We start from the raw sequence: 72089 nt of genomic DNA, 5'->3' as shown, positions 1-72089 counted from the left end.
TCCCATGCTAACACAGGTGTGGCGATGCCTGCTTGGGGCAGGTGGCTGATGTCACATGAAATCAGCGGCCGCCCCAAATTCAGAAGACAGCAGTTATCTGAAAAGTAAGTAGTGACTTTTCTGTGACCGTAAAAGATTTCTCCTCCATTTGGCTGCATGCGAGGGGATATGCTCATGTGCACATCCCCTTGTATGACAGGATATGGGCAGGGGCTGGCTGGCAACTTTTAGCCTGGGGGGCAAGTCAAGAGCACTGGCCCATAAGTAGCGCATAAGTGGCCCATAAGTAGCGCATTGTTAAATGCAGGTTTTTAATTAAATAAATAAATAAATAAAGAACAAGACACCACAGGCTGCACCCCTGCGTAAAAGACAGGACACCACAGGCTGCTCTCCTGCATAAATAAAGAACAGGACACCACAGGCTGCTCTCCTGCATAAATAAAGAACAAGACACCACAGGCTGCAACCCTGCATAAAAGACAGGACACCACAGGCTGCACCCCTGCGTAAAAGACAGGACACCACAGGCTGCTCCCTCTGTATAATAATAATGCCATGATGCCACAGGCTGCTCCCCCTGTATAATAATTTGTGTCATGGCATTACTATTATTATATTATACAGAGGGAGCAGCCTGTGGTGTCATGGCATTATTATTATACAGAGGGAGCAGCCTGTGGTGTCATGGCATTACTTTTATATTATACAGGGGGAGCAGCCTGTGGTGTCATGGCATTATTATTATGCAGAGGGAGCAGCCTGTGGTGTCATGGCATAATGCCATGACACCACAGGCTGCTCCCCCTGTACAATAATAATTATGACACCACAGGTTGCTCCCCCTGTATAATATAAAAGTAATGCTATGACACCACTGGCTGCTCCCTCTGTATAATAATAATGCCATGACACCACAGGCTGCTCCCACTGTATAATAATAATGCAATGACACCACAGGCTGCTCCCGCTGTACAATAATAATGCAAAGACACCACAGGCTGCTCCCGCTGTATAATATAACAATTGTAATGCCATGACACAAATTATTATACAGGGGGAGCAGCCTGTGGCGTCATTGCATTATTATTATTATACAGAGGGAGCAGCCTGTGGTGTCATGGCATTACTTTTATATTATACAGGGGGAGCAGCCTGTGGTGTCATGGCATTATTATTATGCAGAGGGAGCAGCCTGTGGTGTCATGGCATAATGCCATGACACCACAGGCTGATCCCCCTGTACAATAATAATTATGACACCACAGGTTGCTCCCCCTGTATAATATAAAAGTAATGCTATGACACCACTGGCTGCTCCCTCTGTATAATAATAATGCAATGACACCACATGCTGCTCCCGCTGTATAATAATAATGCAATGACACCACAGGCTGCTCCCGCTGTATAATAATAATGCAATGACACCACAGGCTGCTCCCGCTGTATAATATAATAATAGTAATGCCATGACACAAATTATTATACAGGGGGAGCAGCCTGTGGTGTCATTGCATTATTATTATACAGAGGGAGCAGCCTGTGGTGTCATGGCATTACTTTTATATTATACAGGGGGAGCAGCCTGTGGTGTCATGGCGTTATTATTATACAGAGGGAGCAGCCTGTGGTGTCATGGCATAATGCAATGACACCACAGGCTGCTCCCGCTGTATAATAATAATGCAATGACACCACAGGCTGCTCCAGCTGTATAATAATAATGCAATGACACCACAGGCTGCTCCCGCTGTATAATATAATAATAGTAATGCCATGACACAAATTATTATACGGGGGAGCAGCCTGTGGCGTCATTGCATTATTATTATACAGAGGGAGCAGCCTGTGGTGTCATGGCATTACTTTAATATTATACAGGGGGAGCAGCCTGTGGTGTCATGGTATTATTATTATGCAGAGGGAGCAGCCTGTGGTGTCATGGCATAATGCCATGACACCACAGGCTGCTCCCCCTGTACAATAATAATGACACCACAGGCTGCTCCCCCAGTATAATATAAAAGTAATGCCATGACACCACAGGCTGCTCCCCCTGTATAATAATTTGTGTCATGGCATTACTATTATTAATAGTAATGCCATGACACAAATTATTATACAGGTGGAGCAGCCTGTGGTGTCATGGCATTATTATTAATATACATGAAACTGAACAGCACAGCAGATATGTAGTTTTTTATGTTAACTTACTACTGTGTCTGTCACTGTCAAATTTCAGTTCCCCTCTCTCTGCGTCTCTGCGGCGGCGGCGGCCTCCTGAAGTGTCCCCCACGCCACGAGTAGTTTAACGGGCGCCCCCCCAGCTTTCCTCCAGTCCAGTGCAGACGCGTGGGTGGGAGGCGTCAACGTCATGACGTCCCCACCGCACCCAGCGTCTGCCGACTGACTGCCACTGCCGCCCGCCGGGGACAAGAGGGAACAGGCTGCCGGCCGGAGCCCTCCTCCACGTAGCCGTGGAGGCCGGCGGCCATGTTCCTGTGGCCGCAGCCCGCAGATATCATATAAAAAACCCACAGGAACATGGCCGCCGGCAGGAAAAAAAAAAAAAAAAAGCAAAGCGGCCGCGAACACGGCCGCGGCGGCGCGGCCCGCAGCACAGCAGCCAGAGCGGCCTGGGGGGCAGATGGCACCCTGCCCCCCGGCCCAGCCCGCCCCTGGATATGGGCGCTGGGGGGGTGGAGTTCCTGGAGGCGTTGACCTGTTTGCTAGGCTGTGAACATATGCAGCCTAGTGAACAGATCTGAATCAGGCCCATAATGTATCTTTCAGGTCCCATGACTAAGGAAACACTGTACTGTACAAAATTGGTCTCTCTGAGGAAGCCGCTGAGGAACAGTTTGGCACCCTCCCCCCCCCCCCCCGGGAAATTTCGGACCCCCCCCCCCTCCCAGTAAAGACCACCCCCCCCGTCCTATCCGCGATGGTCTGCCGCCGCATCTGGCAGGGAGTCAGGATCGGCAGATTTCTAGCCTGGTCCAGGTGAAAATGTCCCTCATAAAATGGCCGCCCCCTAACAGCAGACCGTTTAGTATCCTCTAGCATCCTCAAAAACTGTCTTCTTTGAGGGGGCAGCCATTTTGTAGGGGATATTTTTCATAAATTGCCAGCTGTGTGTCCACTCCCGGCGCAGCAGATGCGACAGCAGGCGGCAGCATAGCAATAGCTCCCGCAGACCCCCCAGTGCCAGGCGCCTACACCTGGCCATTGTATTGTTTCGCCAGAGATTTCAGGATCCTATTCTGTACCCTGCAGAAATTCAATTTTATTGGTGTTTCACTCTGGATAAAGTTGCCCTAATGACATGAAGGGTGACATTCTATGCTATGCGCTTTTCGTTTTTTGGCGTTATTTAGACCACAAAATGGCGATATCGCATTTTTCAGTGAAATCGCCAATTTAACGTGATGCGTTAAGGGACAGAAATCGCATATTTTGTGCGTAAAGGTATGCGGAACAAAAGTGCGAGATTAATTCGCACTTTTATCGCATCCAGATGTTTTCCAATGCAAAACTATACAAACCGCTTATTTAATGCTATGCGCATTTGCAAATCGCACTTTTGCGGTGTCTATTTATCGCACTTTTTTCAGACCTGGTTCTGTTTGGCGCATTTGCACAGACCTCATTTTGGTCAAGTGCACACATGGTTAATTTCAACACAGGTGCCTTCATTATCACTCCCAAACCCCCCTACATTAACCACAACATTAGTAAGGACACCTGTGAGGGTTTAAATCATGTAGATTTGTATGACTATTTTAAACTTGCTTATCTGTGATGTGTCCCAATTGGAGGACCAACGCAGGAGGGAGGAAGGTGGGCAAAAGATGCTGGTAGCCCCCCCACTACTGAGTACCCCACGTATGTATGGTGCTCACCTGTACCTGGACTACCTGTCGGACCAACAGGTTGTGGGGATGGTTACGCTGAACCCCATTACCCTGTCGGAGTTATATGAGCAGGTGAGAGATGCTTGGGACCATTTTGTGGGTGCCAACTATGTAGTGTCTGGCCAGCACTAATTAATGTGTGCCCTCTACTATTTGTCCACAGCCTCCACTCAGTCTGTGACCTCCTGGGCCTTGGTGGTATCACAGGCCACTTTGTCTAAGCATTTTACTCTACTGTTACTTGCTATAAATAAGTTGTTGCAGACATACATCAGCAGGCGTAACTTTTCTGGTAAGCACATGTGGCCTGTACTCCAAAATGTACCAGTGTTGGAAGTGTACTCCTTAACAAATTATTGACCAATACCATCTGTTTCCACCCATATTTAACCTAACACCAGTCCACAACAGATGCACATGGTGGTGCTGACCTATCCCTTGCTGATATCTACCTTCTAAGTACTCTTGGTACATGTAAGAATGAAGTTTGCAGTGAAACATGGCTCACTGGTGTTGTGGAACTACATGTGCCAGCATGCCCAGACACACTACAACCATTACAGTCCAAACCATGAGTGTCAGAGCCTGCTGGAAAATGTACATCCACAACCTTTGCCAGGCAAGGAGTTATACCACACTACTTTACTGCAATCCCATAGTCATATACCATTCCAATATGTTATAATTCACACATTAATTTATATTGAGAAAAAGACACAAACACAATGTTATGCGGTTAGCAAATTTTACTTTTTTAGCTGTAAACCGTTCTGCATTTTTACATGTGCAAAATACAAACTGTGGGGCCATGTACAAAGATATTTGGCTTTTTTTTATGTAGAAACACTGATGTAGCAGCTACCTTCGGCCAGCATCAGGCAGCCCTACACCACTTTTAGAGCCGGAACTAAGCCCACCACGGGTCCTTACACTACGACGGGGTGGGGAAGTGGGGGAGACACTTATTGGGGTGCTGGAGACACTGCTGAGGGTTGAGGTAGTGCCACCTCCCACATTGCCTTCCTGTTGCTGCTGTATTTGTGCCTGCATAGCTAGGAGGGCATTGGTCTGCGCTGTGCATGTTTGGGTTAGGGCTGTAAGAGTTTGGGCCAGGCTCCCAATATGGCTATGCTGCTCCCGTATTGCAGCATTTAGTTCTGCAAAACGGGTGTCAATACTGTTGGCAATGCGCACTTGAGTGCCTACACCTACCCGTACACTACGTGCAATTTTGCGCAACTGCAGGAAGGTGTCACGCATGTACCCCTGTATATTGCCAATTTGGAGGCTTTGGGAGGCCATGAATTCAAGCTGCTTGTCCTTGAAATTCACCAAGGAGTTAGCTACTTGGGAAGCAGTAGCTGCTGTATGGGGTTGCTGGGTGGTTGGGGGTGGGTTGGGAGACACCCCACTTGGGGGAAGATCACTCTGGGACGAGGTCTGCATTTCTTCCTCTGCCGCAAAGGTGTCGACCGGATCAAGAATGATGTCCATTTCGTCTAGCACCAGTATTGAAGAATCTGTTTGGTTTGACCCTAGTTGTATAGCACCTGTGGATACAGATGAAGAGGTAAGTATTGATGCATATATTTATTTATTATTTATTTACAGTTTCTTATATAGCGCAGAAGATTCCGTTGCGCTTTACTGTCACTGTCCTCTATACTGTTTTACATAGGCCTATACATGGCTGACGTGTTGATGTGACATGGGTGTGTGTACTGTATGTGTAATGGGGTGTTGTTTAGTCATTTACCTGCTTCCGCAGATTCTGCAGCAACGGGCCTTCTTCTCTTGGATGCTGCAGCACTTCGGGACGGACAATCTGTGCAAGGAAAGATGGCCAGCCATTATGGACCTTGCAATGGATACGCATTTTCAGAAAACATGCAGTGAATTCACAATAATGGACAATACCCAATAGAAAAGGACAGCATTATATCTGGACCACCCTTTTTTTGGTTTTCAGTCAAATCTTTAATTTCAAACTTAGTAGTAAACTAGTGTACACATGACAACTATGGGATAATCGGTGGTATGTTGGCATGGCAGGTAAACCACCAGTACACCACAGGGTTTTTGTACACATACATGTTAGTCTGCTGCAAAGAATGGTACACTGTTAATCAATCAGATTAGTTGTGGAACTACAAGGCCCAGCATTATCAGCAATTTCAAAGCAGGAGCAGCCATTTTCTTGTGCATGACCTTGCTGGGCTATGTAGTTCCACAGCAGCACTTTACAAAGCATTACAATACAAGTGCACATTACAGATATAATACATTGGCATGTATGTTACAGTTTGCATGGGGTCACACTTACCAGCTCTCGTGGCGTTTGTGGCCTATCGGAATCCGCCACATGCAGGCCAGGCAGGACCTCAGGGGGGATGATGTGTGGCAATCCACTCTGAGTGCCCCTGTGCCCTCAAAAAGGCTTAATGGCAGCCAATGCTGCTATTAGGAAAGACTGCAGCTTCATAGACACTGCAGGGATGTGAGGGGTTAACAGACCCAGCTCACATCCACGTGCAGAGAACCTGACATTCCCCTGATTGGCTGCCCTGGAGTGTGTGAAGACAGGAAGCTGAGAGGTCAGGGGTCAGCCAGCAGAACGGGACAGAGAAAACTTGCTGCAGTGGAGAGAAGGCAGAGATTGTGCACAGAGAGAGTGAGAAGACATGCTTGGAGCAGGGAGAGGCTCAGGCAGAGAGAGGAGAAAGCCCAGCAGCGTGTGTGCAGTGAATGGAGAAGCTGTTCCCCTGTCCTGCACTGAAGAGGAGATCAGGTGCTGCTGATAGGTGCAAGGCAGAGTGAGAGACCCAGAGAGGAGTGAGAGACCCAGAGAGGAGTGAGAGACCCAGAGAGGAGTGAGAGACCCTGAAGAGTCATGACCAGCAGGAGCTGGCATCTGCAGCTGAGAGTTAAGGTACAGGAGCTCCCCTACCCCCAGGCTGGCCTGCACCCCACATTGGCCCACTTTACCCAGGTATTGAAGTGGCTCTCCACTGCATAGGGGACAACTGTTATTGGGGTGCTGATCACCCTGCGACATTAGCAGCCCAGAGACACCTGCAACACCCCTCTGGCTGCATGCCAGATTTGCCACCACTGCCAAGCCTATATCCACAGCCTTCGTTGTATGTCTAGCAGGGGGTTGCCCTAGGTAACGGGAACCCGCCTGTACCCTATTGAAGGGATTGTTAATTTGCTCTGCCATGCTCGTAGTCAGTGTGCACACTAAGTTAGGTCCTAATTCAAAGTGAGGATATATGTCGACGTGGGACCATTATGTTGACACGTGACTGTGTATGTTGATTCATTTGCCAATAGATTATATTGAGGTTTCTGAGCCATTTAAATTGATTGCTAGATAGAATGATTATTGTTTGATTGTATGCTTTACTGTAGATATTTGTTCATTGAGTATTTCTTCTTGTCATTTGTCATTGAGATATTGCAGCGGTCAATCCGTGTGTTAGTAAATAAATTATTGTCGCTGCTAATCGTGGTAGAGTTGTCTTCTGTGGGTCCCTTGGGTTGTGCCGTTCCCTGCCACAGGTTCCCCAGCAGAAGCCGCGAAGAATCCAGAAGCCGCCGCCGTCACCAGCTCCAGATTAAGGTACGCCATCTTGCACCACACCGTACAGGGGCACTGTCACACTTGGCGTCTACGAACAGGATTGCACAAGACCCCTGTGAACGGCAAGATGTGGCGATCGCAGTACATAGAACCGCTGGAGATGCGAAGAACCGCCACTCCACCAGCCCAAGCCAATCAGAACTCGATTGGGGCCATCATCGAAGCGATGACCGAAATGACCAGGATGATCCGTGAGATGCGTCAGGAATGGGCGGAGGATGAAAAGGAAAGACAGCAACGTGAAGGTGGCAGAAGGCATAGATGGCAACAGAATCGCCAATGGAGGTCGGAACGACTACACCGTGACCGAGCCGATGTATGCCCACAGACTGTGAGATGGCACGGGAGAAGAGGTCCACCGGCAGTGTTCCAGAACACGTCAAGAGCATCCGGTGTAACGCAGATGACTGATAGGCCGCGAACCGGCTCAAGAAGGATCACAGGTCGTGTCCTGTGGTTTGATGTGCCACGCGGATATGGATACATTAGACGTGCGGATACTGGGCGGAGCGTCTATGTCCATTACACCGCAATACAGAATGAAGACCCCCAGAATTGCTTTCGGAGCCTGAGCGATGGTGAAGCCGTCGAATTCGAATTAACAAGCGGAAAGAAAGGCACCAAGGCCGCAAAAGTGACGGGGCCGAATGGAACGCCGGTGCTACGCAACAGACACGCCCCAGAACAGCATTGGCACTACCCACACCGTAAAGAGCCTCCACCTTACCACCAATACAGCGGAAGTAGAGTTGAACCTAGAGAGGTCAAGCAGGAGAACGAAAGGGTCAACACCAACCCTCCTCGACCAGGACAGATGCCCCGCCCACCAGAACCTGAGACCACAAGTGCAAGCGAGAAACCGGTCATGTGGAGTGAGGCAGTTCACCAGAGGCAGCAAGCAGCGACTAGGCCTCAACTTGCAGAGCCAACAAGAGAGTACGTCCCTAGAATGGATGATGCCGGTTACCGAGCGGCGAACCTAGGGCCAAGAAATGTCAGACTGGCTGAACCGGAGAGAAACTCCAAAATTGTGGTCCATATGGCCGTGACAGAGACCGTGGAGCCATCAGAAGTGGAATCAGCTATACCGTTGCCTGAACCCAAGGCCAAGATAGAACCAGCAGAGAGAGAAGAGAAGGCCGAGACCTTTTTCATCAAAGGGAAGCCTGTAACGGATGGAGAGTACACGACCATCTCCGGGGAAGAATTTGCCTTCCAGATACAGCAGGCGATTCTGCGATCCAAGAGGCAAGATCGAGAGTCGAGACGTGCTTAAGTGCCGGTCGTATGCCGTGAGAGTGGGCGCCATCCATTGACAGCCTTGGAGAAGCTGGACCGCAGAGGGATGGAGTCCTGTGGCGGAGGGATGGTTGACTCAGGGAGCCCACATTGGATATCAGGTGATAGGGAGGCAGTAATTTGTATTTGTGGTGAATGTATGTGTACTCACCTGTTTTCTTTCTCACCGTTAAATGTCTTGTCATGGACATTGAGAGGTTTTTGGCAGGAACCTACTGACCCAGGTTAAGTTGCCTGCGGACAGGCAAATTTCCAGCAGGGAGGTATGTGGCAATCCACTCTGAGTGCCCCTGTGCCCTCAAAAAGGCTTAATGGCAGCCAATGCTGCTATTAGGAAAGACTGCAGCTTCATAGACACTGCAGGGATGTGAGGGGTTAACAGACCCAGCTCACATCCACGTGCAGAGAACCTGACATTCCCCTGATTGGCTGCCCTGGAGTGTGTGAAGACAGGAAGCTGAGAGGTCAGGGGTCAGCCAGCAGAACGGGACAGAGAAAACTTGCTGCAGTGGAGAGAAGGCAGAGATTGTGCACAGAGAGAGTGAGAAGACATGCTTGGAGCAGGGAGAGGCTCAGGCAGAGAGAGGAGAAAGCCCAGCAGCGTGTGTGCAGTGAATGGAGAAGCTGTTCCCCTGTCCTGCACTGAAGAGGAGATCAGGTGCTGCTGATAGGTGCAAGGCAGAGTGAGAGACCCAGAGAGGAGTGAGAGACCCAGAGAGGAGTGAGAGACCCAGAGAGGAGTGAGAGACCCTGAAGAGTCATGACCAGCAGGAGCTGGCATCTGCAGCTGAGAGTTAAGGTACAGGAGCTCCCCTACCCCCAGGCTGGCCTGCACCCCACATTGGCCCACTTTACCCAGGTATTGAAGTGGCTCTCCACTGCATAGGGGACAACTGTTATTGGGGTGCTGATCACCCTGCGACATTAGCAGCCCAGAGACACCTGCAACACCCCTCTGGCTGCATGCCAGATTTGCCACCACTGCCAAGCCTATATCCACAGCCTTCGTTGTATGTCTAGCAGGGGGTTGCCCTAGGTAACGGGAACCCGCCTGTACCCTATTGAAGGGATTGTTAATTTGCTCTGCCATGCTCGTAGTCAGTGTGCACACTAAGTTAGGTCCTAATTCAAAGTGAGGATATATGTCGACGTGGGACCATTATGTTGACACGTGACTGTGTATGTTGATTCATTTGCCAATAGATTATATTGAGGTTTCTGAGCCATTTAAATTGATTGCTAGATAGAATGATTATTGTTTGATTGTATGCTTTACTGTAGATATTTGTTCATTGAGTATTTCTTCTTGTCATTTGTCATTGAGATATTGCAGCGGTCAATCCGTGTGTTAGTAAATAAATTATTGTCGCTGCTAATCGTGGTAGAGTTGTCTTCTGTGGGTCCCTTGGGTTGTGCCGTTCCCTGCCACAGGTTCCCCAGCAGAAGCCGCGAAGAATCCAGAAGCCGCCGCCGTCACCAGCTCCAGATTAAGGTACGCCATCTTGCACCACACCGTACAGGGGCACTGTCACAGATGCGCTTCAGCTTCACCTCATACGCATTGTAGCTGACAGTGGTGGGGCTTCCTCCTCCAGTCCTGGTCGCCTCCTCCATCTCCAGGGCCATTTTATGCTTCAACTGGCGTTTTATGTCGTTAAAGCGCTTCTTCACATTGCGCACCAGGCGCTTGTGATTACTCACAGCGTTCACCGCCTGGGTGATGTCCTTCCATATAGCGCGCTTGCGCTGTGCAGTGGTCTTGTAGTTGGTTTTGCCAAGCAGCCTCTCGAACACTGGCATGATAGCCCTCACAAGTGCCACATTTTCCTCATAGGAAAACCTGACCATGCGGCCACTTTTGGTGCGACCAGCTACCACCTCCTCCTCCTCCTCCTCATTTTCAGCACCAGCCATGTCTCCCTCCTCCTCCTCCATGCCAGTGTCTTCCTCCTCCTCACCAGCATCTTCCTCCACCTCTGACATGTGGCCCTCCTGCAGCTGGTGTGGGGTATGGTCTAGGGCTTGGCTGTAGGATGGGGATGCCAGCGGATCCTCCACCTCCTCCTGCTGGGGCTGGACGGCCAGGGTCTGGGCTGAGGCTGGCCTTGCTGTGGCCATGCTGCCTGCCACACTGCTGCCTCTCCCACTTGACTGGCTGCTGCCACTGCTCCCTCTGCCACTGCTCCCTCTGCCACTGCTTCCTCTGCCACTCCTCACTCTGCCACTGCTCCCTCTGCCACTCCTCACTCTGCCACCAACACCTCTTCCTGAACTCACGCTTCCACTGCTCCTCTCCATGCTCCTTACTTCCTATCAAAGAGTGAAATGGCGCCAATGGCCCTTTATATAGGGGGTGTGATGCATAATGGAGGGGACATAGGTGGGCCAATAGGTTTGGGGGTTCTTAGTCATGCGGAGACAGGTTTGAAAATCGCACTCCGGTTGGTCCAAAACTCGCACATGACCAGCGGAACAAATGGCGCGTTTTTGTTACTAAAAATCGCACTTTTTTGTGACTAAAAATCGCACCACTTCGCCGCAAATCGCAACTATTCGCACTTTTCAGCCTCAAATGCGCATCACATTAAATAATCGAATTTTGACTGAAAAGTGCGAGTTCTAAAAATGCGATTTGCGGCGATGTGGTGCGCGAATAAAACATGCGCATTTAGCGCATAGCATAGAATGTCACCCTCAGCGTCAGCAACTGGGAGTCACAAGAGAACATCTTTATCTTCTAAGGGTGTAAGGTACCTTTTATTCTCTGTCTGGCCAGACATTAATTTTAAAATTAACTTACAGCAAGGTAACCATAAGGTTTATTATTAACATCTACCTGCCATAACCTCCTAATCCTTATCAAGCTTTTTAAAGGATAAAGTTGATATCCCTATGCTTCCACATAACTGCCTAGAACTCTTTCTGGTAATTAAAAGCAACTAACCATAAGTTAGTAAACTACAGGTTATTCCATCAGCACCAATTGCCACATAGAGACACTACTAATTATCTGCTTGAAGGGCTCTTTAACCAACCATATATGCTATATATGTTTCAATTGTTGTTTTAATACCTGTATTTTATTGTTATTGCTTTATGATTTTATAATAGAGTGGCCACCTATTAGCGGTATAGCTCATTATATTATTGTTATATTTATATTTTTGGTAATAAATCCATGTTATTTTAATTAGTGCACAGTTTTGTCTTTTTCCAGGTCCCATGACTACCTATAGGGACATCTCTTGCTCTGCTATAGATCCTGTCTGCTGGATCCTGGTACACTCATTTATCCTCTGTCCGCTGGCCTGCTACTGCGGTCCCCTATTCAATTTCGATTCCTGCTGCCTGCAACTCTTCAGTTGCTGCTTGTGGTCTCCTGGATCTGCTGGTTGTCTGGTTTTTTTTAAGGTGCACTCTTTGCATGTTGGTGCACCACCACTCTTCTTAGTTCGCAAAATGAGCTGCCCGGGCCCTTCCATCGATCTCAGAGAGGCTGGGCCCGGGACAGCTGTACCCGGGCCACAGCACCCTCCTAATGGTGGCCCTGGTTTCACTCTCCACAATCTGCAGTGTCTCATGGAATGTACAGGGCTTAAACCATCTTTCCTTCAGATGAGGGCTGTTCTGACTAGTCCCCCACTCTGCAAGTGGCTTGGGTGGGTGCAGGGCCGACGCTTCCATTAAGCAGCTTTAGGCAGCTGCCTACGGGCGCCAGGACCTGAGGGGTGGAGCAGGAGTCCAGCAGTAGCAGGCAGGGACATGGGGTCAGAGGTGTTGTGCGCCGTGCCTCCTAAATCAATAGATGAGGCGGGGGCAGCGCTAGTAGTGATCAACTACTCCCGCCCCCATCACCTTCCCTCAACTCCTCCCTTCCAGAACCAAAAGGGAAGAGGAGAGGAGGGGCTGCCGCTGCCAGGAAAAAGAACCAAGACCCAGTGTCCCAGAGAGAGGTACGAAAGAGAGAGGTTATGCTGAGGGAAGATATGCACCCTCCCCCCCCCCCCATGGCCCCATCCCTGTGTTGCTCCTCTCCCCCTCCTCATGTCCGCATTCCTGTGTCCCTCCTCTCGCCGCTCCTCATGTCCCCATTCCTGTGTCACTCCTCTCCCTCTCCCCCTCCTCATGTGCCCATTCCTGTGTCCCTCCTCTCCCTCCCTCCTCCTCATGTCCCCATTTCTGTGTCCCTCCACTCCCACTCCCCCTCCTATGGTCCCCAGGTGCTGTGTCCCTCCCCTCCCTCTCCCCCATCCTGATGTCTCCATTCCTGTGTCCCTTTATCTCTTCATGTTCCCAGGTGCTGTGTCCCTCCCCCCCTCCTGATGTCCCCATTGCTGTGTCCCTCCTCTTGCTCTCCCCTCTCCTTATGTCCCCATTACTGTTTTCCTCCTCTCCCCTCACTTCATGTCCCCAGGTGCTTTCCCTCCTCTCCCTGTGCCCCCTCCTCATGTTCCCAGGTATTGTGTTCCTCCTCCCCATCTCTATCCCCCTTGTGTGCAAAGGTCCAATGTCGCTCCCCATGTCCTTTGTCACACTCCATGTTTTGTGTCACCCCCATGTCCTCAGGTCCTGTGTCGCTCTCCTAACTCTCTTCCTCTTCACGTCCCCAGGTGTGTCCCTACTTCCCCTCCCGTCCCCATGTTGTCCATTCCCCACATGTGCCTAGGTCTTGTGTAATTGGGCTTCTCCATCCCCACAGGGGGGGGCAGTAAACTGACATTTTGCCTATGGTGCTGGGCCCTGGGTGAGTGTGTAATTTCCCCTTACACTAAGAACACTAGAGGGATAATGGTGTTCTTTAACAAAAATTTGAATTATATAATTGCCAATTCAGTAATCCAAGTGGCCTTTTGCTGCTTAAACAGCAACTGAGCATGGAGAAATATGTTATTAAATGTTTATGCTCCAAAAGATCCCAACCATGACTTTTTCTCTGCCCTTTTCCACTTGGGAAGTCCACTCCCTCAGACGCCCTCTTAATGGTCTAATATTTTGTTGCTCAAAACATTGCACCCCTTACTGGACCTGTTGCACCTCCACGTTCTGATCATCTTTTTTCTGTAATTTCTGCCTATCTGCATATTAAACTTTCTGACCCCTGTGTTTTTTGATCTTGCATTTTGTGCCCTAACTTTACTGGCTGCAGTTTTCCACCATAAACCAGCCATACATCTACAGATTTATTGTCTGATCTGCCTGACTGTCATTCAGATATTACCATGTTTTCTTCCATCCAGCCAGATCTGACAATAAATCTGTAGATGTATGGCCAGATTTTTTTTTTTACTCAGAAGTGGTAGTATCTGGATGATAACCTTGAGCATTGGAATGATTAGGTTTTGTTCTGGGAGACTGCTCAAGCTGTCCTTCATGTACATATCATCTCATATATGGTCCAACAAAATAGAAATATTTCGTTCAACATGATGAATTACAAAGAGCATCCAATCAAGCTCTTCAAAACTATGTGGCTGCACCAATAGAAAGTCATCTAGAATTGTACACTGCATACTGACAGTTTATGGAAAACGTCCTCCGAGTCCTCATTAATGCCCAACTCCAATGGATTATACAAAAAACATTTACCAAGAAGCACCGTCCATTTGTATCACTGCACTGCATTATCTTAAACTGTAATATAAGACGTAATATAAAAAAACATATACATTGGTCCCCCCTTCAAAAAAAAAAAAAAACCCAGTCCTAGACCTCTTAGCCTGGGCTGATACAGCAAACATGCATGGGGGGTGGAAGAGAAAAGGGTTCCCCCTATTTTTCTATAACCAACTTGGCACCAGATGGACTAGTTATCTGGGCCCATTGGGAGCCTCAGCCCAGGAGGGGCATTGGCCCGCTGCTGAGGGGGACATTATTTTCTCTTTATGATAGGGTGTGGCCATGTCTCCCTGCATTTGGCGTTGCCGTCCATTACCATGGCCTATGGTCGCTCTCTCGGGAGTCCAGGCTGTTGATCAAGGAGTAATCAAGATGATAGCTACACACACAGTGCTGGATGATGCCTCTAGCTGTGTGTGTGTGTGTGTGTGGTCTGCGTAGGGAATCATTGTGCACACACTGTTTAATAGCATCCATAAGTGTAGATGTTGATGGGAGTAGTGTAGGAATTAGCTGCATGACAGCAGCAATGGATGATGCCTCTTGCAGCTGTGTGTGGTTTCAGTAGGGAATCCATGGCCGCATACTGTGTAACAAACCCCACAGTGTAATTGTTTATAAGAGTAGCGGACCGGTGTTCCATGATATAGCTAGTAGTGTAAATGGGTAACCCAGGTCGAGCGACCTGAATGCTGTTCACACCAAAGGAAGGAAGGAGCGTCAGATCTAAGCGCTGCCTCCTAGCCTGCCCCTTTCGATGACGTGCTGCCTCTCCACCCCATCCCTGATGATGTCAGCAACCCAGTATATTGGCCAGTCACTGCAGGGAGCTTCACCTCACAAATGCCAGGTAACTCCCGGGACAGACCCATTTCCAAATACCTGGTGTGACCCGTCATTTGCGATGTGAAAGGGGACAAAATTGAGGAGCCCATCACCAACAACCATGTTTTTATGTTACTGTACTGCTATTTTATTTCTTTTGTATTAAGGTCAAGAATGTTTATAAATAAGATTTATCTTCCATTGTGTCAACTTAAAGTTGACCTCCTTAATACTATAAAAAGGAGTGCATTTCCTTCCTGAGAAACACACGCATTTCACAATGAGGCTAAGCCCCCAAATCAGTTGAATCTGGCAGCGGCACTGATTGCTGCAAAAAAAGGGATTATGTAAGAGTTCTACACATGCATGCTCCCAAAAGCCATCTTTTGGGATCCCAGGATACAGATATACTGCTCTCTATGAAGCCCTGTACACACACATCCATTTGCTTTTGATTTGATGTTAGATTCGATTTTCTATTAGATCTTTTCATTAGATCTTTTCATTTGATTTGGCATTAGTTCTGTAATTTTGCATTAGATATCGAATTCGATATACATTCATGGTACATTGTACCCATTCGATTTACTAGATCGAATTCGATATTTCCTTGGCTGCACAGTCGATTTTTCTATTCGATTTTGTGAAAATGGAAGCGCGCATCAAATCGAATGATGATCGAAAGTGACACAAAAACCATTTGATTTCGTTTTGGATTCGATTCGATTTTGCTTCTATAAGCAAAATCGAAAATCAGGAAAAATCGATGCATGTGTACAGGGCTTAACAGTGCTGTAGATCATCTATTGAGTTAGCTGCAGTATACCATAATCTCAGGTACATTTTTAAATAAACTCTGTACTGTACATGCGTAGATTAGAGTGAAGTGAACACAGTAGAACAAAGTTTAAAATATATATATATATATATATATATATATGGCACAATGTTTTGCGGCACTCATCAACGTGACAACTAGACAACGCAAATAAATCAGCCAACAGGCAATGCAGTAAGTCGATGTTTCGGGTACTGAAACCCTTGATCAAGACATGCATGATACAATGAGGTACTTACTTTTATGCAGAAAATCAAGTGCACAACACCCAGTGAAAATCATGACTCCCTGTAAGTGCGCCAACCCTGGCCCTGTGACGTCATCCGGGCGCCGATGGGGTGTCGGTGTCAGTCAGGGCGGGGGGCGTGTCAGTGGGAGAGTGACGGGAACCCCGTAACCTAGTGATGAAACAATAGATTGTAAATTAAAATCAAAGAACATATCAGCATCAAAAACTGACAAGCAGAAACATGTTAGCGGCTTAATTGTACATGCGGTACATTACTTATGCAAAATACTGTTGCGTGATGCGCACAATGTTAAATGCAGTTAAACAATCAACATTAAAGAGTCAACATTGGCTACTGGTCGACATCACAGAATGGTGGACATGGAAAATAACAAAGGCAGCAAAAATGTGATTTAAACATCAGACAATCTATCAGACTAACACCATGGTGCTGAAAGCCGTGATTCATAGAAAACACAGTAGCGAGAGGTGCTCATTGAGTCCTAGTGGGTGAACCGTCTGCAGACGATCTATCCACCGGGCTTCAAGTCCCAACAGTAACTTGTCCCGATCGCCCCCCTGATGGATGGGGGAACACTGTCTATCATTTTGTAGCGGACTGAGGGCAACGGGTGTTTAAACTATTTGAAGTGCCTAGTAACAGGTTGCTCAGAACCTTTCCCTTCCAGGGCTGCCCTGATGGCAGACCTGTGGTTGGCGATGCGTTCCTTGAACTGGGTGATGGTTTTGCCTATATATAATAAACCGCAAGGGCATTTTATATAATAGATTACGTGGCAACTGCTGCATGTCAGGGGGAATTTGATGAGGAATTTCTCACCTGTCCTTGGGTGGAAAAAATTATCACCTGTTTCTAAGCTGGAACAGGTCGTGCAACCAATGCACTTGTAGTTTCCGTTTTTGCGGGATAAGAAATGAGACTGTGGTTTAGGGTTATGCTTACCCCTCTTGATGAAGGCGCTGTGAGCGCCGAAACGGCCGTCGAGGAGACGCGTAATGTATTGCTACACTGTATCTGGCTGATGGGTGTCTATGATGATTATTTCGTCTGGAAAACTGAGCCTGGATGTTTCTCAATAAATGAGCATTTAAATCTACATTGGATTTCCCGTGACTGGTGCCGGTTGTTCTGTTTGCTCTTGGGCATTTCCAGCAGGACTATACCTCTATATATATATATATATATATATATATATATATATATATATATATATATATATATATATATATTAATAACAGTAGTGCTTTGGAAAAGTTATGCAGGATGCATGTCTGAAAGACGCAAGTTCTCTGTCTAGATATATACAAATTCTGACTGGAGGAACAGGTTACACCACCTGTTACGCAGAACATGTTGGCCTTGGATCAGCAGAATCAATTACTGTGTAAGAACACGTCTCACTCTCATGGCACTAGAGTGTTGTTTTAGTTCATGTTCTATTAGAAAAATGTCTGTGTGGAATGGATCACAGTGTTTTAACGGGGTTCCCAAAATGTTCTGAAAATAATATTTTTGGGGTATTTGGCATCAATGTAAACAGAAGTTTTCAGTTACATAATAAAATCATCCATATTCCATTGTGCATACATATAAACACAAAAAAATTATACAAAGCCATTTTACTTTGTGGCTTAAGAGTTGCCCCCTCAGCAATTTTACCTCTTTGTAAATATGCAAAAATTCTCTCGTAATTTTTTTCTGAGGAAGGGGGAAGATGGAGGAAAGGTCCATTCAAAACTAAATCCATCTTCTACCCCTACATAGATGCAAAATAACAATATATAGAAAATAAAAAAGTAAAACAGAATTTTAACTACAAGGAGAGACAAGCTTTAAAACTTTAAAAAATAACGACCATAATTAAACCAACTGATAAAGGGGAGCGGGGAAAATCATCATGGAAATGGCTGACTATGAAAAGGAACTATATAGACAACTAGAGCAGTGGTCCACAACAGTGTTTCTCAAGGCATAAAGCAGGCATGTCCAAGCTATGGCCCTACAGCTGTTGTGAAACTACAAGTCCCATCATGCCTTGCAACAGTTTTGCTATTAGGGGATGCTAAAACTATTGCAAGGTATGCTGGGATGTGTAGTTTCACAACAGCTAGAGGGCCACAATTTGGACATGCCTGGCATAAAGTACCAGCAGTCCAGGTTTTATGTGTTTTATGAACCCATGAACATAATTTATAAAGCCCCTGCTATATAGTGTATATAGTCACAACAGTGTTCCTGTTATGAGGGATGAAGCAGTCCCACTTTTCCCAGCCAAGGCACCTCCACAGTGGTAGGAGGAAGAAGCAAGACCAATACAATAATCTGATTGGTTGCAATGGGCATCACCACAACTTTAATTTAAAGAAGCGTTAGGAAATCAGTTTTTAACATTTTTTTAAAAACTCATCTCAGTTGTTCTGTGAGTCAGCATGCCCTGAATGGTTTGACCTCACTTCAGATGTATAATGACAATCTACAACAGTGGATGATGTGTTTCAATGTTTATGATACTCAGTTCACTGACAATGGAAATAAAGTATTTTACAAACTGGTGTCTTGTTACATTATTTACTTTTTTATTTTAAAAGGAAAGTGTCAAACATGACATATGACAGTTTTAAATGATTATATAATTAGAAACATACCAAAATATGCTGCTTAAGTGTATTTCCTTTTGTGTACTCATTATTCATTTTTCCATTACACCCTGACTGGATTAACTCTTCTGTATCTCCATTCCAGTCTGCTGTCATCATTCTCTATCTCTGGACCTTGTGGCGTTTTGGGGATGGTGCCATGGTTAGTGGGAAGAAGGTTGAGAAGAGAGGAGATGGGCGAGTCTTTAGAATAAAATGCAGGTAATTGGTGGCTGTTCTTAGGCGAGGCAAGCCACTGGAGCCTGGCAGGAAAGAGTCCAGGTTTGTCTGACAGGGCAGGCAGCAGTGTTGGGAAGATAGTAGCCACTGCAGATTGCAAATATGGCATCAAAGGGGTGGAGGGTGATTGGCATACACAACACGCTGGGGACCCACATGCCGATTGCCAGAGCACAACCTATAGTGTCTGCCACTAAGTAACAGCCTTCATTGGCCATATTTGGTCCATATGTGAGGTAATATTTTAATGGGATGAGAGAGTGGTTTGAAATCAGAGACTTCCAATCGATTCAGGAAAACAAGATGAAGAGTGTGACCATTGTTATGTGTAACTTGGAATAACTTGCATAGCACCCAGCGCATTAATTGTGAACAGGAAATATTAGCCAAGGTATGAGTGTCTATTATAAACTCATGCATTAAAAATCCTTAGATGAGCCATCTTTGATGCTCCGGGATTTGACAGCAACAATGTCTGCAAATCCCTGTACAAATACATCCCCATCTCCACCCGGGCGGTAAATGGGCAGGACTCTAAATTCTAGAACTTGGGGTCACTAGGCGAGTGGCCGAAACTAGTAATGCACTACATTTATGCTGAATTGACTCTTTATTTTGGAACACATATATATGGGTATGGGTAAAAACCGGACCAGGACAAAACCCCTGGACCGCCGGACCAGACATCAAACTCTGCATTTTGGAGCTTATAGCGTCCAGTCCGGGGGGGGGTGTCCTATCCAGGGGTGTCTTGTCTCAGGGGGGTGGGGGGGGGGCATCCGGTGACACCAGGTAGAGGAGGAGGTGTAGAATTAAGTCTCCCTGTGTGGTCCGGGCATGTAGCGAAAACCGGACGTCCGGTCCACATGGGGAGGCTGTAATCTCCCCTCTCCAATGTCCCTGGTGATAGCCCGCCCCCCCCCCCCCCCCCGGACAACAAAACACCCCCCGAACAGGACACTTCCCGGACCGGACCCTACAAGCTCCGGACTGCAGATTTTGATGTCCTGTCCGGCGGTCCGGAGTCTAGTCCAGGTCCGGTTTTTACATGGCTTGCAGAATGTATACATTGAATAAAAACATCATCAAAGTGATCTGAAGTTTTCTTAAGCCATAATGTGCTTAAAGAAGCATATTCATGCTTGTCATATTAGTTTGGATTAAATTAGAGCTTACATTATGGGAAAACCTATTTTGGGTAGTTCATTTTTAGAATGGAAAAAAAGAGTGCTGTCTTGAGAAAATGGGGTCCCAAGGGAGCGCTAAACTCTCTGCACATTGCAATTCCTTGTTACATGCAATACAATGCCGGACAGCCAGGTTGAAGGGAGAAAAAAGGAAAATAAAGAAGCAGACAGTTTAGAATGTGATTAGTAGAAGTCTGTCTAAGCTGCACAGCTCCAAAACACATTGATATACTGTATCTGTCACACACAATATAAATCAAAGAGTAGCTATATCAGTACAGAATGAATACTTTTGAAAATGTTTGTAACATAATGATTAAAAAAATCTTTACTGTTTAGAAAAGAAGACTGCGTCATACACAGTCATTAAGACAATCCGTAATCTTGTGAACTGCAAAATATTTCCTATTCAGCCAAATTCACGCTCCAGTGCATACTAATGTGAATCAAAAGACAGACTGTACTTTTCCTAAAATTGCCCTCAAAGGAATTCATTAGATTGTACTTAACAGAAACATGAAAGCAGCACACAAAACAAAGGAAACTATTTCTTATTAGTGTATTCTACCCATGACTATACAGTTGTCAAGTGTCACATAGAAAAGTAATAAGGATGGCCTTTTAGCATTATGAGTAATGTCTCATGTTAACACATAATGACATCCAAAATACTTCATATCAGCTTGGGAAACGCAGTAAATAGGTATGTGCTGCAACTGTACATCATTACAGCTTCTCAGAGACTTTCATCTGAGAGAATGGTTTTACTAAAGCCCCATACACACTAAACGAGTCCCGATATTGGCGTCGGCAGGGACCAGGTGGATTGTTGGCATGGGAGGAGGGGGGGGGGGGAGCGACAGCAGGGAGGACTCACCCACCTAAACATGTTCAGATGAGGGAGGGGGTCATTAAGGCGCAGCAGCATGTGATATGGAGTGTACACACTAGCCCTTTCTGAGCAATATTGTGAACTACAGTATATCACATAGTGTGTATGAGGCTTAATATAAATCACCACGTTGGAGGAAATCACACAATACACAAATGATAATAGCACAACATTTCTTGTAATTAATATGGTACATGTAATAAGGAACGGGGGAATAAAGCAGGATTTTTATGGTGTGTGTGTGTGGGGGGTTCCACACACACAGGGTCGCCGAGAGGGGGGGGGGTACTAATTACCCGGGCCCATGCTTGCTGGAGGGGCCTGGCGGGCTAATCTGTGCTGACAACAGGCTCAGCATTAGCGTCTCACTGATGGTGTGAGAGCTCATACTGAGCCTGCTGTCAGCACAGCAGATGCTGTAGGTGTGTGCTGCTGCTGAGGTGGGGGTGGGGGGGGGGGGGGGGTTGGGGGATGACTTTAAAGTGCTTTTTTTTCTTCACCCACCTTAAACATTTTGGGGAGTGTGACCGAATCACGGGAGGGACACGCCTCCCACAATTAGGCCAGGGAGGGGTGCCCTGGTGCTCAACTGCTCCACGGGGGGGGGGGGCGATGTGGCTGCCCGGCCGCCGGGGGTGGTCACACACAGAGTGCACACACACAGACACACTTCTGTACATACACATATAGCATGCATACACACTGAGGACACAAACACACGCAGCATGCATTCACACATGTAGTATACACCCAGAATGAGAATGTACCCACCGACATTATGTACCCATAGCATACATACACTCAAACACACATGGCGTACATATACAAAACAAGTACACAGAGACACACACATACAAATCATACTGTACATACACACAGCATGCACACAGGCACACACAGCATACATACAGACACATCCACAGCAACAGGTTCATTCAGATCCCCCCGTGCATTCGCACGCGCAGACGCATGAGCAGACTCAGGGTGCGTGCGGCCACGGCAAACATGGTGTTCGCCGGGTGCATGCACCCAGGATTATATAACAAATGTTATATAAATATCTCTCACAGATGTTGGCACTCAAAGGGTTAATATCAATTTGATATTGACAGCCACCGGGAGGGAGGGACGGCGGGAGGGTGGGTGGAGCGGGGCCCATGCTGCATAAAGCAGCATGGCCCTCCTTTCGATCGGGCAAAAACAGACTTGCCTGCACAGTCTATTTCTGGTTTCAATCCCGATGCCGTGGGACCACGCACTCATCGGCATCACATGCAGCTGTACATGTGCCATTCAGACTAACTTTCTATTCGATTTGACTATATAGTCCAAATTGAATAGAAGGTAACCCTGAATTGCAGTGGGTGCAGTACTTTAACACCAAAGGTCCATGATATTTAACACAGCATGTTTATCATGCTTAAAATATTGCGGGTTATTCCGTCCTGATCACTGGGTATGGGTCATAGGGTCAACACAGTTTAGGTCGAAAGTCAAAAGGTTGACCACTATTGGTTGACAGACAAAAGGTCGACATATGAAAAAGGTTGAAATGCATTAGGTTGACATGGTAGATAAAATCCGGTGTCTTTTTTTAATCAAACGCCGTTCGCAAGTTGATTGACAGGAAGCTGGTGTTTGGGGGCTATAACCAGCCAAATTCCCAGGAGTGTTATGAAAAACGTAGGCATTCCCAAACGTTTTAAGAGAGGGGTTGTGGCGCCAGCTCTGGCCCCGATCAGCCTGTTTCTATTGCACAGACTGCACACACTGGCAAAACCATTAGATAGTGAGTGAGTTGCAAATGGATTGTAGCTAACCCCTATTACACAACCAATCTTTTTTATTAGCTGCCATGTATTCAATGAACTCATAAAGAAAAGGTACTTCCTCATCTTTGCGGCCACCGATACGCCAGTTACATTAGCCGCTACTTAACCACTACGTAAGGATTTCCGGCGAGGGAACCATTACAAATCTGATAATCTATTACCTTTAGTAAAGTTGTGGGGAGCAAAGCGGAGCTGCTAAGCGATGATGCTTAGCAGCACCACGTAAGTTCCACAGCCTAAGCGGTGGCCACAAACATGAGGAAGTACCAAAAAACATAAGCGCTATATATATATATTATGATAATTTAGTATGTGTTTCTTACAGAATAAAGCTATAATAATTATGGCTAATAGCAGCTTTTTTGCTGTCAATGTTGCTGTTCATGAAGAGGTTGATGACTAAACCTTGCCATAGATAGCAATAGCAGAAACGGTTTTTTTTTGTGTGTAATTTGATAAAATGCTGCAGATCAGTGGCGTAACTATAGAGGGTGCAGGGGATGCAGCTGCTATGGGGCCCGGGGGCTTTGGGGGGCTCGAGTACCAAGCAGGCGATCCCCTGCACCCTTTTACATTTATTTCTTCACATAATAGTACCACTGTGTGCAGGTTCCCTGAGCGGGAGGGAGGCAGGCAGGCGCTGCACACTGCTGCTGCGGCTGCCCCAAAGGTCAACTATAATGAACGCGGAGGGGAGGGAGGAGCTGCCACAGGGAGGAAGAAGGTGCTGCTGTGGGTGGTCGGAGACTCCGGTACCTGCCCCTTAAGACGCTCCATGGAGGGAAGGGTGGAGGTGCCAATGCTGCTGCTGACAGGACCCTGCCCTGGTCGGAGACACTCCGTGGAGTGGAGGGAGGAGGTGCTTCTGCTGGCCGGCAACGGATCCTGACCTGGATCCGCTTTGCCCCATGGAGGGAGGATGCTGCTATGCTACGTGGAGGGGAGGGAGGAGGTGCCGCTGCTGCTGCTGACTGGTCCCTGCCCTGGAGACACTCCGTGGAGGGGAGGGAGGAGGTTCCGCTGTCTAGAGCCTGCCTGCCCCTGAAGACAACAGACCCAGTGATGGTAAGCAAACCCCATCCTACCACTCATCACCACAAACACACAGAGACACACACACACACACTTTAGTCTGTCACACCCCTGCATGCCCATCTGTCTATATTGCTCCCCACCATCCATCTGTACCCCCATTATGGTGCCCTGTCCCCTCTCTATGCCCCCCATCTGTCTGTCAGTCTGTCTTCCCATAAGTTGCTCCATCCGATTATAACCATTGTCCACCTGTCCCCCATACCCATCTTTCAGTCTGTGCCCTCATATGCTGCTCTATCCATCCGCCTATGCCCCACTTTCCACCATCTGTCTGTGCCCCTCCATCCATTTATGCCTGCCCCCCCTATTGGTCTTTCCATCTATGCCCCATTATGGGGGTCATGCCTGTCCGTATGTCTGTCTTTGTCCCACCATATGGTGTTTTGTCTGTCTATCCGTCAGTCACCCCATCTATGCCCCCATATGGCACACTGTCTGCATACTTGACCCCTCATCAGCCAAGCCCTCACCATCCATCATCTGTCTGTCTATGTTCTCACTGACACACTGTCACACCCTGACACACACTCTTTTCTCCATGATGCCCCTGACCACCCCTTTCTCTCTCTTCCTCTTGCTCCTCACTCTGTTTTTATCTGTTTTTCTCCTGACGCCCTCTTTGTCTCTCGCTTCCTTCATCCATAAGGGGCATTGTAGTAAAAGCGTCAGGGGGGCCCTTTCCAAAATTTTGCTATGGGGCCCTTAAACATCTAGTTAGGCCTCTGCTGCAGATATTGGTCAAACACTGGATTAGTTACCTTAAAATAAACAGATGATAAAATTCATAGTATGTAACAGTAGTATATAAATATAAGTATTGTTCCAAGTGACATGAAAAATAAAAACCAGAAATCTGTTTTTCAAAATGAATATGTAGTTCTGATGAATGCATTGGAATTACTGTCTTCTGATTCCCCTTAGTGTGACTTGTTGAAGTGTCACTAACCAGATTTATTAGACTAACAGAGACGGTAATTACGTGGCACAGTCATAGTTGCCTTTTAGGATAGGCCAGAGATGGACAGATACAATGTCACTTTGCAGTTATAAACTATTTATTATTTAACTCTTAAATGCAAATACAACATACAATATTAAAATGTTTTCATTCCGCAGAAGAAGCAAAAAAGGTGACATTTACTTTGTTTACAAATAAAAAAGCTTAATTTTAGAGGGCAAAATAATTATCCTTGTCACTAGACCCTTTGGTGGCAGAAGAGCTTGTAGGTCTATCTGCAAAGGCCACATTACGATAATCGCTTTGTATATAAAATGAGGTGCTAATACACTGATGTATTATTACTATTTTCCAGCGTTATTTATTAGCTGAAATAGGATTGAAGACTTCCACGGCGACGAACGTCACAAGTCCAGCAATGGAATCCTCCTCCTAATGAATTCGCATGGCGAATACTAACTTTAATGGTGGAGATGCCTGTCAATGAAAAGAGTCATTTCTCAGTTATCATTTCTCAGTTGATAAATCAAAGAGCATTTTACAAAAACTGCATATTTATGACATTTAGAATTATGATTTTGTATGCCATTACATTCTAATATGTTGCATAAAACAACCTATGGGGAGATTTATCAAGTCTTCTACAGATGACAAATGGGGTGTTTACTATTACAACCAGTTAGAGTCTAGCCTTCATTTGCCTTGTACCCTCTATAAAATGATAGCTAGAATCTCATTGGTTGCGATGAGATACACCTCCACTTGTCTTCTTTAAAAGGTTTACTAAATCTAGCTGAATCATTTTTTGAAAAATGTACTAGAAAGAATTTGGTTCAAACGTGAAAACAAATAAAATCTCTTCTCAAGGAGAAGCGCAGAAATCTTGGTAATGAGCTTGGAGTACCACATATCGATCGACGTATCTCCAGTGAGGGAACCCAGCAAGCAACAATTGTAAGGGCCGTGCTGGACACCACCTGTCTATATTTTTATATATATATATATATATATATATATATATATATACACAGTATTGGTACCAATGCACTCACGGTTTAAGTATCGTCTTTGCAGTGCTCCCGTCAGGCACATATAAAGATTATATGGTCCAAGTCCATAGAGTTTTAGAACCAGGGCACACACCAGACAGCAGTTTTAGTTATTTATTTCTTCATGTCAAAATCAGACAGTAAGCCGACGTTTCGGACCCAGCATGGTCCTAAATCATGGAGTTTCTGAATCCCATCCCACTGCTGTCTGGTGAGTGCCCTGGTTCCAAAACACACACTCTCTCTCTCTATCTATCTATCTATCTATCTATCTATCTATCTATCTATATATATATATATATATATATATATATATATATATATATATATATTTACACCTATACAATAAGTGCACATTTCAACTAATATAAAGGAAATTATTTGTTGGTAAATTTTATTTCAATAATACCTAAACCTAATACCTACTATCTTTGGGCATGTACTCAATTCTGAACTGTCCCATGAGTTACTATAAGGTTATGGTATAAGGTTATGGTATAGGAGATCGACGGTGTCTGGATCGGCCATGTTATGGTCAACCACGCTTAGTGGAACAAGTCTAGTTAGACGTTTAAAGATAGTCAACAGTTTCTAGATCGACAATAAAAAAAAGTTAGACACAGGGGTCTGGTCGACAGAATCGTGATCAATAGTCACAAGGATGACATGAGTTTTTCATGTTTTTTGGTGGCTATGTCGACATACTGTAGGTGAACATGGACACTAAATAAGCCTTGCTTTGGACATGGTGCCTTGCCACGCTCTGCACGATATAATAAACTAACTCTATGCCCACGTGGATGGTACAGTATGAACCAAGTCAGTCTAAAGCAAAATAACATGAAAAATGCATGTCGACCTTGTTTTTGTCAATCACATACCCATTGACCTTGACTTTTGTCTAACTTTTGTTACTTCAAGCTAGACGCTGTTGACTATCTTTAGTCATCTTATTAGACATGGCTGACGAAGCGTGGTAGGCCATAACATGGTTGATCTAGACCAGTGGTTCTCAAACTCGGTCCTCAGGACCCCACACAGGTCACGATTTCCAGGTCACCCAGCAGCTTCACAGGTGCACTCATTGACATGTTTTAAAAGATCCACAGGTGGCGCTAATTATTTCACTTGTGATTCTGTGAGGAGACCTGCAAAACATGCACTGTTTGGGGCAGATGACCGAGTTTGAGAACCTATGATCTATACATTATCGATCCATCGACCAGATACGTTTCTATATGCACTCACCTAAATTCTCAAACATCTTATGAATTGAAGTTTCGTTGGCATCCACCATTACACGTTTCTCGTCCAACATTAAGACATTCATTGAGAGCCATTTTGAGGACATCCACAGAGGATGATCTGAAACAGAACAAAGCATTGTAAAAGATATGGCTGGGACAGGCATATTTTTCACAGGGATTAAATATAACTTAAATAAAAAAAAAAAAATAGGTAATATATGATTGTTGATCGACAGATGAATTGTTATAAATCTTGCCACTTTATATGCCAGTGATTTATTTATTGCACATATACAGTATGCTTTGTCGGAATTGTTTCTTCATATCGGTTTTATGTATGATGTTATATATCGTGTGAAGTGTGTTATATTTTTTGTTAATTAAAAAAAATGTCAACAAATAAAATAAAATTAGTAATATGGGTTAGATTTGATAAAACAAATAAACATGACTTATTCGTACCATCTGGGATGAGGGGAGTGGGCGGAGTGACCACAGTCCAGCCAGCCTTCTTGAACAGTTCAATCTATTAATAGATATGTATAAAAAATTGTTAGCTACTGTTCTAGGAAAAGCCACTTCCGATCAACATAACTGGGTTGATATAGCTATGTGTTGTTCTTTCACAACAAAACACATATATATTGCTATTCACCTGATGGCAGGGTCGATCTGGGTTAGACAGTACAAGGCCTGGTCCAATAATATTGAAGGTGGCATCAATATGCATAGGATTGGGATCCTTAAATGAGATGACATGCACTTTGTACTCTGGTGCCAGATGTCTGCGCATCCATTCAATTCCGAGGTAGTTTGTCACCTAACACACACACAAGAAATTAAACAACAGCTGTCACAATTATTTCACTGTAAGATTTGTAATGGTAATGAATAATTAGATATTAATATTGTAAGCACTACTGGGGCAGAGACTGGGGTAAGATATTCTCTGTAAAGCGCTGCGGAATATGTGCATGCTATACAAATAACTGGTAGTAATAATAATAATAATATATTAATATCTTTGTTTCCTATTAAAATGGTATGTCACATCACTCTCATAGATGCTTACTATTGAATACAATTTCTATGGATAGTTAGTGATAACATCTGGGTTCCTTAGATTTGATGGCTTTTAGATGAACATAAGACTGCTCAGTACAACATGACATTTAACAATAAAGGCCCTTATTCTGGTTCACTCGAAAAGGGAAATTCCTTCTTAAATGGACAAAACCATATGCACTGCAGGTGGGGCAGATGTAACATGTGCAGAGAGAATTCGATTTGGGTGGGGTTTTACTTCAAAGTGAGATCTATATTGCAGTGTAATAATAAAGCAGTCAGTATTTACCCTTCACAGAAACAAAATAACTCACCCAAATGTAAATCTCTCTGCACAAGTTATATCTGCCCCACCTGCAGTGCACATGGTTTTGGCCATGTGAAAAGGAATATGCCTTTTGCGAGCGAACCACAATAAGGGCCATAATTATAGAAACTTTTTCAGCCCACTCATGAGGGTATTCAGATGGCTGTCGGACAATGTCTAGGTCAACAATCAATAGGTGAAATGTAGGCATTCCCCAGGTCGACATTGACAAAAGGTAGACACACGCAAAATGTCGATAAGGAAAAGGTCAACACATGAAATGGTTTTTCACCATTTTTTTCTGTCATTATTTGGCTTATTCATACTTTACCCTCCACGTGGTCTCCAATCGGGAACGGTAAAGTGTGGCAAGTACAGCAGGAGTGGTGGAAGGCACCTAGCCCAAAGCATAGCAAGCAAAGCCAGCCAAGTGAGGGGACGCGGCCCACTAATTGGGGGTCCTTGTGCTCAGGTGTTAAGTACTACACAGAGAAAAAATTAGAAAAACTCAAGTCCACCTTTTCAGGTGTCAACCTTTCCATGTCGACTTTTTGTCAATGTTGACCTTGTGCATGTGTACCTTTTGCTGTTGACCTAGACATTGTTTATAAGCTGCACCACACCCCTCTTGAGAGCAGATACAAACCGAGCAAAGTTCTATGGTGAATTGGCCAGTATTTAAAAAAAAAAAAACACGTGTCCCAGGTATTTTAAGATACTGGATGAGGAGTCAATGCTTATAAAGCCACAATCCAATGACCATTCTTAATTTCTGAAAAGGCCAAAGCGACATTTATACTGTATGTCACAGGTTCTCAATGTCAGTCCTCAGGACCCCGCACAGTGCATGTTTTGCAGGTCTCCTCACAGAACCGCGAGAAAAATAATTTGCTCCACCTGTGGATCTAAAATGTGTCAATGCGTAAAGAATGCACCTGTGCATCGGTCGGGTGACCTGGAAAACATGAACTGTGTGGACCGAGTTTGAGAACTCCTGCTGTGTGTTATATAAGCCTAGGGATCAATTATTTCTTCACACCAGCACCGGTCTTCCCCAATCTCTATACAGAGACGCTGGCACAGACATGACACATGTCAAACTTAATCCTGTTCTGCAACTGGATTACTCCCATCGGCCAGCATCTAGTACATTTGCATTGCCTTACTTTTATTATTAAAGTTGTCTGTGACTGTGAAAAAAGAAATTCAGACTCTGACAGCTGTACAGAATGCTTTTACCTGGCTTCGCTGTGCAAATATATCCCTCCCAGCTCTCATGAAGTCAGCAGCATCAAAACAGGGCTCAAATTCTGTAGTAACAAATTTCCCCTGAGCAGCAAGCAGGTGCCGGTCTTCTACAGTACGAATAGGGTATTCCTAAAAGAAAAAAACTCAAATAGTAAATATCTGAGCCCTCTACTCAGTTCCCACAATGAGACACTACACTATAAATCATTTCTTCCTGTGTTATCTTGGACAAATTGTGTGTTGATGAATGAGAAACCCCCCAGTTTAGCGGTGTGAATGTGACGGGTACACAGAGTCAGTACACAAGACCACAACTAAGGACCATATTAAAACACCATTCATCAATGTATTTTAGATTTCTCTTAACATAAATAGCAACATTGGAAATTTCACTAAATTAACATGCATTAAAAACAGCATTACATTTTAAGGTTTGCTTTACAGAAACTTCTTATTTACTTTATTGTTAACGCAGTGGTACTATAATCACTGATGTGTGGCTATTAAAGTCATTTAACAATGAGCCCTGAAGAGTAGGGTCCTCGTTCCTTTTGGGTCTCCATGACTTGTAAATAGTTTTATGGGCATGTCTGTGCTAAGTACTACATATTACGCTACAGAGCTGTTAGTGCTTATATAATAATAATAATAATATCATTACTGTTGATCACTTCTCAGCCTTTTGGCGAAGATTAGGGATGGCCATTGTTGCCATCGATGGCAATTCTGAAACTGGCCATTGATAGTGCTAAACTATGCAACTGATGATCATCGATATTTTTACATATTGATGGTCTTCCATTGTGTTTGATTGGCCTGTGGACCAATAAAAAAATGGGGGCAGGGCTTTGCGGTAGGGATGGCCATCATTGCCATTGATGGATGCCATCGATGGCAATTCTGCAACATCGATAGTGCTAAACTATGCAATGGCTGACCACCGATATTTTTACATATCGATGGTCATCAATTGTGTTTGATTGATTGGCCTGTGGGCCAATCAAAACATGGGGGCAAGGCGTTGTGGGTGTCGGTGGGTGGAGCTATTCTCCGTGTCTTGGCAAAAAAAAATGCAAAACATGGTTTTGTTGTTCCATCGATGGAGGGAAACTATCTGGATCTCCCCCATCGATGGCAAAAGTATTGGACATCAACCATGAACATCGATGATTTCGAATCATCGATGGTCAATGGTCATCCCTACTTTGCGGGTGTCGGGCGGAGCTATGGTCCGTGTCCCGGCATTTAAAAAAAAAAAGCATCAACATCGGCCATGAACCATTGATGATTTTGAATCATCGATGGTCATCCCAAGCTAAGATCAAGTGTAGTATCTGTTCTTATCAATGGGTCTGTACCGCCCCCTGGCAGAGAATAGAGAAAGGTTGGACTAAGCATCTTGCTACTGAGCTGGGGAATAGTTAACCTCATGTTCTGGGTGGGTGCAAGGTATGGCTGAGTATCTACACCCTGCCGTGGGGGGAGTCAGACTCTCCCACTGGTAGGGAGAGGAGAAGCATCGGGCTGAGTAGTTGGGGCTCTTGTTCAGGGGTCTATAGCCTCTGAGGGAGAGTCACTTGAAAAACCCGGTCTAGTATCCAATCCCAGGAAGACGGGAAAAGCTGGGACTGAGTAGATTGCTCTCTGGGGGTTGCCAATTGCCCTCAGTCAGAGACACAGCTAAAAGCCCAGCCGAGTACTCAAGCCCTGGGAGAGGGGAAACGTCGGGACTGAATAGGTGTTTACTTCTCCTTCAGTTGGTCTATTCGGCCGCTGCGGGGGAGACTCATCGAAAAGCCCGGTGGAGTATCCATTCCCATGCCAGGGGCCAGAAAAGGCCTGCTGGTGGAGCAGAGAAACTCTTGGTCGGATGCTGACTGGCTGGCTGCCTGGAGTCCGAAGCTGCACTGTGCCCCCGGGGAAACAGTGAAAGAGGGTCCATTCCAATGCACGACCCCTATGCATGATTTAGGCCACTGCACTGGTGGTGGGAGCACACCTCAGGCTCCCTGAGTTTCTTCAAACGCATTACTGTTGATTTACTACTTACAACCAAGGCAGCAATAAAGACGTGATAACAGTGTTATCAGCTAACATTCCTGCTCTTGTGCATAGAGAACTGATTTTGTCAGTGGAATGATTGCACACAGCACTAAATGAATGGGGATTAGAAGAACTAAGTTGAGGTCTTATGATGCACTGTGTTAATTACAGGTTATGGTGGGATAGCTCTGTTGCACTACAGCCCCCTCTTGTGGAAAATAAATGTATGTTTTGTGTTTACAGTTTCTTTTGAACATTTTAAGAAGGGACTATGGGGTAAATTCAGTTAGGGGCAATGTAAAATTGTTCATTCCAGCATGATGTAGGTTAGATGTGCAGTGTATATAAATTCCTTATCTAAGGCATTTTAGAACACAACCCTGAGGAAATGCAACTAAAATGCTGGATGCAGGTGGGAAGTAGGGGATATTTAGGGGTGATGTAGTGTGCCATTGCTAGTGCTTTAATGCTCTCACAATGGCCTGTGCATCACTGCTAATTGAATTGATCCCTATGAAGCAGAATTAACCTAATATATCTTTAACAATGTTGTTTGTTTGCTTGTATAAAGCATATGTCATTTGGCTAGTGTAATCAGGGCAGACAGCATGTTTGTGGTCAGGAAGCACAAGGCTGTGTGCAGCTAAAAAACAATCAAAATTAAAATAATAATAATAATTAAAGCCTATATTAGGGCAGTACGGATGGTGTAATGGTTAGCATTACTGCCTCACAGCGCTGAGGTCATGGGTTTAATATCCACCATGCAACTGTGCAGAGTTTGTATATTCTCCCCGTGCTTGCATGGGTTTACTCCGGGTACTCCAGTTTCCTCCCACAATCCAAAAATATACTGATAGGTTAATTGGCTCCCAAAAAATTAACCCTAGACTGTCTGTGTGTGCATGTACTGTACATGTGGTAGGGAATATAGAGTGTAAGCTCCACTGGTGCAGAGACTGATGTGAATGGTCAAATATTCTCTCTGTAAAGCGCTGCGGAATCTGTGTGCGCTATATATAAGAAACTGCTAATAAATAAATATATTGTCTATTCCCATACTATCCCACAGTAAGCCTGTGCACTGCAGTCCATGTCAGCTTCAAAAAGACTATTAGTCACCTAGGGAATGAGCTATAGAAGCCATAAATGATGTAATCTCCTAGTATTGTTTTCTACTAGACAGTAAACTAATGCTAGGTACACACCAGGACGACTAGGGCCCGATCAGCACAATCTAGATCCAATTCCGATCAATCGGATGTAGATTGTGTGCTGATTGGGCCCTTTTCTGACCTGGTGTGGAGCGATTCCGATCCGATGCGCGGTCCCGCGGGTCGGTCGGTCGTTATTGAGATCCTACCTGCTGCAGGTAGGATCTCAATGACGACCATAGAACCGGGTGCGGGTCGCCATCGGATCGGACCCGCTCACGGTGCACATCGTGAGCGGGTCGTGCCCTCCCGCGTCATCGTGAGCGGGTCGGACGAGACACTGACGACCCGCTCACGATGTGCATCGTGAGCGGGTCGTCCTGGTGTGTACCCCGCATAACACGCCAAACAGATTTATAGGGGATGTCTGGTTAGGTTAAAAATAGAAAGTATACTTACAAAGCTGGGTTTCTATTAAATGATGCACAATTTAAAAACAGAGCTACATGAAAACAATGGACAAAGGGAACTTCAAAATAAAATATGTCTTTGTTTTGGGTAAAAATAATACATTTTCATTATATACTATGTATGGCAGGATATGTGGGGTTTTATATCAAAATACATGTAGTACCAATTTAATTTGTAGAGGGCTATTGTATAGCTCTATGCTTGTAATGTTTGCTGTTTGTGTCATTGTGTATTGGTAACAACCAGAGTCCAAAACAGGTGTTTTATTGTATTATAAAATATTAGTAAAGTTTACTATGTTTTATTAGAAATATTAGTAACGTTTACTATGTTTTATTAGAAATATTAGTAACTATTACTTTGTTTTATTATATATAGAAGTAACTTTTAATGTTTTATTATACATATTAGTAACTTTTACTGTTTTATTATGAATATTAGTAACTTTTACTGTTTTATTATAAATATTAGTAACTTTTACTGGTTTTTTTAGAAATATTAGTCAATGTTACTGTTTTGTTATAAATATTATTAACTTTTATTATTGTTTTATTATAAATCTTAGTAACTTTAAAAAGTTGCTAAAGTGGTTTTATGCAAAAAAAAAAAATGCTGTTAAATTTAATATCATTGTAACTGCCACTTAACATAGTCCTGGTTGGCAACAGCTGAATGAATGCCGTTATTGTAGTATAAACATGGTATAAAATGTCCCTACCCCTGCTACGTACATACTTTATGCATAAACTGGAAATACTCACAACACATACTTACACACTACCCAATATGACTTGCTCATTGGTGCAGTAAAATGGGAGGACCTTCGATGATTCCTAGCAAGTCACTTGGTGCGTCTTGATTAAGGTAAGACCATATTCACATGAAATGATAAAATAACATAGACTACATCTGTACACAGACACAGACATACACTACACATGCTGCACAAACACAGGATACAGTATACCTGCACTCACAAAACACACCTGGCATCATGCTGCAGAGGAGCCAGAGCCTCAGCCTGTGCTCTTCAGCACCCTCTGGTGGTCTGAGACTGCAGAGAGCTGCACACTGCCAGCATCTCCTCTCCTTTAGCCCATTTGGCCACCAACTATACATGAGAGAAAGTACCAATGGGGGAGTAAAAGCTGGAAAAGGCAGCACATTAGCCTTTTTTCTTCAAATCATTGTTTGAGTACATGATATCATTGGAAAAAAACACAACAGTTACCTGGTCGTAGAGGTCATCAGCCATTGTTGGTTTGGGTGCAGTGGTCCACTTTGCCCCACGGCGGAAATAGTCCTTAATGAGAGGACGGTAGGCAGAGTATTCAAAGAAGCGGGATCTCCATGCCATGGGCGCTTCAATAATCTCGTTACCAACAACCAGCAGGATGTCTCTAGGCATAGCAGCATATAAACCTAAAGGCACAAAGCATGAGATTACTATTGATGCTATTTGCAGTGGAGTCATTAACGTGGCTCCATAGCATTAAAGCCATGCTTAAACACTATTTAATAAGAGGGGGGGGGGGGGAGTGGGATTTGGGGGAGTCACACCAACTGCCATTTCAAACTGACTCACTGGCAGTTGGTGTATCTCCCCTATTTTAATTTCAAGCTGTGCTGCAGCTCTCCCTCTGGAGCCGCCCCTGCCTCTGAGGCAACTTCTAAAGATAGTAGTAGACAGATGACTGGCAGTCATCTGGACGTGCTAATTTTTGTTTGTAGCCAACATAACTTTTATTGGTACTTATGTAGTATCTGGGCGTCTGATTTTGTGAATGTATGCCTTACCTTAAGGCATACAATCAGATGCGATGCGATGCGATGCGATTTTGCATAGGATTCAATGTTAAGAAGGTCCTGTTCATTTCCCCACTATCCAAGTGGACATAGAGTTGATTTTAAATAGCGTGGCGAGCGCAGCGAGCCACCGAGCCCGAAGCGTGGCGAGCGAAGCGAGCCCTGCGACGGGACGCATATTTCTTAAAAAGTATTCTGTGTCCCCTCGCGGGGCTCGCTACGCTCGCCACGCTTCGGGCTCGGTGGCTCGCTGCGCTTGCCACAGGTTTATATCCAACTCCATGCCCACTTGGATAGTGGGGAAAGGAAAAGGACCCCTTTTTCCCATTGAATTCTATGTTAAAATGGACTCAGACCATTTTAACATTGAATCCTATGGAAAAATCTTGACCATCGCATCGCATACGATTTGGTCGCATGCGATGCGATGCGATCCAATTTCTAAATCGGACGCCCAGATACTACATAAGTACCCTTTTATTGCATAGTTGTGTTTGAACACATTCTATTGGTTTTAGGTGGTTGGTGGTGCTCCCTGAGTGTGAAAGATAGATCATTTGTGCAAGGAGAAAAGAAGACTCTTTTTGGGGCACTCTTATTTTTTGTTATTTTAGTGTTCTGGGATATTTGGTAACGTCCTCTCAAAAAGAAGAAAGGTAAAATATAGCTTTAAATAATATTCGTTTTAAAGGTCAATATTTATACTGAGCAAAAGATACACACAAACATAGAATAATAGATAATAGTAGACAGATGACAGGCAGCCATCCAGACGTGCGACTGTAAAAAAAACAAATTAAATATACATAGGTTTTCTGAAAGGTATGTTTGAATTATATAGGTTCCCTTATGGCTGAAATTGACTCTGAACCTCAGGTCCGGGCTGAGGGAAAAAAGTTATATATATTCACATACAGAAGTTGTGGGGGCCCCCACAGACACCCCCCAGGGGCGGCTGGTACCTGGGCAGCGCAGGCAGGGGGTATCTGCAGCAGTCTGGGCAGTCAGAGCCGGGGTCCCTGCAGCGTATGAGAAGTCAGCGGTGGGGATCCTGCAGCAGATGGGAACTAGTAGCAGTATTGACTACTAGTTCCCATCCGCCCCAGGAACCCCACTGCTGACTTCCCATCTGCGCTGCGGCAGGGACCCCGGCGCTGACTGCGCAGCCTCCTGCGCTGAGCCACCCGCCTGCACTGCCCGACCCTGCTGCACGAGCACGGCCCAACAGGAGCCTCACACTGGCAGCAGTGCCATTGTGGGGTCCCCTTATGTGTGGGAGCCCCGGGGCGACCACTCCTGTCGCCCCATGCTTAATCCGCCTCTGATTCTAGAGCAGAATATAGGGTACTTGTTTCCTAGCATGGCGCCCACGATTTTCAATCGTATGGCATCTTATGCATTGTATCGCATCACATGCCATATAGCCACATGCGATGCAATGCGATTTTGGCCCCCCTATACAATTTTTAATTGTATAAGCACCCTAATGGGTGCTTACAATGTGAAATGCACCCCCACGCCACCCCCACTATGAATGCCAACCCGAAGCGTGGCGAGCGGCGGCGGTTCGCATCCTTCAACCTTTTCATACCCCCCACTATCCATGTCGCCACACTATCTAAAATCAACTCCACGCGACGTGGATAGTGGGGGTATGAAAAGGTCGGAGGACGCGTACCGCCGCCGCTTGCCACGCTTCGGGTTGGCGTTGATACTGGGGGTGGCATGGGGGTGCTTTTAACATTGTAAGCACCTATTAGGGTGCTTATACAATTTAAAATCGTATACCATTGTATATGGCATACAATGGCATACAATGCGATGGTATATGATTTTAAATTGTATAAAAACGGGTGCCATCACGCAACATCGCATCACATACCATTGTAAGGCATATGGTATACGATGGGCGCCGTGCTAGGAAACAAGTACCGAATATAGAGATCATTATGTCCTTTCTCCATGATGCACACTAATGCGTGTGGCCCACATAGGACAGACCAACCTAGGGATGGAAAAGTATGGGGCTGTGTGAGTGCGGAGGTAAGAAGGGGGGGGGGGGGTAGTACATATATGTTGAGAGTACCTCTTGATATATTTTTTGATAAAGATGAACAGATATAGATAACGTGTCTGTATATATTATGTTTTAGCCTATCAGATAGCAAATACATTACGTGAACTAACTGTATAGTATAACACTAATAGGTAAAATACCATATTTACCGTAGACTAAGGGATGAAAACTTTATGTAACATTTAATTTTTACAATGAATTTAATTTAATGACAGCTGGCAACACTTATTCTTGGCAGAACATCCAGACACTACTTTGAAATTAGGTAGAAGGTAATTGAGTACGTAGAGAGCTTAAAGAACAAACAAAAAAGGCAGCCAGCTCCTTGTCAGGAGAGTCATTGTCAGGGCTGGTGACATAATAACATCACTGATACTCTTGTGTTGGGGCTTATGCTGCCGCCTGGCAGAGGAGCGGTTAATCTGTGAGGCAGAATTACGTCATGAAGCAGAAATTCCCTCAATGGTTAGTGCAAACCCGCACAGACTGTGGAACTGGTGATTATGATTGAAAGCCATTTGCTGCCATGGCAACATACATTGGCACGAGAATCCCAGCAACAAAGCTTCTACTCATGAGCCTTGCTTAATGAATGCCCTTTTCATCTGGCTGCTTATGGAGCGATAAGTGCCCCTCACTGTTTTTGCCACCTCAACAAGATCTGACCAATGTGCCTTTGGGCTTGAATGGACTTATAATAACTGGCAGAATTCAAAACAGTATAATATAGGCCCAACTTTTTTAAACCTGATTTAAAAAAAAAATACTGGTATAGACTTTTTTTTTTTTTTCCTGGAAGTATTACAGCATAAGGGACATTACTGAAAGGTTCTTATCAGACTGCTGTGTTTTTCCCATGCTGAAGTAAATGATAAGTCACGTTATTTTGAACAAAGCTGGCCTCTTCTGTGCTAGAATCATATTACAAAGAACAAAGTCCAAAGCAAGGCTTAAACTGTGGACATTAAGGGGGGAATTTACTAAGATGTGTATTCTACTTCACCTGTGATGTTGCTATGGGCAACCAATCAGATCCTGTCTACTATCTTCTAGAGCAGGGCTGGGCAATTGCGGCCCTCCAGATGTTGATTAACTACACATCCCAGCATGCCTTGCATCAGTTTCAGCATGGCCACATAGCAAAACTAATGCAAAGCATCCTGGGATGTGTAGTTCATCAACATCTGGAGGGCCGCAATTGCCCAGCCCTGTTCTAGAGCAGGGATAGCCAACTCCAGTCCTCGGGAGCTACCAACAGTTAACGTTTCCCAGGTCTCCTCACAGAATCACAAGTGAAGCATTTAGCCCAGGGCTGGGCAATTGCGGCCCTCCAGATGTTGATGAACTACACATCCCAGGATGCTTTGCATTACTTTTGCTATGTGGCCATGCTGAAACTGATGCAAGGCATGCTGGGATGTGTAGTTCATCAACATCTGGAGGGCCGCAATTGCCCAGCCCTGATTTAGCCCCACCTGTGGATCTTTTAAAATGTGTTAGTCGGTAATGAGTGCACCTGTGTACCTGTGAGGTGAGCTGGAAAACGTTAACTGTTGATAGCTCTTGAGGACTGGAGTTGGCTACCCCTGTTCTAGAGGCTGCTAAATAAATAAGTAGCTTCTGATTGGTTGCCCATAGCAACATCACATGTGAAGTAGAATATACATCTTAGTAAATTGCCCCCTAAATGTTCTAAATAGTTTGTCAAATTGTGTAGTAAAAAAAGGTAACTTTTACATCTTAAAGGGAAAAAAATGCATTTCTTCCTGTAAAATGGGTAGTTTATGTTGTAAACACTATTATCACCAGCGCATACAGTAGTTACATTTCCACATGATGAATGCTGCCATGTTAGGAAGCAAAAGCATTTCCATTTATGTTAGTATAACATTTTGCTGCCAGACTGTATCGGCAGCCGAGGGAAACATATATGCGAGCCAAGTCGTGTCCACACCAGCAGCTCCCTGCATTCACTAACTGACTTCTGATAACTTGGTCAGATGCACCAAGATTCAAAAAGTGATAACTCATGGTTGCCTACCTGACCCTCTCCTTCAGGGAGAAAATGCTCTGTTCCTGGACTTCCCTGGTAATGTATGATTGCCATCACCTGTGGTGAAACACCTTTCTTATCAATGACCTAGCTCACCACAGGTGCTGGCAATCATACATTAAAGGGAAAACCTGGAACAGAGCATTTTCTCCCTGAAGGAGAGGGTCAGTTAGGCAACCCTGTGATAAAGTGGAGAGTGATATACCATACCTCCCAACATGATCTATGCCAGGAGGGACACAATGCTCTGTTCCTGGACTTCCCTCTTAATTTATGATTGCCATCACCTGTTTTAAACAGAAAGGTGATAAACCCAGGGCCGGTGCAAGGGTTCTTGGCACCCTAGGCAAAACCTCTGCCAACTCCCCCCCCCCCCCCCCCCCCCCAATTAACCCTTAGGAAAGAGGCATTATTTATTTATTTACAGCTTCTCATCAACCATTATAGGTAAAGAAACAATAAGGGAGCATTCCATATGTCTTATGTGTGTGTGTATGTATTGGATATATTGGATGCCAATGACAGTGCTGGCCTCCCGGATGTCTCCACTCCGAGTCCTGCATACTGGATACTGCTGACAGTGTGACAGAGGAGCACAGCACAGAAAGAGGCAAGAGCTTCATACTTTAGCTGTAGCTGCAATACTAGCTTGCATCAAAGACAGCGTGACCGGGTGATGCGCAACGGGGCGGGGATGCCCCGCACTCCAATTAGCGCTACGGTAGCGCCGCTACCTCCCGCCGATGACATTGATCCGCTCCAGGGGGCAGGGGGGTGCGGGCACTACCTCCGCCGATTACTGTTAACAGCTTCAGGAGGCAGGAGGTGTGGGCGCTACATCCCGCCGATGACACTGACTAGCTCCGGGGGGCAGGGGTGCGGGCGCTACCTCCAGTGATAACACTGACAAGCTCCAGGAGTGTGTGGGTGGGGGTGCGATTTGCGGCCTCACCTGCACTTTCCCTGAAGGCTGGGATGAATGATTGGTGGCTACGTTCGTCCTGTTGGCGGGTGCTTTCCTCCTGCTCCTTGCACGGCAGCTGCTTAGTGCTTTCCTTCTTCTATCCTGCAGCTCGGTAGCGCCCTCCAGTGGCCGGCGCCCTAGGCAAATGCCTAACCTTGCCTAGTGGTGGCGCCGGCCCTGGATAAACCACAGGTGATGGTAATCATTAATTAAGAGGGAAGTCCAGGAATAGAGCATTCTGTCCCTCTTGGAGGGGGTCATGTTAGGTATGAACAACCAGCCAATTAGCTGATAACCAGTATTTTTCATACCCAGCCTGTAGAATGACAGTTAGGAGCTGATTGGATGGTTGATTATCACTCTTTTGAAGCTTTGTGCATCTGGCCCCTTGAGAATGGAGGGGGCCGAGTAACAGGGTTAGGGTGGGATGCACTAAAGGGAAAATGCGGTAAAACTGGGGTTTTACCACATTTTCCTATGTACCAATACCCGTCCGCCCTGTCTTCGCCTGGCAGGCTTCTATCGCCGCCCGCTATCCGTGCGCCCCCCCCCCTCCCATCTGCCTTTGATCTCCTCCTCCCCCAGCAGGTGTCACAGCCGGGAGGACATCCGGGTGTAGGGTGGAGGAGGAGACGCAGGGGGACACTGCCAGCCGCCGGGATGTGACGGAGACCCCCGCACACCACATTACAGGTATCACGGGGGTCTCCGTCACCACAACCCGATGCTAGCCTGGTAGCATCGCGGTGGCTGGCAGTCGAAGGGCGGCGATGTATATTAATACATCCAGCCCTTATTCACTGGCCATGTATTACTTTGTGTGCAGGGGTGAACTGCCCATACCGCCCTGTTTGAAAATTCTGGCGCCCCCAACGTATACCTGAGGCCTGTTTTGTTTTCTGAAATGTGGTCCCACCCCCTGCAGGTAGCTGTATTCATTATATTGCATTGTCCTCAATCATGTTGTTAATCTTTGCAGTTCAGTACCTCCGTCATCCAGTGATGCTGTCATGTCAACACGGCATGTCACTGTTGTGTGTAATCACAAACGGATCAATTATCAAATGACTGCACGTGCGTATGGATTGTAGCATGCATGGGTGTGAGGTCAAAGAGTGTAAAAAACACTATTTTTAAAAAAATACTATTTTTTGCAATCCTCTCACAATGTGACTGACAGGAAGCCGGCGTTTGGGGGTGGGCACCTGACGTTTTCTGGGAGTGTTAGAAAATATGCAGGGGTGTCCAGGCATTTTCAGGGAGGATGTTGGACATAAGTTCCGGCCTCAATCAGTCTGTTTCTATCGCAGACTCGTGGAAGGGTCAGAGTAAAGTACACTTGCAAACACTTGCAGAGACTGGGAAAATTATTCAGTGAGTGAGTTTGCAGATCAGCGATTAATTTGTAAGTGTGGATGGCCATGGATGGCAATTCTACAATCAGCCATCGATAGGTACAAACTATGTGATGGATAACCATCAATAATTTTTGCTATCGATGGCCACCCCATTTCTTTTTGACTGAATGTCCCAAAGGCCAATCAGAACGTGGAGGCGGGGCTTCCCGGGTGTAGGAGCTATGCTCCGTGTCCCGGCACCTTGAAAAAATAAACCTTTGTTTATGCTGTGCCATCGATGTAGAGAAACCATCTGGTTCTCCCCCATCGATGGCAAAAGTATTCAACTCATTCGCAGACTTGCACTGGGTGGGATTTCACTCTTACTGGCCGGGATTTCACTCTGTCTGTTTCACACAGCAGCAATCAAGTCTGAATCAGGCCCCATGTCGGGCCACTTGTACAAAATTTCAGTTCCCAAACCACACCTGTTTGCATGCACTGGGAATGAATGAAGTAGGGTAGAAATTTCTGGTAGAACAAGGTTGAAGGAGGAAAAGCATTGATGTGGCCTAGCCAGCACATCATTTATTTTTATTTTTTTATTTTTCTAGTAACATAAAAGTTATTTCTACACCCCTGCAATTATGGAGTTAAGTCACTGAAATGAAGGGAGTGGCAGGGTCCAGGAACAGATGGTCTCAGAGCTACATACTGTACAGTACACATAAGCCAAGAATGGGACTGTTCCTTTCAGCTAACAGGAAGCTCCCATGCTTTTTTGTAAGTTACCTGAAGATTGGAAGTGAGGTGTTTTGTACTGAACTGACCAATCGATTATTTCAGGTCTCTGTACAGTAACGCCTTCAAGTCGTAAATATTGCACATTTCCTCGATCTCCTGTACAGCTTTCTTCACGTGCTCCGGAGGAAATCCATGGCCTCCATACTTCTGGTAAAAAGGCCAGTACTTTTCATACGTATTTGCCTAAATATGGATGGTGAAGAAACCAATTTATACTTCAATACAGTGAAAAGACTGCTGATCTAATGTGGAAGCTACTTCTGTAAATATGGTACTGACATATATTACACCAGGCGCCAGATTCTCTAAGCTTCAAAAGTGATAAAATAGAGAGTGATAAACAGCCAGCCAATCAGCTCCTACCTGACATTTTTCAAACACAGTCTGTGACATGGCAGGTAGGAGCTGATTGGCTGGCTGTTTATCACTCTCCATTTTATCACTTTTGAAGCTTAGAGAATCTGGCCCTGTGTCTGTTGCCTTTATCCAAGACACACTCAGTTTCCTGCCTACAGTATGTTACTTAATCCATTCAATTCATCTTCTCTTTTACTTTCTGGGAAAAATATTTTGAGAACCAGATGCAACACTAGATGCTATGGACAGCTGCCTCCTGAAACTAGTTAATGACTTTGCCAGACCAACACTGTCACTATTACATTTCTCTGGTGACGTCTGCACATTAACCCTTGGCTGCCACAGCTGGCCTTCAAAAAAAGCTGAAAAGGATGTTGTTTAACCATAAATGTTTATGACACAACCTAGGGAAGTTCTGCAACTTAAAAATAAGTCTTTTGTTGACTGTTAGCACCCCCATTGAGAAACCACACAGCGTGCTGGGAAAGATTTGTTTGGGAGAGTTTGGTGTCCCTGTGTCTGAGGTCTGCAGCAGCAGTACATGAACGCCAGCTGTCCCTGTGTCACATGTCTCTTATGTGAGGTCCCACACACTCTTCCTGCGTCCACTTATATACACAGGAGTCAGATGTTATCTGTGTACTAACAAGCACAAAATAATAACATTAGTCATTTCTTATTAACTCCATAACCAGGTCATCCTCATTGTTTTGTGTATGTATCTTTTATATAGGAGAAGGGGAATATAATGCAGCAGCATCTTATTACTCACACATACCGGGGGGTTATTCTGGTTCACTCGCAAAGGCACAATCACTCTAATGGACAAAAGCATATGCACTGCAGGTGGGGCTGATGTAATATGTGCAAAGATAGTTAGATTTGGGTGGGGTTTGTACTTTAAACTTATATCTATATTGCAGTGTAAAAATAAAGCAGCGAGTATTTACCCTGCACAGAAACAATAAAACACCCAAATCTAACTCTCTCTGCACATGTTACATCAGCCCCACCTGCAGTGCACATGGTTTTGTCCATTACAGAGTGATTGTGCCTTTGCGATTGAACCAGAATAATCCCCGCTATTTAAAGCAAAGCTAACAAGACACAATTTTAGAATACAGTTTAAAAGAAAACAAATATTATTGCTGGTTTCCATGACGGAATTTGTTAATTGGTCTCTTCCTTTTTTGCATTTTTGTGTATAATTGTTTTAAAAATGAAAAACAGAAAATGTTTTAATTTACTAAATTATTATAACTACTAATAATAACCATTTGCGGTACTTATGTAATATCTGGGCGTCCGATTTTGTGATTGTATGCCTTACCTTAAGGCATACAATCAGATGCGATGCGATTCGATGCGATTTTGCATAGGATTCAATGTTAATTCCTGTTCATTTCCCCACTATCCAAGTGGGCATAGAGTTGATTTTATATAGCGTGGCGAGCGCAGCGAGCCACCGAGCCCGAAGCGTGGCGAGCGAAGCGAGCCCCGCGAGGGGACGCATATTTCATAAAAAGTATTCTGTGTCCCCTCGCGGGGCTCGCTACGCTCGCCACGCTTCGGGCTCGGTGGCTCGCTACGCTCGCCACAGGTTTATATCCAACTCCATGCCACTTGGATAGTGGGGAAAGGAAAAGGACCCCTTTTTCCCATTGAATTCTATGTTAAAATGGACTCAGACCATTTTAACATTGAATCCTATGGAAAAATCTTGACCATCGCATCGCATACGATTTGGTCGCATGCGATGCGATCCGATCCGATTTCTAAATCGGACGCCCAGATACTACATAAGTACCCCATTTGCTGTCTGGTTTAAATGTTCCTACTTATTTCCGTGGTGAAGCGTGACATGGCAGACCCCCCTTATCTCATGGCCTTTTACACATAGTAGTTCTGCCACTGGATGTAGATAGTGCATGTGTGTGTGCGTGCATGTGGGCGTGTGTGTGTTTTATTAAATTATGCACATACCTTCACTTCTACAGTAAATGGAGGAACATTAGCATTTTCTGGTCTCCCAACAATGACTTCCTCCAGAGGTCCCACTCATTATAAGAGGAGACAGGACAGTCCTGGGGGACCGTTTCATCGGCAGTGCAGACTTTTTGGGTTGCTGCAGCTGCCTGGGTGCTCTGGAAAGTTCGCTGCACCCATCCAACGAGGCCTTTACTCATCTGAAATGTAAGGAGAAGCTTGGTGTCAACCAGACATATGGCCATTTTTGGGGCAATAACATCACATTGCATAGCATAACTAATATAGTGTTCTACAATAATATCAGCCAGAACGGTAATGCTGAAATGACTCATAACCTTAATTTAACTATATTGCATTTATTTCCACTTTACAGATGGACTTGAATTTTGCACTAACTGACTTGGTCTTGTTGCTTACTTTTACTGTGGCCCAATTTGTAGCAAAGTTTTATTATCTCCCCTTTGTGTGGCCAGCAGAACCGCATTATTATGTCCCCATGGCATTATTTCACTAACTGAGGCATGGCATTATTTTTATCATCACACTCATCGTTCTGCACGTAGCACTAGAAAGTGGGATGTGGGAGAGTAGCATACTCTGCTCCATATTCACTGAAACTCCCGGAATTTTCTGAGTATCTCTGATATTCCACTAGTGCAGGGTTGGCAACCCTTCCGGATTTACCGAAAGCCCCGATCGCGGCATTTAAATGCCGCAATCCGCGTTTCTCAGAGGAGGGGGCGGAGCTAAAATGACACACTTGTGTCTTTTAGCCCCGCCCCCTCCATGGAGATCAGTGATTGAGGCTATTTCCTTAATGGGGGCGGGGCTAAATGACATCACAGTCAAGCCCCGCCCCCTCTGAATGGGCAATGAAAGTCTCCTCTCCGGGCTTCTCCCGGAGAGGAGCATTTGAAAGTCAGCAACCCTGCACTAGTGTATATACTACAGCAGTGATGGCTAACCTTGACACTCCAGCTGTTGTTGAACTACATATCCCAGCATGCCCTGCATCAGTTTTAGCATGGCCAAATAGTAAAACTGTAGCAGGGCATGCTGGGATGTGTAGTTCAACAACAGCTGGTGTGTCAAGGTTAGCCATCACTGTACTACAGTGTAGGCAAGATACAATGTCCCCTCAGTCTCATGAGTCATTTAAGCTAAAAATGAGACCAAACCGAATTTTAGGAGAATATCAGGAGTGGATCTAGACTGTGTAGAAGTGGTTGAAGCTTGGACTCTGATGTTGCATTTGCAGTACATGTAGCTTCAGATTTTTACACTTCTCCACACATTTGGGCGCTTTTGCAGTTTGTGAAGCCGCCTTCCTAGAGCTGAGGGGATATTATAAAATCAAGCGACTCTTGAAAATATGCATTTTGAAGGTTTATTAAGTGAAATATAAAATACAAGACACAGGGAAAGAGATCTGCGTCTCTCTTCTGCACGGATCACTAGCTCCCATTCACTATTACAGGACTTTCATCGGGCTGCTCCCACCCTATGGAATGCCCTTCCACGCACAATAAGACTCTCCACTAGCCTCCAAACTTTCGAGGGGTCCCTGAAAACTCACCTCTTCAGGCAAGCCTATCATATTTAAGTATCACACACATAACCCTCTAAGGCACTTATGTATTATATAGCTTCCGTTCTGGACCTACAAGCTATGCTATTACTGATGTCTCTCCTTATGTTTCCCTCCTATGCCCCTATAAAATGTAAGCTTGCAGCAGGGCCCTCTAACCCCCAAGTTTGTCTGTTGTTACCCAGTTTGTTTTATCACTGTCTACTATTGGAAAGCGCAATGGAATCTGCTGCGCTATATAAGAAGCAGTAAATAAATAAATAAAGTGATAAAGTGGAGAGTGATAAACAACTAGTAAATAAGCTCCTAACTGTCATTGACAGTTAGGAGATTATTGTTTATCACTCTTTACTGTATCACTTTTTGAAGCTTGGTGCATCTGGTCCACAGTGCTAATAAATAAGATGATAGTCTATTTCTCATTAAAGGGAAACCCTTACGCACCCCCTCCATGTAGTGAATGTTGGTAGGGAATGCTTCCATGGCTATTATCAAAGTACTCCTATTAAGTGCCTCTTGTCTGAACAGGAATTTATGGCCATGCTGTGTGCACTTCTAGCCTTTCATTCATGCTCCCCTGCACGTACACAGCTCACTTGCTTTGTCAAACAGTCCACAGAGTTGCACTGTGACCCCTTTTGCTGTTGGAAACCCAGTGGTCAAAAAATAAACCAAATAACAGCTGCTGTAAACAGGATTATTGCTCCTATCTTATCTAGAAACCCTGGCCTGAGCATGTTCCTCCTATGGACAGAGCACATATAGCATGCCTGGCAGCTAGAACTATTTGCATTTGTTTAACCCCTATATTGCTGGGCCTGGGACAGAAAAACAGGATAGCAACAATCAATGCAGAGGAATATAGGGGGGGAATTCAATTAGAAATGAAGGGGGCAAATCAGCTATGGCCCATTACCATGGTGTTTCAGCCACCGGTAGCCCAATTTACACCCTTTGCCCATCCCCCTGGCCCCTAACTGAGTTCACCCCATAGTGACCTTAGGGTCCGATTCAGACTTGTTGGGAGGGCTGCCAATTCGCAGGCCATATAAACATTGCTAAACCGCGCATGTGCACGGTGCGCTGTGTGAAGACTACCCTTCGCTGGCTGCACGCTAGGTGACTGACAACCAGAAAGTGACTCCTGGGTCACGCGGCAGCTGCGAGCAGTGGCCATAGTAGGAGAATGGTAAAGAATCATCTAATCATTTTTCCTATGTGCGGCCATGGATGCCGCACACAGGCATCCATTCACCTCCTCCGTGGCCCAGCTGCTGCCTGCACAGTACACCAGACAGCAGCGGAGGCTGTGTGCACCCCCCCCCCCCCCCCCCCCCCCGCCCAACCTCCATAGTGACAGCAGGATGCTGTGGTCTGGAGGTTGGGCTCCCCCATTGCTGTAAACGGTCCAAGTCTGATGACCTGGCATACCTGTTTAAACTAGCCCCTCACCCTGATCCTCCCAGTGTTCCACCATAGTCAGGACCAGGATTCGTAGGGAAATATACTCTACAAAAGGATCCTGATTGCAGTAGCCCAGTTACCTAATGTTGCTGCATTTGTTAACACTAGAATTATGTGAATGAACATGCACTGCAATCAGAAAGGTGAGCAATCTGTCCCCTCCATTGCATATTAAGTCACTTTTATTTACTTTTCACAAATACTAGTGCAGAGGGTGTAGGACAGCAGCTGGGGTGAGGGGGTGGATCAGAAGCAACTGCAAACTGGTGGGGGGTATCGGAGAGCAGGGACAGAAGCCAGGCAGTGTGACAGGAGCCAGTCAGCCTGCACCTCAATGATGAGCCTGTGTTCTATTTAGACACACAGGCTGATCGCACTCTGGCTCTAGGCTTGCGTTCAAGATCAGGAGACATGGAAGCGGAGGGGACCTGTAATAACGCTGTCTGAGGATAGCGTTATTATCACAAGACTACCTCCGTTATTTGTTTTACATTTTGTTTCTAGTAAATATGTTCAGATCGCATTTCCCATTCTAAGTATGGGAAATGCGATCTGATTGCCAAAAAATGTGAATTAAAGATTTTTTTAAAAACTGTTACAAAATCCCTATAATACATTTCAGCAAAACTAAAATAATGTGAAAAGGGTGTAAAAACACAACTTTTCACCTTATTTTAGTAAAAATATTGTAAAGAAATTGGCTCCAAAATTCACTACAAATTGTGCCCAGATCCATTAACATATGGTAGAAAAATGTTACTAAAATCAGTGGTACAAGGTATTATGTATTATTGCAGGATTCACAAAAAAATGTAAATTGCCACCAAGACCAGTCTGAAAGCCTTAAGGTATGTACACACTGGGGGATTTTTCCCAGCGTGTATGGACAGCGATGATAGGGAAAATCGCTGGGCTGAAAATCGCTCACTGCACACACACTGAGAAATTTTCACCCGTCCAAACGATCCCCAGTGTGTCCGACTTTCCATAGCAGGATGCTATGGAAAGCTGTCCACCCCATGGTAATACCAGCAGATGAGCGGTGACTGCTGGCGATAATGCCGGAGTTCTCCGCTCATTGCCGGGCCAAACACACTAGGCGGATTTTGAACTGAAAGCAGCTCAAACATCTGAGATGCTCTCAGCGCAAAATCGCACAGTGTGTATGGGTCTTTAGTTAAAAAGATTTAACACTTGTCATGCCAAATTATTAAGAATCTGTACAATTTTATAAAAAACACATTTTGAAAAGAAGCGGTTGGGATGTCAAACTACAAAACCCAGCATCCCGTGCTGACTGAAAAACATATGCAAATGGAATGTGGAATAGGTTTTGAAGAATAATGGTTCCCATAAACGTATCGCATGTCTATCTAGCAAACCATACCTGCCAGGGATCACACGGGCACACAGGAAAGGGACCAATTCATTTAAACTAGAACCATTTTCCAGTGGCATGTATTTCTATGGCACGTGTTGAGAATTGTGATCTATTTCCTTGATACATCCAATACAGGGAAATTATATCGTAATCTGTAAAATAGATTTATCATCCCCAGTTCCCAGGCTCCGCTGACAGATACAAGGAGATGAATGAACAGAATGCAGCTGACAATGTAAATCCGGGAACAGAGACATTCGACAAATTGCAGCCTTGGCAATATCAAGATGAAAGATAATACAGTCAGGGTAGCAATATAAAATTCATTTCAAGGATGCTGTTTTTAACAAGGCATCAGAGAGATAAGCCCTTAATGGCACTATGACTGGCGCCTGATTCTATATATAACCGCATGTAGATGTGTTACATGATCTGACATAATAGTGTATGAACTGCTGTAACCAGACACTTATTGGGAAAACCTGACTGAGCCAAGGTTATGCAATGTGAACAGGCATGGAATGTAAGGCAGGAAATATAGCAGGAATACAGACCATAGATCCTATGTAGTGAACAGCTTCTGCTCCCCTGCTTCCTCCTCTCACACACCTCACCCGCAGCATGGTGATCACCTATAGGAAGGAATGTTCTCACTGAATGACAAAAGAGCTGGGAGCTCTGAGTTATCTCTCCACTAAAATGGTATAGTGTAGACTAGAGCCAGCCTGGCCAGTAAAGCTCTTTATATGAACTCTACATCCCTCTCTATTGGCTGCTGCTGATAACAGGTGGTGATACTAGTGTCAGAGCTAAAGGTCACACATTCCCAGATTAGAACGTGTCTCTTCCAAGAAACGTAATAGCTTTTCCCTTTTTTAGCTGCAACAAGACAGTGGTGATCACAGTGTGTAAGAAAATAAAGCATAGTAACATCTGCCCAACCTATACAGACAATGCAAACACTGAGCATGTAAACAAATGCTAGTAGAACATCTGTGACATTGTGTGTGTGTGTGTGTGTGTGTGTGTGTGTGTGTGTGTGTGTGTGTGTGTGTGTGTGTGTGTGTGTGTGTGTGTGTGTGTGTGTGTGTGTATTCTCTGTGGAGTGTGATTGACATTATAAACGTAAGTAATAATATTAATAATAATGACTTTCTGATTATTTGAGGCCTATATAATAAAAACAAAGTACCATACACAAACATGTATTTATATACAGAATGTCAATAGGGCAGCACTCCTCCTTAAGTATACAAACTGTGCTCCGGTGCCCTTCCTGGACAAACCCTAGCAGGGTCCCCAAATATACTGTGGATCGGCGGCGGCACCCGGAGACAATAACAGAGTCAAACTGCAGCAAAAGGATCAAATGTTTTCGATGTTTAAAATCACATCGTCATCAGGTTTTTCAACATCGAAAACGTTTGATCCTATAACAGTTTTCGCATGGCCAAATTTAGCAAAAATGTAGCAGGGCATGCTGGGATGTGTAGTTCAACAACAGCTGGAGGGCCAAAGGTTCCCCATCCCTGACCTAGAACATACTGTATGATTTAGTTATTTGTGGGGGGGGGGGGGGGGGGGGGGGGGTTAAATGGGGAAGAAATATACAATATATAAATATATATACAAAACTTTTTTTAACATTAATGTACTCCAAACTTGCCTACTCTCCCAGGATGGCTGGGAGGCTTCCCAAAATTGTGAAGTGCTCCTGACCACTAGAGGAGCCATGCCCTTGCTGCACAATGCCAGTATATCAGGGGCATGGCTATTATGACAGCCTAATATGCTGAATCATGTCCCTGCACTGTAGCCTAAGTCAAGCCACGCCCGTTTCCCACACTGCCTCCCATTGTACAAACCTGGCTGTCTCCACCTGGTCAGAAAGTCAGAGACTATGATGTCATCTATATCTTTATTGTATCATTTCATATAGCAAATGCAATTATAGCGACAGTTACATTAAAACAAATATATAATTTATACAGTGCTCTTATAATATAAAAAAACAGCAATATTACCAATCCTGCTTATTGCCTTCAAAATATCAATTCTACTAGATTAAAGAAATAATGTAAATAAGTGGGGAAATCATAATGATGATGCAGATCTTAAAAGCACATTGGTCTTTATTCTGGTTCACTCGCAAAGGCAAATTCCTTCTCAAATGGACAAAACCATGTGCACTGCAAGTGAGGTATATGTTACTTGTGCAGAGTGAGTTAGATTTGGGTGGGATTTTTCTTCAAAGTGACATCTATATTGCAGTGAAAAAATAAAGGGTACTCTTTACCTAGAACGGCGCCCGCGATTACAATCGCGGGCGTCGGGGGTAAAAAATCGCGGTCATCGCGGGCATCGCGGGTAAATCGCGGGTACATAAAAATCGTGTACCCGCGATCACCGCGATTTTCCCATAGGGAACAATGTTAAAAACCCTGATTGACCGCGATTTTACTTTAAAATGCCTCAATGCCCGCGATTTTCACATAGGAATCAATGTTAAATGGGCTACAGAGCCCAAATAGGCAGAATTAACCCTTAAATGTCCCCCCAATTTTTGTACGCCACCCCACGATCCACGCCAACCCGAAGCGTGGCGAGCGCAGGGAGCCCGCGAGGGGCGGCGGTACGCGTCCTCCGACCTTTTCATGCCCTACTATCCACGTCGGCGTGGAGTTGAGAATAGAATAGTGTGGCGAGCGCAGCGAGCCACCGAGCCCAAAGCGTGGCGAGCGCAGCGAGCCCCGCGAGGGGACGCGGATACCTTCACAGTTATACGCGTCCCCTCGCGGGCTTCACAGGTATCCGTGGCGAAAAGCGGACACCTGTGAAGCCCGCGAGGGGACGCGTTTACCTGTGAAGGTATCCGCGTCCCCTCGCGGGGGCTCGCTGCGCTCGCCACGCTTCGGGCTCGGTGGCTCGCTACGCTCGCCACACTATTCTATTCTCAACTCCACGCCGACGTGGATAGTAGGGCATGAAAAGGTCGGAGGACGCGTACCGCCGCCCCTCGCGGGCTCGCTGCGCTCGCCACGCTTCGGGTTGGCGTGGATCGTGGGGTGGCGTACAAAAATTGGGGGGACATTTAAGGGTTAATTCTGCCTATTTGGGCTCTGTAGCCCATTTAACATTGATTCCTATGTGAAAATCGCGGGCATTGAGGCATTGAATGCAAAATCGCGGTCAATCAGGCTTTTTAACATTGTTCCCTATGGGAAAATCGCGGTGATCGCGGGCATCGCGTCGCGGCCGTTTATGTACTGCCCGCGATGTCGCGATCACCGCGATGGGCGCCGTTCTAGGTAAAGAGTACCAAATAAAGCAGCCAGTATTTTCCCTGCACAGAAACAAAATTACTCACCCAAATCTAATTCTCTCTGCACATTTTACATCTGCCCCCCCTGCAGTACACATGGTTTTGTCCATTTGAGAAGGAATTTGCCTTTGCGAGTGAACCAGAATAAGGGACATTATTTCATGCATGAAAGGTGAAAAGGAGACAAGAAGTAAAAGATAACTTATTCCAACAAAGGGATGAGAGGAGAGGGGGAGAATAAAGGGATTGGAATGAGGAGTAAAGATTAAAGAATAATCCTTCAGGGTCCTGTCTAAGACTAAATGGGGAGTAACAAATCTGACCCTTGCTTGGTTGTTAAATACAGTAAAGCCTACTTCTCACTACCCTGCTAAGAGCCATTTATTAACCATTCATTGACAAAAGCCCATCACAAGAGTTTATTGTGTTATTGCCTTAAGAAAGAAGGTGCTCTTGAAATGCGTTCTCACGTTCTCTGGCTTATGCTGGGTACACACCAGGACGACTAGGGCCCGATCCCCTCAATCTAGATCCAATTCCGACCAATTGGATGTAGATTGTGTGCTGATTGGGCCCTTTTCTGTCCTGGTGTGGACCGATACCGATCCGATGCGCGGTCCTGCTGGTCGGTCGGTTGCTATTGAGATCCTACCTGCTGCAGGTAGGATCTCAATGACGACCATACAGCCGGGTGCGGGTCGCCATCGGATCGGACCCGCTCACGGTGCACATCGTGAGCGGGTCATGCCCCCCCGCGTCACCGTGAGCGGGTCGGACGAGCCACTGACGACCCGCGCACAATGTGCATCGTGAGCGGGTCGTCCTGGTGTGTACCCTACATAACTCTCCACAGGACCACCATTTAGTACAATAAGAAGCCTGCAGATAAAGGGGTTGCACACAAGTCGCATGGAGTTCTGCATACTGCACATTCACCAAAGAAAAAAATTGACTTCCGTGCAAATGCCGGATCAGATATCCGCAAACAGGAAATTGCTAGTGCTTCCAGATAAATCAACAGACCATGCTTTTGTGAAATCAGTGCTTCGAACTGTGGTGGGAACTGGGCAGTTACCATGCGATTACACAGAACTCTTCTGACTTGTGGGCATGTCATGGGTGTGTAAGCCAACATCCTTACTCGATAGCATTGTAGCATTTGGACAGCATTTCTGTTTATGGGGCTGGTATAAGTGATGATACAAACTATAGCAGCTATGGTGGCCGACCTTATGAACAGTGGGCAGTATAGGCATCTACATGCAGTAACATGAAGGCTGATTCGGTAAGGTATCCGGACTCATGATAGATTGACTCTAGGTCGACAGTCAGGTCGACCATTAATGGTCAACAGTGGGTAAGTCGACACCTGGTCGATATACTCAATGCCAACATTGACAGAAGGTCAACACGCACAAAAGGTCGACATAGACATGGGCCACACTGAAAAGGGCAACATCTGTCAATGTCAACCTTGATTATGTTGTCAACCTACCCACTGTCTATCATTAGTGGTTGACCAAATGACTGTCGACCTAGAGTCAATTTATCATTTATACCAGGGATGGGGAACCTTTGGCCCTCCAGCTGTTGTTGAACTACACATCCCAGCATGGAGAAAAATTGTGTGTGTGTGTGTGTGGGGGGAAGGGGGGGTGTTTACGTATCAATAAGCGCAGTCTTTAGCTGCTGCTCTAGAGGGAATTGTGGGAGCCCTCTAAGATAAGCAACAAATGGAAAAGAAAGGTTTTGAGCAGCGCCGGGTTTCACTGAAAGAATCACAATTGTAAAATGGAACAATTTATTTTGTATACAAATACATACATGCTAAAAATGTCAAACATAAAATAGAAAATAGGGGGTTGATGCAGGGGGCCTTATTTTGGTTCACTCTTTCTGACAAAATACTTCTTAGATGGACAAAACCATGTGCACTGCAGGGGGGCAGATGTAACATGTGCAGAGAGAATTAGATTTGGGTGAGTAATTTTGTTTCTGTGCAGGGAAAATACTGGCTGCTTTATTTTTACACTGCAATATAGATCTCACTTTGAAGTAAAACCCCACCCAAATCTAACTCTCTCTGCACATTTTTCATATGCTCCCCTGCAGTGCACATGGTTTTGTCCATCTAAGAAGGATTTTGTCAGAAAGAGTGAACCAAAATAAGGCCCAGGGTGAGGGAAAATGCTGGGTGAGATAGGGCTGGTGAAGGGAAGCGGAGGATGCAGGGTGAGGGAGTTGATGCAGGGTGAGAGGACACAGGATGAGGGAAGACTCAGGGTAAGAGGGGATTGGTGCAGGGGGGGGCATAAAATGCAGGATGAGAGAGGGTTGATGCAGGGGGGCATGGAATGGCAACCCTACTGCAATGCTGGCAACATGCCTTCATTCTGAGAATCAGAGCCCCCTCCCCACCCTCCATCCTGCGTCCTGAACATAGTACCGGACCTTGGTACTTAGCAGCGCAGATTGGCACTCCCCCCACACCTGAATCAGGCTCAATGTGTATAAGTATACCTGTGGAGACCCTTACTATGTACACATAGCCAGAAGTCCATTTCAGGAGCCAGAAGCACATATGAACAGCCAGGACGGGGAGGGTGAATGGTTAGATTACAAAACCTGAACTTACTCGCACGGATGTCACCTAATTAACACAGTCTTTTGTCATTTGCCATTTATCATTTAACATTTTCGAGGGGTAACTATAAATATTTAGCATCACCCCTATGATAACTCTGAAATCTGCTGAGATCCCTCCATTAGCACTAATATTGCACCAAGATTGCATTGAGTATGAGATTTCTGATGAATAAAGCCCTAGGTCTGCAGAGCTGTGTGTGCATGTATAGTTGTAACAGAACCAAAAGTTTTATATTAATCTCAAGTGTCCTGCTCTGGCCATTGTGATCGTGGAAAGTATGTTATGTAGCAAGTCTCATAGCAGAGGATGTTGTAGTTTGTGCATGTACAGATCTGTGGGAATTCAGGAAGGGATATCCTATTCTGGTAATTGCTGTCATTTCAAATAGAAGAGGGCAGTAGTAGTAATAATAATAATAATGTATACACTGCCTTTATAATAGGAGGGACAGTTACCTTATGTTATGAATGAAAGGAACAAATACACAAAACATAGCTGGGTACATTGTAGGGATGTCCATCGACCAACGATGATCTATGACCAATGTTGAATAACTCTGCTATGGAAGGGGGAGTGCCAGCTGGTTTCCCACCATCGATGATGCACAAGCAATTTTTTTTTTTAAGTGTCGGGACACGGAGATAGCTCCGTCCCGACACTCTGGAGAAGCTCCGACCCTGTACTCATTGGTCCGCAACTTACCGGATTGTATAGCAGGACTGAAAACATTGATGGTTTCACACCAGTGACCAATGGTACCATCGATGGTGACAATCAATGGCTATTTGTAGTACATTATGACTAGAAAACAACATAATGGCATGTGTGAATTGTGAAGAGGTTGCTTAGTCACAAGTGTTGGGAAAATAATTCTGGGAAATGGTATTAACAGTATATGGTTGTCCTATTATTTGAAGAATGAAGCGTTTCATAATATTAACTTTTCCTGAATTTAAATCCTAAGAAAATTGCACCATTTTACTCATTGCTGCAAACCTTTGCCTAGTGCTCAATGCTCAGTTCCCATGGTCTTCAGATCTGCCATAACAAAATTGCATACCATAATGCCTTTTATCACATAAATGTATTAAAATGTGGGTGCCGAGAGAGAGCTTGCTTTAAACTACTACTACTACTACCCCATCCCACTGCCACCTCACCCCCCTCTGGCTTCACCCCACATCGCCATCACACCACCCTGTCACCTCACCCCCTCTCTCACCTCACCCTGTCACCTCACCCTCCCTCGCCTCACCCTACCTCATCCTGTTGCCTTGCCTCAACCCTAACTCATCCTGTCACCTTGCCTCAACCCTCTGCCTCACCTCCCTCTCACCTCACCCCCCTCTCGCCTCACCCCTCTGCTTTAATCCACCTCATTGTCGCCTCACTCCACTCTTGCACTGCCACCTCAGCCCCCTCTTGCCTCACCCTGTCACCTCACCCACCTCTTGCCTCACCCCTCTGCCTCAGTCCACCTTGTTGTTGCCTCACTCTGCTCTTGCACTGCCACCTCAGCCCCCTCTTCTCACCTCTCACCCGGCCTCCCCGTCACCTCATCTCCAGTTGCCTTATGCTGTCACCTCACCCCAATTTTACCTCAACCCACCTCATCATGTCACCTCAGCACTCTCTGGCCTCATCTCACTGTATGCTGGGTAAGACATTGCAACGTGGATAGAGTAAAAAAAAATAAAAGAATTAAAAAAAAATTATCAAAATATATTCTTATAGGCAATAATAAACAGTCAAAAAATGTTTTAACAACACATTGACAATAAATTACATAGATTCATTACAGAAAAAAATAAAATAAAATAATATTTGATGTTTTGTACACTAGTCCTGACAGAAAAAAACACATTGTCTAGAACCTGGCTTAAAACTTAAATGCATTTAGACATGTTGACACTGAATAGTCTATATCAGATTAACAGACTAAAATTTAGTTGACTTTTAACTTACTTTTTTTTCAGGGGGAAAATATTCAGGGGGAATATATGCAGTTTCCACCAAAACAGGTCTAATGACCAACACCGAATACATAGCTATATCGGGATTTTCAGGGCACTACTCAGGGGCGTAACTAACTATTCAGCGCCCCCCGCCACACGTTTATTCGGCACCCCCCATCTAACCTGCCCCCCCTTCTTACCCGCGGTCTGCGTCGTCTCGCCCGGCTCTCTGTCGGGACCTTCCTGACGTCACGGTCCCGGCCGGCTCCTGCTGCTACAATGAAAACGGACTCTTAGAAAATGGCTGCCCCCATACTGCAGACAGAAAACTGTCTGCAGTATGGGGGCAGCCATTTTCTAATTGTCAGTTTTCATTGCAGCAGGAGCCGGCTTTTTGTATCAGTCTGTATAGCTTGTATCACTGGCACAGGGTTGCATGGAAGTACGTTTTGCAAATGGATTTTGACATTTTTAACATTGCCTATGCTCTACACCTACAGTATGTGCATCTATGGCTATACTTAGTTGCACATACTGTTTATCCCCGCTTGTAACAAACTGGTAATCGGGTGAAAATGGTGCATTTTCAAGTAGGCTAAATGTCAGTCGTGATGATGGGCCAATTTTTATGTGCAGGAGTGTAGCTGTAGATCCAGCTACCCATTGTTAATCTGGCCCTTGTGCCAGGCCAGATTCACCACAACTCCCTTCAGCTATCCTCACACTGTAGTTCTACCCCTTTTACACCAAAATCCTATATCAGACCCTTTTACAGTGTGCTTGAAATATAGTTACCTACCCTTCCGGAAGGGCCTGGAGGCTCCCAAAAATCGGGTCCCCCTTCTGGCCTTCCAGAAGGGTGGACAAGCGACCCACATTTATGTGGATCCCCGCCACCAGACCCCATGCCCCCTCTTCTGCCGGTCAAATACTGGCATTCGTGGCTATTCATGGAGGGACCGGGGCTTAAAAAAATGCAAACCGCATTTTAGCCCTGCCATCTACCCCATAGAGCCCTGAATCATGGCATTTACTGTAATGGGGAGGGGCTTGATGATGTCAAGCTCTGCCCCGCCCACAAAACCCTGCACTCTTCTCTCGACCTGGGTTATTTCTTTAGGGGCCAATATACTGAGGCCTGGCCCGGGTCGACTGGGCAATGAACCAGGTTATTTGAGCAGGGTAAAAGGGGTATTATACCGCTTTTCCACCAAAATCTTAAGTAAGACCCAGCATTTTTCACCCGGGATTATGCCTGTTCAAACTAGTCATGACCCCATTTCCACAGCATCGTAGTCCCGGCAAAACCTACGGATGTCATTAAAAAAGCCCTTGTTCAGGCTCACGAAGATGAGGTCCCAGTGGGGATAAAAGGGGGGGGCGGGGGTTTTGGCAGGAGTGCCCTGGTTTCATTGACCATGGCGAGCATACCGAGGACCAACACAGCTAAACATCCCCGAATTTGGGTCAGAGACTGCAAGCACGGAGAGGCTTTAAGGATCACTGTGGAAGCCTTTCAGGAAGAGCAATTGATGGCTCACTTCCAGATGTCGCATTCTACCTTCCAGTATATACTGGACCTACTCACCCAGCACTGACCATGCAGATGACCAACTACCACAAGCCCATCGAGCTAAGAAGGAGACTAGCGATTTCTATCTCGTGGTATATGCTACCCGGGGAGTAGTGTCTGTTTGGAGTTGGCATTGGCACTAAGTGTAAGATTTTGTACCAGGCCACACAGGCGATATATAACCTGTAGAACGGCTTCATCTGCTTGCCTGAAGGCGAAAGCCTACATGACACCATACAAAGGCAAGGATATCCCCAGTGTACAGGTGCCATCAATGGGACTCACATCCGTATCATCACCCCCCCTGACAACCTACAGGCCGTAGTGGACCACAAGTATAGGTAACTATTTTTTTTACCATGTATTTTATATCCACTGTTTACATCCTTTTTGGGGGGTACACATATTCTAATACACTCCAGGAACGGCATACCCTGTGCCTCCCAATTGAGTGGTTCTTGCATCTGATTAACCCTGACAAGCCAACATGGGGGTTATGGTTTAAATATCTCAGGTACAAAAACAGCCTTTAGAGACATTTTTTATTGTTTTTTGCCGTTAACACATGGGTTCAAGAAATGATCCCAGAACACATGTACTTTCATCTGAAAACAGAACAAAAACTGGCTACAATGTATAATTGTATAGCCCATAATGACCATGGGGCTAAAATCATATAACCCTAATTTTTCAGCCTGAACAACTAGTGCTGCTGATAGGATACCCCTGTATATCTGAAGCTTACTAGTCCTGTATTTGTATGATATTTATCAATAGAGTATAATGAAATAAAACGTAATTGTTTGTCATATAGTTACATTTGTTATACAGAAATCTACCCTAAAGGTTGACAACCCTTACCCTATCTAGTAATCATTTTATTCTTCCATGCAACAGGGTAAAGGTTACATTTACCTTTAGAGGATCACTGTAAGGAATTTTTGGATGACCTTTCCGCATTTGTCCTGTAAGGCATAAGTGAATGGAGTAGAGATGCTTAAGGGCAGGTATATTCATGCCATTGAAGTATGCACAGTCTATGTGCATGACATCTATTGTGAGAAAAATATTAGCATTCTTCAGCCAGTAATGCTGCCCATACACTTGTGAGATATTGCATGCAATCATTTGATTTCAACCACATCTGGCTGATAAATCAAATGATTGTATGCATTTTTAAGGGACCATTTGTCCATCACGATGCGAAGGCCCACAGTCGAATGTCGCATTGATAGTATGTGCTGCACATAATATCTATCGAATTAAAAGAGTGATCGCATGTGGTTTTTACAGCGGGTGGGGGTGGAGGAGATTCTTTCGGCTGCGTGGGGTTTGGGGAGAGGGGGCCGGAGGGACCGCAGGCAGTGTGGAAGAAGGCGGGCAAAGGGTGGTGGTGTAGCATAGTGCTAGTGGGTGGCGGGGGTCAGCGGTGGTGGCAAAATTGTTTAAAACACTGGCCAGCCCTCTGATTGGCTGAGCTCTCTCAGCCAGTCAGAGGGCTGCCCAGTGTTTTAATTAGTTTTTTCAAATTCTGCCCAGGGCTTAAAGTGGTCCTGGAGAGGTGGTGGAACTCCTTTCCCCTAACACCGCCCCCCCCCCCCCCCCTCATTAGGCAGATCCTAGACCAGTGCCAGGGAATTTGTGCCCTACCTCCCATAAAGAGATAATGGTCCAACAAGGAAGGTGTGTGGTCACACAATAGTAACGCCAATTAAAATGACAACACACAGTAGCACAATCATATACACATTACACCGCATGTACTGTAGTGCCCCTGATTCATATTAAATCACACTGTAATGTTTCTTATACAAATAATGTCTACAGTTTTCTGCTTATACACCGTCTGTCACTCCAGCAACTCAATGTTCATGTTCCTCAGCAGCTCTCCAGCAGACCCCCCCCCCCCCCTCATCCTTCAGCATGCACAGAGCTTGCTCCTCTTAGTGGCTTTTCTTCACTTAAGCGGTGGTGACGGCATGACATCACATACGCCGTGCCAGAAGAAGAAGCCACTGGGACAGGCTTTTCTGTTGGAATTACTGTCCAGGGCTGTGATAGAGGTGGAACTCAGTTCCCCCTACCATTAGAGATGGTGGAACTCAGTTCCACCAAGTTCCCCCTCACTTTAACCCCTGGCTCCGCCTCCTGCTATACAATATGGAGAAAACAGGTATTGTATAGTGGGGGAGGGGACTATGATGACACGATTCAGTGTGAATCATGTCATCAGGCCATATAATTGATGTGTGCAGCCACAGGGAATGCAGGAAACCTGCCCACCATTCCAGGAAGCCAGGCTCACCACTCTAAACCACAGTTCCCAGATAGATAACTAATCTAAAAAAGTGCCCCTTTATTCTTTTCTGAAATAAGAGAACTTTAGACCAGTCGGTCAGGAATGCAGTCATGCATCTTTTTCTGGTACCCACGGGATAGAGGTATTATATAATGTAACATGTTTTGAGTGTCTTTCTAGTCTAGAACAACCCTCTCCCTTTCAGCACCTGATGGGCATTACTGATTTGATTTCAGAAAGACATCGATGGGTCCTGCATTTAGAAAGTGTGCTGGTCCCTTTAGTGCCACACAGAGGATCTAGGGTTGACTTCTGCTAAGCTGGCTCTCAATTTAGATATATTTGTATGTGCTATTATCATGTAGTCTTGTAAACAATGATCTGGCCCAGAGTGGGTACTGTTATCATGCTGTGTAGTAGTGGACTCGAAAGGATCTCAATCACGGCCTAGTATCCCTTTATTTATTTATTTATTAACAGTTTCTTATATAGCGCACACATATTCCGCAGAGCTTTACAGAGAATATTTGAACATTCACATCAGTCTCTGCCCCAGTGGAGCTTACAATCTATATTCCCTACCACATGTCCACGCGCACACATTCATTTTAGGGTTCATTTTGTTGGGAGCCAATTAGCCTACCAGTATATTTTTGGAATGTGAAAGGAAACCAGAGTACCCGGAGGAAACCCACGCAGGTACGGGGAGACTATACAAACTCCGCACAGTTAGGGCCATGGTGGGGATCGAACCCATGACCTCAGTACTGTGAGGCAGTAATGCTAACCATTACACTATCCTTACCATCCCTTTAAGCATACCCACCCACAGGGTTTCCTGGCAAATAAAAAAAGGCCAACCACCCGCTGGGGTGGTCAGGACACGAAGCTATGCAAAACAACTAAACCAGAAGAATCCGTAATACAGTACTTAATTTATCACAGCGCCAGTCTAGTTACATCGAATGCCTACAGCAGGAGCATTAGAGTGAGCACACTTGCACCACTGATCACAGTACCGCCAACTTTGGGGACATCTCACCATACTGTTTTCAAAAGAATTGTCCCCTTTTTATCAACTGAATTGAAGGAGTTGCTCTGTAACTAACATATAAGTGAATCCTCTTGTACGGTATATTATTCTGTACCACAATAATAGATTAACAAATCCATTACATTAATGGAGATATGTTATGTCTACAACTCCCGATAGTTAAAACTTATTTATCATATGTTATATGTCCACCCCTGATGAAGTCAGTTCTTGACGAAACATGGTGGGTTCCATATACCAGGCAGATCATCACCTTCATTTCTGATGCCAATAGGCTAACTGTATATCAATGTATGCACAGTGTATGAATAATTACAAATTTTATTTGTGTAAACAGATTTTAGATTGTGTTTAGTTTTTTTTATAACATTTTTCTTAAACTTTCTGTTAAATTACTGTCAGCATAAGTCCAGATTCTATGTTCACCAAAGGTTTACATATTAGCACCCCCTGAATCCTTAAAATAAATATATATAAAAATATATAAAGATCCTGGCGGCGGCACTCAATCAGGTAAATAACCACACCGTAGGCAGTGGCTTGTAGCCGACGTTTCAAACCCTTGCGGGCTTTTTATCAAGGTGCAAAGAGATAACCGTGCAAATACAAAGACAAAACTTAAATACCTTTAAGATCCCGTTCACATCTCCTGCTGCGTCCCGGCCAGGCGCCGAATGATGACGTCACTGGTTGAGAGCGTCGCTGGAGACGCGAAGTGAACCTGTACCACGTGAACACAAAACAATGTGAACGTAACCATGGAGATAAACAAAACAGTGCAAATGAAAGTTTAAAATCACACATCAATATAGGATCTAAATGCTGCGTGACCAATGTTTAAAGAACCGCTGGGCAGGTCACACTAAATAAGATGTCGCCGCTGCATCTTTGCAAGAGCGGAGACGTTATATTATAATATAATCTCAAAGCTGCATCTCCACATCGAAATGCCGCACATTTATATAAGTAAAGGCAAACGACAGACGTTATACCAAGGAATGGTAATGGTGTGCCCATAATGTCGAAACGGCACCTACAGACAACAGCCAATTGTTCTCTGGAATGGTCATGGTGTAACCATAATGTCAAAAAGGCACATACAGCTAAAGGTTGCACATCATTACAAAAATTACAAAAAACAGGATAACCCCAAATTTTCATTCAAGCCCTTGGGCGCAAGTGTGTCAAGGAGATAGATCCATCGACACTCGGCCCGTAGCAACATTAATGATCTATCACCACCTCTTTTAAGAAGTGGTATATGATCAATAATGCGGTAACGAAGTGATGATAGTGAATGTCTGGCCTGAGCGAAATGTCTCGCTACAGGCTGTTCACTAGTCCCGGACAATATAGCTGCTTTAATGACAGAGCGGTGTGCCGCTGCTCTTTCCTTGAAAGTGCAGTCGGTTTTACCGACGTAGTGTCGTCCGCACGGGCAGTTGATAAGATAAATTACGAAGCGGGTGGTACATGAAACTCGATGGCGTATAAAATACTTTTTCCCAGAAAATGGGTGGCAAAACGAGTTACCCACTATCATAAAGCTACAGGTGGTGCAGCCGCAACATCTGTAGCATCCAAGCTTGGGAGTCCCCAAGAAGGTAGTAACAGGCAGGGGGAATATGACGTCGTTTTTCACTAATAAATCACGCAGATTACGGCCTCTGGAGTAGGCACACATTACCGATTTATTTTGCAAGGAATGTAGTGAATCATCGGTGGCAATGATCGGCCAATGTTTTTTGACGCTCTGTCTAATGGGCGTACTTTTTTGATGGAAGGTATTAACCCAAATCAATTTATTGGCAGTTTTATCAGCTATCGGAGTAAGGTCTTGGTTGAAATTCGGTTTAGGTAAGGACAGAATCTTGGATTAGGTTTGTTCTAATTCAAGAACTGGGTATCCTCTCTCGAGAAATTTAGCACACATAGAATCCAACGATGTCACCAAAGTGTCACGATCGCTAGTGATCCTATGGACTCTTAGCATTTGGGACCTGGGTAGTCCCTTTTTCAGAGGTAATGGGTGGCAACTGGATGCTAAAAGCATGTTATTCCGATCTGTTGGCTTTGAATATAGAGAGGTAACAAATTTGGCATCTTTAATCTGAATATTCACATCCAGGAAATGCACCTGGGTCGGGTGGATCACATATGTAAATTTCACCGGGGAATTCGACTCATTGTGCTCAACAATGAGGTTTTTGAAGTTTTGTGCATCCCCCAGCCATCCAATCAAGAGGTCGTCGATATATCTTGTAAACAAGAAAATCGAGCCTCTAGTGATGGGGCTATCAAAAAATAATTTTTTCTCGATAATGAACATGAAAGCATTTGCTAGCGACGGGGCCACTGAGGACCCCATCGCAAACCCCTGTAGTTGCAAGTAATACTTGCCATTAAAAAGGAAATAATTACATTTTAACGTGAGGTGAAGCAATTGCAAAAAAAACTGAATGTCGGGGCCAGAATAAAGGATATTGTCGGTAATGAGGGTCTGGACCGCTGCTATACCTGCATCGTGTGGGATGCAGGTATATAAGCTTGTCACATCAACAGTGCTTAATATACCATTCGAGGGTATCTCTGTGACAGATGATAATTTGGCTAGCAGGGTATTCGTGTCTTTTAAATACGTGGGTTCAGCTTGAACACAAGGTTGCAAAAAAAAAGTCTAAATAGATGGATATTTTCTAGTATAGCGACCCGCGGGCCGATATAATGGGCCGGCCGGGAGGACTTGTCGGGTGTTTATGTATTTTGGGTAATGAATAAAGTAAAGGAGTAATAGGGTAATGGGTGGTCAGAGCATCCTTGGTGGAGGAATTAATAGTGGACACAGAGCATGCTGAATTCAAAAGCTTGTCTAATTCAGACTTATACTGTACAGTGGGGTCTTTAGGGAGTAACGCATAAGTGTCAGAATCACTGAGTTGGCGGTCAAGTTCAGCGACATAGTCACCTGTATTTTGGATGACTATGCCGCCGCCCTTGTCAGCCGGGCGTATGACGACACTGAGGTCGTCACTCAAACTTTTGTAACGGGTTTTGACCCCTCGCTCTCTGGTTCTGGCCCCCCCTCCTCGTACGAGGGGTCAAAACCCGTTACTAACCCTCTCGGCAAAGACCGTAGTCTTCAACTTATCCTCTCGTCCCTTGAACAGCACTGAAATGGCTGTATTATCCAAGGGATTGAATTTCGTGCCGTCTAACAAACCTGACCCCTTACTTATTAAAGCCGAACAACTTAAACTGATTCGTCAACTAAAACGACAGGAATTTTTCCAAGATAAACGACAAGACCAGTTACCGTCACCAGCACTGGACTTTCCTGCCACCTTGAGACCCAAGTCGAAATTTGACCCTGTATCTTTAAATCCTTCGATCAGGACTTTTTCAAGACTTCTGGAACAGGACATTAATCGGGCACTGTCTTTGCCAGTCATTGGCCATGCTAACTTTAGCTCTCAGGAGTGGAAAGCAGTTACAAAAGTTTGAGTGACGACCTCAGTGTCGTCATACGCCCGGCTGACAAGGGCGGCGGCATAGTCATCCAAAATACAGGTGACTATGTCGCTGAACTTGACCGCCAACTCAGTGATTCTGACACTTATGCGTTACTCCCTAAAGACCCCACTGTACAGTATAAGTCTGAATTAGACAAGCTTTTGAATTCAGCATGCTCTGTGTCCTCTATAAATTCCTCCACCAAGGATGCTCTGACCACCCATTACCCTATTACTCCTTTACTTTATTCATTACCCAAAATACATAAACACCCGACAAGTCCACCCGGACGGCCCATTATATCGGCCCGTGGGTCGCTATACCAGAAAATATCCATCTATTTAGACTTTTTTTTGCAACCTTGTGTTCAAGCTGAACCCACGTATTTAAAAGACACGAATACCCTGCTAGCCAAATTATCATCTGTCACAGAGATACCCTCGAATGGTATATTAAGCACTGAGCACTGTTGATGTGACAAGCTTATATACCTGCATCCCACACAATGCAGGTATACCATCGGAAGGCACCTGCGTTTTTATTTACATTCATCTGATTTATTGCCTTTGCCTCAGGAGTGCCTCCTCCATGCAACTCTATATAAATATATATATATATATATATATATATATATAGACTGTTTAAACAATGTGGTCACTAGCCATAGGGCACCCCAAAACTAGGAAAGGTGAGTGCCGATGTTAAGTGTATATATATATATATATATATATATATATATATATATATATATATCCCAATAGTGGAAAGGCACCTAAAAAGTAGAAACACAGTCCATATGTAATGATCCTTTTTCAATGATGCAGCGAGGGTTTCATCCAACATTAATTTTATTTTTTATTCTTCAATGGGTAGTCACATGTCTAGGCAGCATAAACTATAGGAGAAAAAGGCTTACTGGAGGGGTCTATTGTTGCCTCTTATTGAAAAACCTCTAAATAGTGTCCTGGCGACGGTAAAAGTCTCTAAGAGAGTGACTTATTGGGACGAAGTCCAGGTGACGAAACGCGTAGGGGCGTGGCCTAGCGTGACAGACTGTGGAGCCCAGGTGAGAGTGACCGCTCCGACAGTGGTAACAAGGTGTTTTTACACCATTCTTATGTGATCATTTCTGCGGTGTGTTAGACCACCACTCTTGGTACGTTACCCCGACCAGTTGTGGTGGATTATTCTTAAAATAAAAACCGTTTTAACTTGTGATAATTGCACTATGGAGCGCCCGTTCTTTTTGTTCTAGATAAAATTAGCCTGTTGGATACAGGACGCCCTCGGGTACAGAACGGAGCAGCCGGTTGTCCTTAAACTGAGTGCATTATAAAGAAGGACTGAGTTTCTTTCCATCACAAACACTGTTTTTAAAAATAACTACTTCAGCCCAGGTTGATGATCAGTGTTTGAAAGGAACTCTCCGTATCTATATGATTTTTTATTTATTTTGAACCATTTGCGCACTGTTTGTTTTTTCTGATATATATATATATATATATATATATAAACAGGTGCGATCGTCTGCGGCACTGGGGACTAGGAATAATTCACACAACGGCCAGCTATGTGGTTGACGTTTCAGCCTTTATCACGGCTTTTTTCAAAACAGCTTACATAGGATAGCATACATTTTTTGAAAAAAGCCGTGATAAAGGCTGAAACGTCAAACACATAGCTGGCCGTTGTGTGAATTATTCCTAGTCCCCAGTGCCGCAGACGATCGCACCTGTTTGTATTTGGTCCGGCGCGCTGGACCCTGCTGAAGGCACGGGGCTTGTACCACTTAAGGAGCTGAGTGCCGACTACCCGTCTATTTATATATATATATATATATATATATATATATATATAGCTGGGTTGCGGTCCGGCACTCACCCCTCCTGCTCGACTGCCCGGGTGCCCGTACAATGGAATAGACAATAAATAGAAAAAAGAGACTGGCACTCCTGGGACTTGTGACGGAAATCTGTATTCAAAAAATATACAACGACCAACGTTTCGGGGCAGATGCCCCTTTGTCAAGGTGTAGGTCACCTACACCTTGACAAAGGGGCATCTGCCCCGAAACGTTGGTCGTTGTATATTTTTTGAATACAGATTTCCGTCACAAGTCCCAGGAGTGCCAGTCTCTTTTTTATATATATATATATATATATATATAATACGGTCTGATTACGCTGTTACAGCCGTCATTATATATATACCGCAGGCGCAGCGTCTCGATGTGCTTCAATTTTTCCAGCCCATTGACCACTTACATCATTCCCAAAGTTCTGTGTATATTGTACCATACATGTCTTTCTTTTTCTTATACTGCATCTATGTATCTTGTATTCAATTGTTTTTAAATCACCATGGTGATGGTGACACGCGTTTGACACGCCTCCCGGGCGGTCCGGCCTCGTCGGAGCATTGGCGCTACCGTGACGTCAGCCGGCTCCCCGGCAGCGTGCTGGTGATGGGGTGACACTGGGGGCTCTACACTCTCTTCTATAAATATAAGTGTTTGTACTATGCTTATTATATGTCTTGATAAAGGACGTAACAGTCTGAAACATTGGCATCATAACCTATGGGTTGTGTCTTCATTTCTACCCTGTTGTAGTGCTGAAATTCGTCTGAGTGCATGCTGCAGTTGTCTGGATATTTCTTCCTAATACCATTAGGATTGCAAGCACCGGACCCGCTGGCTGTATTAGCCTGGAGTGCAGGGTATTCCATATAGTATATATATATATATATATATATATATATATATATATATGTATATATATAGCTTCAGGATGACTGTCAAATTGAGAATAGGGCTATTGCCTTTAGTTGTATACTACCACTTGCAACCAGGTCTGATTAAGATTTAAATAAGACCGTGAGGGTCTCTGCCAATATGTGATTAATAACGCTGATATGCTCTGTGTTTATGACAGTATCACACGTTACCTTTAGACTGTATTTTTTCATTATGTTCACCATTTTTATTGAATAACCATTTATATAATACATATTGCACTCTTAAGCAACGCATCTTTCTTATAACATTGATTTAATGCACCTTTTATATGGTGAACTCTACATCTCTATAATATGTATGTTTTTGTTTAGTAGGTAACTTGGCTCATGCAGAAACTGGCCACTGACAGCCGGAGGCTGATAATGAATCCGCCCACACCACCAATGTAACAGACGTTACCATAGCCCCTATGAGGCTTGCATTCCAACATGCGGTGCAGGGACAGGAAATCCACCAGTAGGAGCACTTCCTCCGACCTAAGAACTTCCGGCTCTCCAGCGTCAGCGTGCCTGGACTGCATGACTCGACCTAGCACTAATCACTTTGCTATTTAAGGTATGCACATTTTATTACACGTTTGATTGCACTTGTACCTTGACAAAGGGGTGACAAAGACGCCGAAACGTTTGCTTTTTTACAACTATACACGCTGAAAAATCTCGATTGAGTGCCGCTGTTTGATTCCACCTCTCTCACTCTCTCTCTCTCTCTCTCTCTCTATGGGCAGTATTCAATGATAATATTCTCCGTGCACGGCGAGCATTTTTTTTTGCTCGCCGTGCACTCTCCGTGTTCCGGAGGGCTCGCTGCCACTCCTGCTCCCCCTATTCAACGTGTTAAAGACTCGCCGCCACTCGCGGCGAGTCTTAACCCCTGCAGCGGACGAGCGTCCGCGGCAGGGAGCTGTCAGGGAGCCGGGGGACGTAGCAGGCAAGAGAGATTAAAGTCTCTCTTGGCTGCTGCAGGGGATATGGGGAGGGGAGCAGGGCTCCCCTGGACCCAGGCAGCACAGGCTGCCCCCCCTATAGCCAGCGGGGGACCCAGTATTCACTGCACCGTTCGTGCATATTAACGATCGGGTGCAGTGAATATATGAATATCTAATGAGCGGCTCGAGCGCTCCGGCCCCCTGCTGGCTGCACTGTGTAAAAAAAAAAAAAAAAAATGTAAAAAAATATTTTTTTTTAAAATTAAATATATATTCATGTGCTATAGGCACATGAATAAAAATAACATGGCCCTTCACAGAAAAAAAAACCTGATTTTTTGACACCAAAATTAAAAAAAACACCCTTTTAGTTTAAAAGTTCACATTCCTGCTCTCCATCAAAAGATGGAGAATTTCTACACGGAGAGAGACGGCGAGAATCACTTAGAAAGACGGAGAATATTTCACATTGAATAGGGTGGCTCGCCTTTGGAGAAAAAAAACCTCTCTCCACCGCGTGAAAAGCACAAACTCTCCAGAAATCACAGCGAATTTTTCTCATTGAATACTGCCCTATATATATATATATATCCACAGCAGATGTGTGGCACTCCAAGAAAGCTCCGTTTATGCAGGTAAAATCATCAGTTTATTTGCAATGTTTTAATGTCACTTGGACCTTGTCATCAGGCTTGGCATCTGCCAATCCCAGAATCGCCTACCTGACTGCCAACAGAGAAGCGTGATTTGTCACAGTACATGTTTCCATTGCTCCACAGTCCAGTGTCTGTGTCCTTTACACCAGTGTCGGAACTTACGAGTGGTTGGCCCAGGTGCAAAACTACATTTTTGGGCCCTCCTCTTCCACTCCAAACCAAGTTCACAATATGCAACATAGCAGTGGGTGGCAGAAGTGGGCCCCTTAGACTTCAGGGGCCCCGGTGAAATGCACCTGCTGCACCAATGGTAGTTCCGCCTCTGCTTTACACCAGTCCATCCTATGCTTGGTTTTGGACTTGGTCTTGTGAGGCTGCATGCAGCTGCTGGGCCATGGAAACCCATTCCATAAGATCTCTCCACACAGTGTTTGTGCTCACATTAATGACATTGGAAAAATTATTCAGCTAGGGAATCAGCTTAGCATTAGCAACTTTTACTCACCATGCGCCTTACAAGTTGATCCCGCTCTGTGACTTTACATGATCTTTCACTTCATGGCTGAGTTGCTGTTTTTCCTAAATGCTTCCACTTTCTAATAATATCACGTAAGCCCTGTACACACAGGGCTATTTAAGCCATTATCGCTGGCTAAATGGTCGCTTAACGACCATATGGCCAGTGTGTTTTTTTGGTGCTGTGGGAGATAACTCTCTAGGAGCGCCCTTCCACAGCCAGTCGCTAATGGTCGCTGGTCGCAGGAGCATGCTTCTGCGATTATGGATAAAAATTTCTGTTAGCTAGTGCACAATGCACTGTGCACAAGCACCACTATTCTGAGACAGAATAGCTTGCAATTTTCAGCCAAAATCGCTGATCGCTGATGAAAACGGTACACTGAGCAATATATTACTGAGAGATATTAAGCCAAAATTGCTCAGCGACCATATTGTACCGTGTGTACACACCTTTACAGTTGACTGTGGAGTATCCAGCAGGGATGACATATCACAAACCGTCTTATTACAAAGGTGGCATCCCATTACAGAACCACGCTTATAGTCACTGAGCACTTCAGAGTGAGCCATTGTGTATCACAAATGTTTGCAAATGGCAACTTCATGGCTACTGTAGGTGCTTGATTGTATACACCTGTGGCAATGGATCTCATTGAAACACCTGAATTCAATAATTAACAGGTGTGTCATAATACTTTTGTCCATAGTGTATATATAGGCATTTCATACTATATTAATGGATGGAGTTAATGTTACAGGTCCTTTAATGTAATAATATTTGGATATTTATCATTGATCATTATGTAGCTTTACTTCTAGTACCACTGAACATACTAAGCTATGGCTGAAGTGCTGAGCGTCATGTGAATTTGATAGGTAGTTTGTACTGTGCTATGATGGAACTGGCTGACAGCCCAGTTTCTGTCTTTAGTTCCTGGACAGTATATGTCTCGTTTGCATTGACTGACATCCATAATAGAGTATACAGTATTCTATTTATACTGGCATCAATTCAAGGTACAAACGCTGTTATCCAATTAAATAGCTGTCCCCCAGAGTGCATTGTCCTTAAGAGTCCCTCAGATCTTACTAGCATTGCTATTTTTTTTTATCTATGAATCTTGCTGAGTGCAAATACTTTCCTACAATGACAAGGTAACACTAAATAAATATTACCTCATGTCAGATTAATTCCAGTA

General features: G+C 44.9%; 1 protein-coding gene across 1 annotated transcript; it reads right to left on the bottom strand.

Moving 5' to 3' along the window:
* Positions 1 to 25060: 25060 nt before the first annotated feature.
* GATM (glycine amidinotransferase) lies at positions 25061 to 50358 on the bottom strand. The gene is given in 11 exon segments (XM_083183990.1): positions 25061 to 25703; positions 27524 to 27640; positions 27985 to 28048; positions 28178 to 28342; positions 30134 to 30271; positions 35042 to 35232; positions 42840 to 42926; positions 42929 to 43034; positions 45192 to 45262; positions 45265 to 45394; positions 50185 to 50358. Coding segments are annotated over 11 exon segments (1251 nt in total). The 5' UTR covers positions 50254 to 50358; the 3' UTR covers positions 25061 to 25590.
* Positions 50359 to 72089: the final 21731 nt, after the last annotated feature.

Source organism: Crinia signifera, chromosome 4 (assembly GCF_055691185.1).
Source record: "Crinia signifera chromosome 4, ASM5569118v1, whole genome shotgun sequence".
In the NCBI taxonomy this organism is placed as follows: Eukaryota; Metazoa; Chordata; class Amphibia; order Anura; family Myobatrachidae; genus Crinia; species Crinia signifera.
The sequence above is the reverse complement of the archived record's forward strand: the minus strand, read 5'-3'. Positions and strand labels throughout refer to the sequence as shown.